At 45.0% G+C, this 72,089-nt stretch overlaps 1 protein-coding gene across 1 annotated transcript; it reads left to right on the forward strand.

Annotated features, from left to right (window-relative positions):
• The first annotated feature begins 3,392 nt into the window (after positions 1–3,392).
• On the forward strand, positions 3,393–59,719 carry LOC147451218 (formin-like protein 14). The gene is made up of 20 exons (XM_086520182.1): positions 3,393–3,548; positions 3,750–4,010; positions 4,088–4,791; positions 5,247–5,468; positions 5,544–6,814; positions 6,919–7,045; positions 7,127–7,198; positions 51,571–51,669; positions 53,286–53,327; positions 53,420–53,500; positions 53,590–53,640; positions 53,721–53,802; positions 54,044–54,138; positions 57,645–57,716; positions 57,850–57,966; positions 58,067–58,135; positions 58,218–58,284; positions 58,807–59,016; positions 59,096–59,291; positions 59,389–59,719. Exons 2-19 carry the CDS (start codon positions 3,938–3,940, stop codon positions 59,146–59,148), a joined length of 3,507 nt encoding a protein of 1,168 aa, XP_086376308.1. The 5' UTR covers positions 3,393–3,548; positions 3,750–3,937; the 3' UTR covers positions 59,149–59,291; positions 59,389–59,719.
• Positions 59,720–72,089: the final 12,370 nt, after the last annotated feature.

A 72,089-nucleotide genomic window follows, 5' to 3' on the forward strand; every position in this document is an offset into this window, starting at 1 on the left:
ATAAGCCCGACACAACCTATATTCTCCTTGCTATCTTTATCTTAAGGGAAAACTCCCTCCTTTCATAGTTAAATTTTGCTGAATCTAAAAGAAAATGCTAGATTCTTTGACACAATTCATGCAAACAAAAGTAAGCCAGGACATAAAAAGTGAGCTTGGACTGGGGCCCACCCCATTTAACGGATCAACCACATCGTGATTTTGGCACTCCACTCGGTTGCCCTCGATCTGACTGCTAGATCTTCATTTAATAGGCTGTGGTCTCCCCCCACCCCCCAAAAACCCCCTCCAAAAAAAAAACATTAAATGTGTGGGTACTTGTTTGACAATTCCAAAACAAATTTGAAAGAGTGAATACATGTTCCTACTCTCGCTTTAAGAGGAGTGGCCATGATACAACCGGTTTCCAAGTACTAAAGCAAAGTCATGTCTTTGCTCTACATAGCAAAAGCCACTTGTTTTTCCTCTTATTTCTAACATTTTGCTTTGGATTCATTTTTCTTTGGATCGTCTGTTTATTCTTCTCCTTTTTTTGCAAAACTCACAATATGTGAGTGTATTAAACTATCATATTAGAAAATCACATCAGCTTGGATCAGACGATTGTATTGTATCGAGTCTCTCTTGATGGGAGAATCTATAATACAAATGCCTTTTGGAGGGGGGACCGGCTCCAAGTAAATCTGGTCCTCAACTATTGTCATGTTCTCTAATACTCTCTCTCTCTCTCTCTCTCTCTCTCTCTCTCTCTCTCTCTCTCTCGCAAACGTATTGTTCATGACAAGTTAATTAAGTACTATGTTTATGTTGCTACCATCAAATAAGTTCACCCTCTATGTTCTCAAAGTGATCTCACAAAAATGCTCACTTTAATTCTCTTAATTCCGCTATCCTCAAAATTCATACGCCATTGGTATCAGAGCGTCTGGTTTCTCTTTTCTTACTTAAGAAGAGAGGTCCCTAAGTAGCCTATTAATGGTTGATTTTGCAAAACTCACAATTGTATTAGAATGCCACCCAAAAATTACAAATCAGCCTCAAGCTCATGCCGAGTCTTGAGGGATAGATGGTTACATCAGAGAAGTATCTACTAACGTACTATTACCAATAGCCCAATCCTTCACACCGCAAGGTTCGAGTGGATGGCGAGGGTCGCCCTAAGCCAATCATCCGAGCTTTGCCTTTTTTCTAACACAAATATGAACTCCTTGCTTTCTTGCACTATCTCTGAAGACTGAGAAGCTAGCCACAAAGAGGACATTATCAAAGACACAAAAATTCCTAGCCTTCCATATATTACTGAAGAAACAATATTTGACAATTTACGAGCATATTAGAAGTGCAGGGCTACGAAACTGTTTCCCACCAAGGCACATATCCTTCTTGAAAACTCCTATTTCCACGTTCTTTGTACCGATTTGCACACCTTCCCTGATAGGCCTCTAATTTCTGGGCATTCCATGAAAAGGTCTTTGCTAGCCCATCTGCACCATGAACATCTATCGGATCCAATACCACGTGCGTGAATCTTAATGCCTATCGGCAAAGCCCCCCACAACACCTTCCATAGCAATACCTTCATAAAATACGGCCATTGTGGATTCCAAATGTTCTTCATGGCCTCATCCCATCGAGATTTCAACCATTGTTTCTTCCACTGTTTGTTCAAAGGGGCGAACCAAATAGCCCCGGGCATTAATTTTTGGTAAATAACCGTGGTATGAGGTTTAAAGAAATGGCCACCCATGGGCCATTTCCAAGCTTTCCACTCAAAAGTAGATTCCTAGATCGGCATCAAAACGTTGTCCATGCCTTCTATCGCTGTTGACAAGTAGCCTCTCGATGCCATTGAGTTGAAACTGGCAGCCAACTGGTCACACAATTTCCAGCACTTGTTGTTATTATCTCAAAAGTGGATCAACCACTGGAGTCCTTTATTGTTCAACCTTCTTGCAACTTCTCTTCAACAAGGGTTCAAAATTACACCAGCGGCTTTAGACAACCAAGATGACCAACGCGAGATGGACTCTAGAAGTATCTGGTCAATTCACCCATTCCAAAACCCTTGTTGCCCTATTACAATTTCGCACCAACTCATTCGTATGCCATCCACTAGCTCATCTGTGATGCCACCCAATCTCAAGCTAGACCACCTCGGGGCAAATAGTTTGTTGTGCACATCGATCTCTTTCCACTGCCCACCTTTAGAGAAAACTTTTGCCTTGTTGATCATCTCCTGGATCATGATAGCCCAAGATTGGTCTTGTTTGCGATTGAGACCACAAACTTGGCACACAGGGCCTCAACATGAACACCAGGGTTGAGAATTATGAGGCCACCTTGAACCACCAATCAAGCTATAACTTCCCACTTTGCCCATTGCCATGGCGACAAGGCTTTAGTGATGTTCCTCCATAAGAATCTTTTAACAGGTTTCAAAAACTCCTTCCAGTTATGTTTGGCTATTTTGAGGAGTGGGCTGGTGAAAGTTGACCCGACTCGGGAAGGGGAGCAACACATACTCCCACCTTCTCATTTTCTATGGATCTTCTCCATGACCCACTAGAACCTTTTCTTGTGCATAACGTCCATGCTACCATATACATTCTACATCCCATAGTGCCTTGGTAAGTTCTGTTGCAATGTTAAAGAAAAAAGTAATGTCCTTACTCACCGTAAGGAACTCATGCCAATATAGGGCCATACTAAGGCACACCTCTACTTCCTTCAAAAAAGTGATAGGTGCTTAAGTAGGATGGTTACCCTTCCATCGATCAAACAAGGTGAATCATTGCTAGACAACAATCTTTGTACCGTTCTTGTATCAAGGTTTGGGTTGATATTTTAAGCGCCATGCGTGTTCATTTCACCAAGTTTGGTGCATCCAATGGTCAAACCAACTTGGATGAGCAAATTGCCATGCGTTTGGAGATTGCTTTAAGTTGCATCCACCAAGGTCGGTCGCTGAGGTTATGGACAATCAATCTTCAAATCGAGTGCAACCACAACATCATCTTTGCGTCGTAGACAATTGTGGTTGGCTAATGCCCATCTTTGCCTTTTTTGTGAGCGACATTGGGCAAGGGGCCTCTTGCTTGACTTGGAAACTGGTGAGCACACATCTCCTTGTCTCCATGCCCAAGGGGATCTCACAACTCTACATGGCGGCAGCCTTAAGAAGCAAGTTGAACGACATTCGCAGAGTGGGGGCAACTCATTTGGTCATATGGAAATTGAGTGAGCTCATGGCCATTGCAAAAGCGTGAGACCGACAAGCAGCCTAGCCAATAATTAAAACCACGTGGCAAGCAAGTCAGATTGCGACACGTGGCGCCGTGTGATCTCGACACGTGGCAGATTAGTGGGACCGACCTCCTCCATCTCTCTCTCTTCTCTCTCTCTGACAAAACGCTCCGAAGTCCTGTCCCTCTCTCCGGCTGTTTCTCTACACGCACAACGCAGATATACTTTCTCTGCTACTCGGCTATGGTGGATCTGTTTGACTCCCTAGCTGGGCGCCGCTTCGTAGATCGTCATCATTGACGCAGGTAAGATCACTCCCACACACGGACAAGCGTACCCACATGCGCTCACACTCTCTCCGCTCCGACCCACCCACAGAGCATAGCGCAAGAGCGGGTTGCGACATTTTCTTCGATCAAATTCCCAAATGCGGTTCTCTTGAAGTTTTTAAGGAAGGAAAGGAAAATACTTGAAAGATTGCCTCACATTCACAGCTGCCCTTGCAGGTTTCGCTCGAATTCGGATCCCTTTCCAAAGAGTTGGTGTCGCTGTAATATAGCTAGAACTGAATCGAGAGCTGGCGCGAGCAGTAGCCGTGTCAAAATCTGCTGCAACCCCTGGACTTACCCCTGTGCTTGGGGAAGTATAGCATTTGTCCAGAACACTTGAGTTTGCCTTTTCAGTCTATGCTGGCATGGCTCTGTTCCGTAGATTTTTCTACAGAAAACCGCCTGATGGGCTCTTAGAGATCACTGAGCGCGTTTATGGTAGGGGCTTTCAACTAGCTCATTAGTAAGCTTGGCTTTGACAATGTGCTGACACATTTGGTTTGTTCTTTCTGCAGTCTTTGACAGCTGCTTCTCCACAGACGTTCTTGATGATGACATATACAGAGTCCACATGCGGCAAATTGCCACTCAGTTGCATGAGCAGTTCCCGGATTCTTCATTTCTCGTGTTTAATTTCCGAGAAGGGGAGCGGAAGAGTCAGCTAACAGACATATTGTCACAATATGACATGACAGTTATGGACTACCCTAGGCAGTACGAGGGCTGCCCCATTCTGTCGCTGGAGATGATACATCATTTCATGCGTTCTGGCGACAGCTGGATCTCATTAGAAGGTCACCAGAACATTGTGCTCCTTCATTGTGAAAGGGGTGGGTGGCCTACATTAGCTTTTATGCTAGCAGGTTTTCTCTTATACAGAAAACTCCACACTGGTGAACAAAAGACCCTAGATTTGCTTCATAGGGAAGCTCCCAGGGGCTTATTACCATTGCTCACTCCCTTGAATCCTATACCTTCACAGATTCGTTACCTTCAATACATTAGTCGAAGGAACATTTCATCAGAGTGGCCCCCCCCAGATCGAGCCCTTGCACTTGATTGTCTTATCCTTCGGGTCGTCCCGAGTTTCGATGCAGAGGGAGGTTGCCGACCAATAGTACGTGTCTATGGTCTAGATCCTCGTGACAAGGAGAACCGCACCACAAGGATGCTTTTCAACATGGCAAAGAAAAGGAAGTCAGTTCGATATCTCAGACAGGTTGGGATTCCTTTCCTCCTCCAGTTCTCACTAAGGGTTGTGATGGGGAATCCAGTTTGTTTGGATAAGACTGCTTGCCACATGTTTAGTTCAAGTTATTTTGGAAAAGATTTTAGCTTGTCAAGGTGTATGTTTCTAATTGAAGGCGTCCATGATGGCAACATCTTGGTTGTGTATCGAATCTTGATGTAAGCTTGTTAGTGCGCGCACGCGGATGCAGGTGCGTTTGCGTCTCTGCATTTGCGTCAATTGATGCCTTCTTCTACGCCTACTATTGCACAATATTTAGTGACTAGCACGTATGATGGATCTGATGGTTTATTGTCTTATGGATGAATATTATGATGCATCTATAACTTGCTCTTTAGAGTGACTTTGGACTCGTTGTGTAGATCCACCTAGGTGTAATATAACATCCATTTTGCATTGCAATAATTGCTTACCTCCGCTTTCAGGTCGATTGTGATGTTGTCAAGATTGACATCCAATGTGGGGTTCAAGGTGATGTTGTGCTGGAATGTATCCATGTTAATGCTGATCTTACGCGGGAAGAAATGATGTTTCGTGTGATGTTCAACACGGCCTTCATTAGATCAAATATTTTGATGCTTGGCAAAGACGACATAGACGTGTTGTGGGATGCAAAAGATCGATTCACAAAGGAATTTCGGGGAGAAGTAAGTATCATCAAAATGATGACATTATTTAATACGAGCTCTACTTATGCAGATGCACATGGTTGTCTGTGTTAGGTCCTATTCACTGACATGGACAGTTCTTGTACTCCCAAAGTTCCAGTGCCGATGCTTGGAGGAGAAGAGAAAGGTGGGCTTCCGATTGAGGCATTTGCCAAAGTACAGGAACTCTTCAGCAATATGGATTGGAATGATGAAAAGGGAGATGCAGCTCTTCGCTTTTTGCGGCAGATATCTTCAGCAAATGGATTTGCAGATAGTACAGGGAATGATTCAAGTGACAAGGTCAAAGAGGGCATCGATGGTCAGGAAGGTAAAGAACCTATGAGATTGGACGGCTTGAAGCAACTAGTGGAAGATCTCTCAAACCCATCGCAGACAGTTTCAGCCCAACCAGAATTGCCTTTGCGTTCTGTTCATGGTGCTATGGTGGCTTCTAGCGTAGGAGTTGGTGCAACCCCAATTCTCTCTGGAGAGAACAACACTCCCAAGGCTTTAAGTAAAGCTGCTGCACCGGCCCCACCACCTCTACCATCCTCATCAATGGGGCATCCACAAACAACTGGAGCACCACCGCCGCCACCACCACCACCGCCACCACCATTGTCAGGTGGGCTTTCAAGGAGTACAGGAGCACCTCCACCGCCACCACCATCTCTCTCAGCAAGCACCGTCTCAAAAGCTCCCCCAGCACCCCCTCTTCCATCAAATGCACCTCCCCCACCCCCCAAAACAAACAGTTCTCCTGCAGCTCCATCGTCAGCACCACCTCCTCCGCCCCCGCCTCCTGTATCAAAGGCCCCTCCTGCCCCTCCCCCTCCACCTGGATCGACCGCAAAAGCTCCTCCACCACCTCCGCCTCCTCCTGGATCAACCACAAAGGCTCCTCCTCCACCTCCCCCACCTCCAGGATCAAAAGCTCCCACCTCAGGTGCCAAAGGGCCTCCAGCACCACCCCCACCTCCAGGTGTCAAAGGTCCTCCTAACCCCCCCCCTCCTCCAGGTACAAAGCGCCCTCCAGCTCCTCCCCCACCACCCGGTAGTAAAGGTCCTCCTCCTCCCCCACCTCCAGGAGGCAAGGGACCTAGTGCACCACCTCCGCCTCCAGGTGGACGAGGTCCCCAAAGTAGGGCTCAGGGTGGTCCTTCTCCACCAGCACCGCCCTTGGGAAACTTAAAAGGCTCTGCTTCCACAGCCTCATCTGCACCAGTGGCACCACCTGCAGCTGCCAAGAAGGCATCTCTGAAACCATTCCACTGGGTAAAGGTCACTAGAGCAGTCCAGGGTAGTCTATGGGCAGAGGCTCAAAAGTCAGATGATGTTGCAAGGTAAGCTCATTATCCATGTGTATGAGGACAAGTTCCCCTGTTGAACTACACAGAGTCAATATCTATTGTTGCACCCGTTAATGCTATACCAGTTGATTTCTTAGGGGTCCTGAGATTGATGCATCAGAGTTGGCGAGTCTCTTCTCTGCAGCTGTTCCCACAGCTGTGGCCGCAGAAAGGCCAGGGGGTCGTCGAGCCTCACTGGGGTCAAGGCCAGAGAAAGTTCACTTGGTATGAGTTGCTTCCTTCTAGTGATGCACTGTATCTGGTCAAGTGTTTGTACCTAAAGGTGGGGCCTCACGATGGTTGCAGATTGAAATGCGAAGAGCAAATAACATTGAAATTATGCTTACCAAGGTTAAAATGCCGCTCCCTGACGTGCTGGTAAGTGGGATCACTGCACTCTAATTCTTAAAAGCTGACATGTATTATTAAAAGATTGTCTCCAAGCTGAAAGTTAACTACAGATTGAAAGCACCGCTTTAATTCTTGGAATGTTTGCAAGGAAAGTTATAGAGTTTTGGTGTGAGTTTTTTGTTTTAATGGAGAAACATCACATTGAAGGAAAGTAAAGGTTGCAATAATAATTGGCTTTATGGTACATTTTTCTAACATCATAAAAAAATGTATTAAGTAAGGTTTGTTGTGAAAGCAATAACAAAAGGTTTCAAAAAGGGTAGACTAAATGTTGACTATAGAATCAAGAATAAAGGGTTACCTAAAGCTTCATTAGTTTGCCTTCCATTTTCAGAGTCATGATGGAAATGGAAAACGCTGACCTTTGTATTGATGTTTGGTTAGAGTGTGTGTGTGTGTGTGTGTGTGTGTGTGTGTGTGTGTGTGTGTGAGAGAGAGAGAGAGAGAGAGAGAGAGGTGTTCTGGGTGGTCGTCCTTCCCATGTGTACATTACTTGGGCTGCAGTTTGGTCTAAGCTTTTGCATACCTTCAATGGGATTCTTCAGCAGGCCTCTCTAGGGCAACAGAGAGGAGATATCAGTTTCTTCGACTCTGGGCGCGTACTACAATTCTTTTCAGTATGGATAGAGGCACGATTACGGGGCATTATGCTCCTGCATGATGGTTTATTCATCATTCTTCTTGGTTTCCACCTTGATGTATATACATCCCTGCCACTGATCATCCACAGTTTGTACTTCTTCTAGAAGACATGCTCTCTTGAGCATCTCTAGAAGTCTCTCTGTGCTCAGTATATAGCAACTCTTCTTTATAAAAAAAAAGGAGAGAGAGAGAGAGAGAGAGAGAGAGAGAGAGAGAGAGAGAGAGACCCTGCGTGTCACAGGGTTCGCACCACGTGCCAATGGAAAAGAACACACTGAGCAACTCTAAGCACTTCAAATAACAACTGAACTGAAAGAGAGACGACACGCGATGGGGAGTGGCGGAGTTCCAAGAGAGCACTGGCCCCAAAGGTTGGCAGTACAACGCCGATACTCCAGACTCTGCACCTTCTCCAGGAAGCATGCCAGAGAATGAGGCCTTGGCTCATATTTAAAGGGCCCTTGGCCATGAAAAGTAGTTACATGAAAAGCTACAAACTCAAATGACAAAAGCATCGGGCCCAAAAAAGCGGGTGGAACTTAAAACACGGAATCCGTATACTTGCCACGTCATCAACAACAACGCAAAACGTTGAAGTCTATGTACATGCTGCCACGTGGCACTGTCAACGCAATATGCGGAATTTGGTACAGGTCTGCCACATCATCAAGCCTTTACCCAAGGGATTATGGTGTGGGTCTTGATTTATTTAGGTCACTTGGGCCCCATCGAAGGGGGTCCCATAAATTGGTGGGACTCTTCTTTAAAGATAGGCCACTCGGCAAGACTTTGCAAGTTGGTAAAACTTTTTCTGATGCTTCTAGGGTTTAGGTTCCTCGATCGGGATCTGCATGCTGGCTCCTTTCTTTAGTGGCTTGACACGTCAGTAGTTTGTGACACTGCGCACTCTTCTCTTGCGTAATCGACCTGCGCTACGTATGGCCGCATGATGCAGCGATGCCCCTTGGCACCTTACTTGTTTTTGGTTTTTTGTTAAGGCCATGTTGCCCTATTTGTGAGGTAGGACTCCACAATTGCAAGGTCTCTCTATGCCATTGGATGGCTTACCAGATTTGTTGGATTAGGAGTATTTAGATGACACTTTACTCTTTGCATGTTGTGACACACACACTTTGGACAGTTTACAAGATGCTCTAGCTACCTTTTGCTTGGCTAGTGGTGCACTCATCAATTGGCACAAGTCTCTTGGTTTCCTTGTAGGAGTTGATGGGGATTGTCACGAGGATGTGGCAACTGCTAACCTTCGTTGTTGGTTTCTTTCCGATGATTTTCGTTTAATTTTTGAGACCCTCTTTTTGAAGTTACAAATGGCCGGACATTGTATGGCTAGTGTGAAACTGTAGTTTCACCCGCGGACGAGAGGTTGGTCGGCACTGGAATCGGAGTAATAAAAGGGTGTCTAGGCTCAGTTCAAAGTCATTTAGGTCCCCTCGCCGCACTTAACAAGTTGGTGGATACTAGGAAACTAACTCAATGGAGTCACATTGCCAAGAGAAAATCACCCGAGAACTGGGCTATATTGCATTTTTGGACGTGGTCCCAATGGTGGAAAATGGTCAGGTGACCAGTGACAGTCCAATGAAAACATCTCCTAAAATTTAGGGAATTGCTATTTTGGGCCACAAAAGTTTATGCGTCATTAGCTTCAGATTGACAAGGGGAACATTTTATTACTCTGCCGCTAAGTCAATTGAGCAACCGGTTGAGATATTTTTAGATCGGATTATCATCCAATTTTCTGTGTTGCGTTTGTGGCACCAAAGCATATGCCAAACAACCAAAAACACGCATGTGCGCAATAGAAGGCTTTCTATTATGCCATGCTTCATATGGAGTCAGACTGCAAAGCTTTCGTAGGACACCTGTTAAGTACATAAGTGGCACACATGATGGCCTCAAGCCTAAACGAATGCGGCAAAGCTCGACTTTTGACCATACAATATGCCATTTTCCGTAAAGTGACATGTTTTTCCTCTCAGCAACACCATTTTGTTGAGGTGTATACGTCGCTATACGGCACTGTACATTGGTGTTTTATTCCGTGACTTGCTAGAAATGCATTAAATTCGTGAGACATATACTCCCCCCCCTCGATCGGAACGGAGGGTACCCATAGTACATTTCGAGACATTTTCAGCCATAGCCAAAAATTGTTTGAAGCACATAAACACTTCGGACTTAGCTTTAAGCGGATACACCCATGCATGCCTAGAGTAATCATCAATGGAAGTCACGAAGTAAAGGTAATTGCCCAAAGACGGAGTTTGCATGGACCCAGAAACATCACTATGTATAAGCTGCAAATGGTATGTGGCCCTAACCGAACCATCCTTTGGAAACTTCGAACGCTGCATCTTACCCAAAATACAGCCTTCACAAATATGTTTGGCAAGTGCTTCAAGAGGTGGCAAAGAAGAAACCATATCAGATTTCTACAAATACAGCAAACTGGCAAAATTTAGATACCCAAAACGTGCATGCCAAAGTTTTGCATCTGAAATAGCCTTAGAATTTGCAACTACTAGTTCTACACCCACTATTGGGCACTGACGACGTTAGTGGGGATGTCGTGGTATTTAGTCAATACTATGCATGGTGGAGCTGATGGTTATATTGTCTTGTGGGTGACTACCATGGGTCTATACCTTGCACTTTCCTTCAAGGGTGAATCTGGGCTTATCGTGGATTTGTGTTGCTAAATTGGCTTAATCTGACAGAAAAATAATTCTAAATGAATTATTGGATTTATAAGTGAGGGTTTTCTCACTTGGAACACCAAGAAACTAATTCTAAATGAATTATTGGAATTTTAAGTGAGAGGGTTTACTGGACAAAGTATTCCTAGTGCGTCATCAAAGTAATGACGGGAGCACTGTGAATGGGAATATCTGTAAGGCCACCAAGAACGGGTACTTCTGATGCGTCACATCGGATGGGTGACAGGGAGCATCGGGAAGAAGTATCCGACCATCCGGGAATGGACATCTCTGATGCGTCATAGGATGGGTGACATAGAGCATCGTGAAGGGGATTGTACCGTAAGTTCGGTAGGAAAGGACTAGGTGATGGGTATTCCTGATGCGTCACAAGGTGGGTGACGGATGCATCGGAAAGGGGATATCCATAGTCGAGAGGAAATCAGAGGAATACGCGTAAAGACGCAAGCACAAGAATAAAGATGGGTTCTGAGAAGCTTTTCTTAAAAAGCGGAACATTTTAACAAGTTTTTCGGGAAGAGCAGACGCTTTCCCGCGAGGAATCTATGTTTGCATTGCATTCGTGCATGTGGTTGCATCCAGGGATGCCTGGGAAGTGCTGTGAAAGCATTGATTTTAACTTATAAGGTTTTATTGAGTTTTTGGGCAGGTTCAGACCAATTTTAAAAATATGCCGGCCGTCCACTTAATAAGTGGGCAGCCACTTAGAAAATAAAGCAACAAAACCAGCCAGCAAATTCTCTCTCCCCATTTCGGGTAGAACAGGAAAAAAAAAAAAAAAAAAAACGGCCGCGATCTCTCCGCGAGCAGCTATTCGTGCCGTGCTGAAGGAGCTAAAAAAGCACCACATGCCCTCACTAAAGGGAGGTTGCCAGCGCCAGCAAGAGAAGACTCTGCCGCCAGAAGACGCGAGAGATCGCGAGACTACGAAGCACGGCAGTCGCTTTTCCCGCGCAAGAGCGATAGGTATCTATTGTGGATTCGCAATACGAATTGTTGTCGCGTGTTTGCGTGTGTGTTTGCAGGTACTTCATCGCGAAGGAGAAGCGAGAAGGCTTCGGCCTACGCTTGGGAATTCCAGGAATGGAATTTGGAAATTGTCTGTGGAGTCTCGACTCTGAGTACAGACGGAACAAGGATTGAGAGCTCGTCTCTCGGATTTCCCTTACGGGAAGGAACGACCATTGAGACAGAGATTTAGAATGGAGGGGTTTTCTCCGATTCTTGTGCTTGTAAAAAGATTCTCCCTAATAAAGAATACTCTTTAAGGGGGGGGACTTGCCCATCTTCTGGTCCCAGTACTGTGTCGATCTTCTCTCTTTCTCTCTCTATTTATTTCTCTCTATATCCTTTGGCTTCAGTATTAAGTGATAAATTCTATTTATCTGAGTATATTTTATATTGTTATGCGCTCCCGTTTGTGACAGTGGTATCAGAGCATGGTCTCCTCTCTTTCTCTGTAAAGGAGGACGACTCTGGGAAGATACGGGAAGAAGCCATGACAAGCGAAGAGAGAAGTAAGCAGGCGGAACCCTAAGTTCTGCAAGGAAAAGCTCGCAGAGTTGGAATTTTTTTTTCTCTCTGCAAGAAGTCGACACAAGGCTTGGGATTCTCTGAGAAGGCGACAAGAGCATGATGCTCAAGAACCTAGAGAATCCAAGGAGCGGAATGGTGGAGATTCTTCAGAATCCAGAAAATATCCATGAACGTCAATCCAGAACTATAGCCATGAAATCCCGTCATTTCGAGAAGGATATGAAGAAGGTCTCTAGACCTAGGAACACTTCCAGTCAAGTTTGATACTTTTGACGGAAGGGAAGATGCCCCGAAAGCTACTGCTTTGATTCGACAAGTTTGAAGTTGCCTTTGCACACGGCAATTTCTGAAAAAGCGTGGAAGATGAGGTGTCACAAGGCGGGCACCACGTGCCAATAGAAAAGAACAGACTGAACAAACTCTTCGCACTTCAATACCAACTGAACTGAGAGAGAGAGAGAGAGAGAGAGAGAGAGAGAGAGAGAGAGAGAGAGAGAGAGAGAGAGAGAGAGAGAGAGAGAGAGAGAGAGACGACAGGGGATACGGAGTGGCGGAATTCCACCCTAGAGAGTATTGGCCCCAAACCTTGGCGCCCCTTTCGGTATTTCTTTATATTGCATCATCAAAGTACAAGCCGGTACTCTAGACTTTGCACCTTCTCCAGGAAGCATGCCAGAGAATGAGCCCTAGCCTCATATTTAAAGGCCCTTGGCCTGAAAAGCAGTTATAGTAAAAAAGCCTTTAAAACTCAAAAGTTTCTGGTTCAAAAGCAAAGCCAAAAAGCTGCCAGCGCAATTTACGGAAATCAGTACAGCCTGCAACGTCATCATGTCAGCGCAATTTTTGGAATTTGTCTGTTGCCTTAGGGTTCGGGTTAGGGTTTTTGGCAGAAATTAGGGTTGCAGGTTTTAGGGTTAGGGTTTTCAGAATTAGGGTTTCTGGCAGAAATTAGGGTTAGGGTTTTCTGCACTCGGGCAACCACGTCCTCACTATGTGACACTTCTTCTACTGCTTGTTCTTCTTAGGGTTTAGGCCCCTCGGCCGGCATCTGTAAGTTGGCTCCATTCTTTAGGCTTTGACACGTCAGCAGTTTGTTACATCTCCCCTTCTTGAAAGAGAGTAATCGCGACGCGATTACAGCATATCTACAAAACAACTCAAGTTAGCTAAAAAATTTCCGAGGGACATTCCGAGGGACAATCAGTTTACTCTTTTTATTAAGGAGTTAGCTTCTCCTTTCTGCTCTTTTGATCAAGGAGTTAGCTGCTCCTATCGGCTGTTTTGATCAAGGAGTTAGCTTCTCCTTTCGTCCAAATCGGAACTCTTGATATTCCGCCGTAGTAAAATAGCCATCACACCCAGACCGTACTGATCTTCCTTGGGTGTCTTGATGCACTAAAATTACATACCCAGGCAATCTCATCCAATTAGGAATATTCAGTGGTTGGCACATCACAATGCAACACAAATGCTCACATATGTATGTTACAAGACATAGAAACATAAAGCCGCCGATGAACACTCCTCCCGCATAACCTAACAAGGTCCGGGCCGGGAGATATTCAACGACTCCCTCATCACTCCTTCGGCATAACCTAAAAAGGTCCGGGCCGGGAGATATAGAGGCCTTTTACAACCAAACGCCCCCCAGACCGCAGCATGCGTCGTTTGGAGGTGCTGAGAGTAACCACTGCTCAGACTTCTTAATACTCCTCCCGCATAACCATCCAGGTCCAGGCCGAGAGTCACACCAACAATTATTTTACAAGCATACAACCAAACGCTCCCCAGGCATCTGCCTGCGTCGTTCGGAGGTTTTCAAACATACAACGAAACGCTCCCCAGGCATCGGCTTGCGTCGTTCCGAGGTTCAAACAATACCAAAACAGTATTTACCACTTCTCCACCCGGGAGTAAAATCACCAATCATTGAAACCAGTATCAAACCAGAGTCAAACAATTCAAATCGGCACCAAAACAGGTTCAAAACAGATACCATCCATTTCAAACAAATTCCAAACAGGATCACCAAACAAGCTCAAACAGAACTCAAACTTCAAAAGCAATCTCGACATCAGTCGAGCTCGAAAAGTCGACTGACTTTCCATCCTGAAACCTGCACCAAAAATTAGGGTTAGGTTTCTTCCATAAGGTTGTAGCCGAGCACAGCATGGTCCATCAGCTCTTGGACAAACAGTGTTTCTTTGGCAGTGATGGTAGTCCCATGATAGCAATCACACTCGCTCTCCAAGTTCATCTACTCGTGAAGAGACATCTACTGGGAGATGTCGAGAAACTTCAAGTTATAATCTGCTAGGGTTTCCATGGCAAGCATTTCAGGATACCCCACTCTGCCAGAAGTTGCACTCTGAAGGAAGATGTCAGAAACCATATAACTTCGGGCAAAATTTTTTCTTGAAAGCTTGCCAAGTACTTGGAGTATGCTGCTTGGTAGCTGTAGAAATCAACATCTGCATAGCACTGCTTTTGAGAAAAACAGTGACTTGAAACAAATCTGGATCCTTCTCTTGCAAGTGATCTTAATTGGCTTATGCCCTGTAAGACACTGCGGTGAAGACGGGAGCGCGCCCGATGCGCGATGAAGTAAGGGTGGGATTGGCTAATCAGTCCGGGTTGGCTGGCGCAGATATCCTCGAATAAAGCTGTGTCTGCTCTTTAATAAGTCCGGGTTGGAGGGCGAAGATATCCTCGAATAAAGCTCTGTCTGCTCTTTTGTAGGACCGGTATGCTTTCAGAAAAGCACACGCCTGATGCTCTGATACCACTGTCACACGGCGGGCACCACGTGCCAATAGAAAAGAACAGACTGAACAAACTCTTCGCACTTCAATAACAACTGAACTGAGAGAGAGAGAGAGAGAGAGAGACGACACGCGACACGGAGTGGCGGAATTCCACCCCAGAGAGTATTGGCCCCAAACCTTGGCGCCCCTTTCGGTATTTCTTTATATTGCATCATCAAAGTACAAGCCGGTACTCCAGACTCTGCACCTTCTCCAGGAAGCATGCCAGAGAATGAGCCCTAGCCTCATATTTAAAGGCCCTTGGCCTGAAAAGCAGTTATAGTAAAAAAAGCCTTTAAAACTCAAAAGCTTCTAGTTCAAAAGCAAAGCCAAAAAGCTGCCAGCGCAATTTACGGAAATCCGTACAGCCTGCCACATCATCATGTCAGCGCAATTTTCGGAATTTGTCTGCTACCTTAGGGTTAGGGTTAGGGTTTTTGGCAGAAATTAGGGTTGCAGGTTTTAGGGTTAGGGTTTTCAGAATTAGGGTTTGGAGCAATTAGGGTTTCTTGCAGAAATTAGGGTTTGCAGGTTTTAGGGTTAGGGTTTCCAGAATTAGGGTTTCAGCAGTTAGGGTTTTCAGAATTAGGGTTTCTGGCAGAAATTAGGGTTAGGGTTTTCTGCACTGGGGCAACCACGTCCTCACTCTGTGACACTTCTTCTACTGCTTGTTCTTCTTAGGGTTTAGGCCCCTCGGCCGGCATCTGTAAGTTGGCTCCATTCTTTAGGCTTTGACACGTCAGCAATTTGTTACATGAGGCATGTGATTAAACACCTCAAGGGGATTGCAAGTACTTGGTGGTATACCAAAGCTCTGCAAGGAACTTACAACAAGACTTGGATTCAATTCAAGGCTGAATTTTTCAACAAATTTTTTTCCTCTACTCTTTGAGGAAGACATCCAAGAAGATTGGGGTCGGTTTGCCCAATAGGAACACGAGTTATTCCAAGCAAGTAGTGGTTCACTCTCGCCAAGGTAGCTCCACTCTTGACTCTCTTCGAGGAAGGAAAGATTAAGAAATTCAACGAAGGACTTTTGCCCGAATTTTGTAGACGCATCTGCAAAATACTTTGCAGCAGATGGTAGAGTGAGCAATAAAAGCTGAAAGTGTACACCTTAGTGTACATAGAATCCAATCCCCGTAGTGGGACGGGAACCATTGAGCACAGAAACAATGAATTTTTGTTACCTCTCCTCGAAGGATACGTTGCTATCCGGAGAAAGTTTGGAGTAAGGGAATTCAATCTAACTCCTAAGTTTTTGAATAGAAGACCCTCAAACTTTAAGTGAGAGGGCAGGTCTTTGATCAAAGTTAAATCTTTGAGGAACTCATAAATTGCGTATTGCTTTTATGCACGAGATATGCACGTGTCTAACCAGGACAATCACTCTCGAGTGTTTATGAGAGTAAGGTTGAGTCAGAAGATTGTTTTATATGATGAACTGCTTTGCTTAACCATCCAGAAGGTCCATGATTGATCTGGTATCCAGTAGTTCTCCAACAGATTACCTGCTACTGCGGGTAGGAAATTATGAAGGAACCATTCTGAGCTTTCAAGCAAAGAAAAGCTTTCATGAAGCTTGAGTACTCTTTAAGCCCACACCCCCTACCCGGTAAGGGAAGATATGGTAGTGCTTTTCGCACAAGGGAAGGAATACTCTCTTTATGAGGGAAGGAACAAGTGACGACTACGGCGTGTGCTCGAGGAATCCAAGGATTGAAATCCTAGTTTATTTGATGAGCGGGTTTTGCTCTAAGATTGAGCCAAGGGATCGTCAGGTTAAGCGTCTTCTCTCTAAGGATCTTACGAAGGGAAGGTAAATTCCCAGGCTCACTGAAACTTATGTACACCCTTGGGTACATGGATAACACACGAAGATGCAGACCTATACCAAGGAACTGGACGAGAGTTTGTTATACTCTCTTGAGCGCCTTTTTGTGCACAAGGATACTCAGACACGAGAATCTCTATTTGAGATGTGTTCGGTAGAAGGAATTTGAGTTTCTCTACGGAGAAGAGGTTTTTTGATGGTCGTTCATCATTGAGTACGCTATGTGCTTTTACCATTACAGTAGCAACTTTTGGTTGCGGTATATGTTTCTCCATGAGCAGGTCAAGTAGTATTTACACGCTGCTGGAATAAATTCGAACTATTCTGTTCGTAAGAATATAATTCGCCAACCGTTTCAAAATGGTAAGAATTACATATGGGAGAACATCCCTGAGAATCAAAGAAGGTTCGCTCTATTTTGAACTAGGTTTGAACGTACGTTCAGAAAATGCTATGGCTAGAATCCTATGTGCGTGAGATTTTGCAAGGCGTCATTGATGCTTGCAAAGAGGAAAAGATTGGAAGGAAGTGCGCCTTGCACAAGGAATCTTCGGACTGGAGCCGTCCGCCTACGTTGAGCGACGGCCTGGAACAAGAACCTTCTTTAAGGTGATCGCAAATTGTGGAAGAAAGACATTGAACTTAATGCTCTATGACTTGGGCATTCCCTATGTGGGAGGACACAAGAGGTTTAATACCCTCTGGACTAACAACGTAGGATTATGCGCAAGGACAAATACCTAGATTGATTTCTAGGAAGATTATTCTTCTTGAATTTGAGAAGACAGAATCAAGTTAACAAAGTCTTAGATAAGGAAACTTTGGATCAGAACAATTGGCCTACCCAAAGCAAAGGCCCAGAATAAGAACTTACTTTGGTAAGATGACACACTTGTTCTGCCATAGGAAGATTCACATGAGCTTAATGCTCTCGACATGCCCTATGCGGAAGGACACAAGAGGTTTAATATCCTCAGGACTAATAGCGCAAGGTTATGCGCAAGGACATAGACGTCGATTGATTTCTAGGAGGTTTATTCTTCTCGGAATTGAGAAGGTGGAATTGAGTTAATAGATTCTCGGATGAGGAAACTTCCAATTTGTTGGAAAGACGCGAATGACGAGTTCTTACATGGCTCGTAACTTTAATGAAAGGTGAAGGATATCCTCGAGGTTCTAGAGGAAAGACATGAACCGGTAAGGTAAGTATTGAATTATTGAATTTTTGTTTAATTAAATTTTTAAGTTCTCTTTTGAGAAAGGACTAGCTCAACTCACCATTGAGCAAGATTTGGAATCTTTCCGGTTTCTCCCTGGCAATTCAGTTGGACCTCTACAGTTGAGGACAACTGTTTATTAGTGAGAGGGATGTTGCTAAATTGGCTTTATCTGACAGAAAAATAATTCTAAATGAATTATTGGATTTATAAGTGAGAGGGTTTTCTCGCTTGGAACACCAAGAAACTAATTCTAAATGAATTATTGGAATTTTAAGTGAAAGGGTTTTTCTCACTGGAGACATCCGAGTACAGAGTATTCCTAGTGCTTCATCAAAGTAATGACGGGAGCACTGTGAACGGGAATATCTGTAAGGCCACCAAGAACGGGTACTTCTGATGCGGCACATCGGATGGGTGACAGGGAGCATCTGGAAAAAGTATCCGACCATCCGGGAACGGACATCTCTGATGCGTCATAGGATGGGTGATAGAGAGCATCGTGAAGGAGATTGTACCGTAAGTTCGGTAGGAGAAGACTAGGTGATGGGTATTCCTGATGCGTCACAAGGTGGGTGACGGATGCATCGGAAAGGGGATATCCATAGTCGCGAGGAAATCCGAACTGGAAACGAGGAATACGCGTAAAGACGCAAGCACAAGAATAAATATGGGTTCTCAGAAGCTTTTCTTAAAAAGCGTAATATTTTAACGAGTTTTTCTAGAAGAGCAGACGCTTTCCCGCGAGGAATCTATGTTTGCATTGCATTCGTGCATGTGGTTGCATCCAGGGACGCCTGGGAAGTGCTGTGAAAGCATTGATTTTAACTTATAAGGTTTTATTGCGTTTTTGGGCAGGTTCAGACCAATTTTAAAAATATGCCGGCCGTCCACTTAATAAGTGGGCAGCCACTTAAAAAATAAAGTAACAAAACCAGCCAGCGAATTCTCTCTCTCTATTTCGGGTAGAACAGGAAAAAAAAAAGAAAAAAAAAAAAACGGCCGCGATCTCTCTGCGAGCAGCTATTCGTGCCGTGGTGAAGGAGCTATAAAAGCACCACATGCCCTCACTAAAGGGAGGTTGCCAGCGCCAACAAGAGAAGACTCTGCCGCCAGAATACGAATTGTTGTCGCGTGTTTGCGTGTGTTTGCAGGTACTTCATCGTGAAGGAGAAGCGATAAGGCTTCGGCCTACGCTTTGGAATTCTGAGAACGGAATTCGGAAGTTGTCTGTGGAGTCTCGACTCTGAGTACAGACGGAAAAAGGATTGAGAGCTCTTCTCTCGGATTTCCCTTACGGGAAGGAACGATCATCGAGTCAGAGATTTAGAATGGAAGGGTTTTCTCCGGTTCTTGTGCTTGTAAAAAGATTCTCCCTAATAAAGAATACTCTTTAAGGGGGGGGACCAGCCCATCTTTTGGTCCCAAGTACTGTGTCGATCTTCTCTCTCTCTCTCTCTCTCTCTATTTATTTCTCTCTATATCCTTTGGCTTCAGTATTAAGTGATAAATTCTATTTATCCGAGTATATTTTATATTGTTATGCGCTCCCGTTTGTGACAATTTGTCACAAGACGGACACCACGTGCCAATAGAAAAGAACAGACGGAACAACTTTAAGCACTTCAAATAACAACTGAACTGAAATAGACAGAGACGACACGCGACACGGAGTGGCAGAATTCCATCCCAGAGAGTATTGGCCCCAAACCTTGGCGCCCCTTTCGGTATTTCTTAGCTTTAAAAGCAAATCGACTTAGCGAGCGAAATCTTGCTTAAGCAACAAGTTGGAAGAGGATGAGGAGAAGAAACGATGCGAGTTTTTTTTTTGGGGGGGGGGGGGGGGGGGAAGGGGGAAGGGGGAAGAGAGACAGGTTTATACACCAAACGCGTTTCGCTTTCATTAGCTCATCAGTGGTGCAAACATAAAGGAGGATATGGAGGAGGTATAAATAGTGAGGTGTGGTGTGGCTCAAAAAACTGTAATGGTATCTCTTTTGAAGATGGAGAGGCTAACTTAAAGACAAGTTATTGCTCACCTAAAGTGGGTACTTACAAAAAAGGGGGGAAAAGTGGAGAGTTAATGGGGCATTTAAAGGAGTGGAAGATTGTACAGGAAAGGGACTAGTAAAAAAAGGGGGGGAATTTGACTTAGCTTAGGGAATGGGTGGAGTTTATAGGGGCTGCATATATACATGAGGCCAAAGCTAACTGAATTCAGGTTATAGTCAAATTTGGGTGTAATTCCTTTTGGGGGGGGGGGGGGGGGGGGGGGGGGGGGGCTGCTAGAGAGGTTGTATAAATGAGGCCACAATTAGCTATGGTAAGGATTTGTCAATTACGGGTGGAATTCCTTTGGGGGGGGGGGGGGGGTTTCGGGGATTGAAACGGGAAAGAAAAAGGAGAAGGAGGTTTAGAGAGAAGGGTTCCGAGATTAGGCGCATTCATCCAACATATCAAAGGTCTAGGCAAGTGTGCGAGGTCCGTGCTGGTTTTGAGCAGATTAGTGAGGGGTTGGTTAATGGAACGAGATAAGTTGAGATGGCGGATTAGAGGTGAGAAAGGAATCTTGATGATGGTAGGAGAAGGTTTGGTAATTGGCTGTTTTTGAAGGAGAGAGGGTCTTAGATCATAAGAGAGGTAGAGAAAGCAAGCTTTCAACAAGGGGGAGGGATAACCCTTTGCTCTAAGCCTAGTATAGAAGAGGTTACGAATAGAGATGAAGCCTGAAAGAGAGCTTTCCCTAATAATGTACCTCTTTCCCTAATAAAGAGAGCTTTCCCTAATAATTTTGTAGGACCGGTATGCTTTCAGAAAAGCACACGCGTGATGCTCTGATACCACTGTCACAAGACGGGCACCACGTGCCATTAGAAAAGAAATAACGGAACAACTTTAAGCACTTCAAATAACAACTGAACTGAAATAGAGAGAGACGACACGCAACACAGAGTGGTAGAATTCCACCCCAGTGAGTATTGGTCCCAAAGCTTGGCGCCCCTTTCGGTATTTCTTTATATTACTGTTGATTCGCAAAGTACAATAGCCGAGGAGCACCTGCTGTGCAATCTGCGCGCTGAAGAGTGCCAGAGAGGGCCCCCAAGGCTCATATTTAAAGTCCCAACGTCTAAAAGCATCAAATATGAAAAGCTGACCCCAAAAAACACTTTCCTAAAATTTCGGGATTTCCCTAAAAATCCGCCGCGAATTGCGGAACGTCCGTATGGGTGCCACGTCATCATATTTTGATGTACAAAGTCTTTTGAGTGTGTTTTGCTTTATTTTTAATGTCTTTATGTCACTTGGGGCCCCATCGGACGGGGTCCCCATAAGTTGGTAGGACTCCTTCTTCTGTTACTTGTTCTTCTTAGGGTTTCTAGAATTAGGGTTTGCAAGTTTTAGGGTTAGGGTTTCCAAAATTAGGGTTTCAACAGTTAGGGTTTCTAGCAAAAATGAGGGTTTAGGCAGTTAGGGTGTCTGGCAGAAATTAGGGTTTAGGCCCCTCGGCCACATCTGTAAGTTGGCTTCATTCTTTAGGCTTTGACACGTAAGCAGTTTGACACGTAAGCAGTTTGTTACAGGATTCATAGGTATATAAATTAAAATAAAGCAGGACACACACACACACACACACACACACACAAGAATTGCGAAGCTGGTTGATGACGTGGCATGTTGTACGGATTTCTACGTTTTGCGCGGACTGTTGATGTGGCAGGTTGTACAAATTTCCGTGATTTACGTTGGCAGCTTTTTGGCTTTGCTTTTGGACTAGATGCTTTTGAGTTTGAAGGCTTTTTACTGTAAACTGCTTTTGGGGCCTAGGGCCTTTGAATATGAGGTTAGGGCTCATTCTCTGGCATGCTTCCTGGAGAAGGTGCAGAGTCTGGAGTACCGGCTTGTACTGTGTTGATGCAATATAAAGAAATACCGAAAGGGGCGCCAAGGTTTGGGGCCATTACTCTCTAGGGTGGAATTCCGCCACTCTGTGTCGCGTGTCGTCTCTCTCTCTCTCTCTCTCTCAGTTCAGTTGTTATTGAAGTGCTAAAAGTGTGTTCAGTCTGTTCTTTTCTATTGGCACGTGGTGCTTGTCTTGTGACATGTGACATGTTGACATGATTGATGAATGCCTTTAAGATTTCAGATTCATCATTGTTGACACATGGATTTACATATTGTGACTTTGAATGTGAATGGCTTGCATCATACTAACATCAGTGGTCCCATATTGAATTTGCTTTGTAGAGATCATGTAGATTGAGATATGAATATAATTCTTCTGCAGGAGCGCAATGTCACCAGCGTGTGACTACTATCTATCCTTTTTGTTGATTTCTTTCTTATTATCTATTTACTTTCACTTTTTGGAAACACCCCTCGGGAAATCTAACTGCCTTGCATTGCATAGCTAGTGTGGAACTGTCCAGAGGGAGTCCAGGCCTGAGGGCAAGAGAGCACTAAGGTTGGACAAAGACTATGGTTAGCCAAAGTGGGGTCATTGACTAGCCAAAGTGGAATCCTTTGCTACAGAGGCTACATTTCAGTTTTGGGTGTGGCTGCAGTGTACAAAGGGGGTCAGAAGACCTAGAAAGATACAATGGCAGCATCTCCTAAAATTTAGGGAACTGCTATTTTGGGACCTGAAAATGTGTTTGCATCATTACCTCCGGAATGACAAGGAGAACATTTTCTTACTCTGTCGTGAAGGCAACTGGGCAACCGGTTGGGAGATTTTTAGGCGGCAACCCCGAAACAGGAAAATGCTTGTAAATGTGCCAAGTGGCACCTTCTGGTGCACTTTCCTCATGCAACAAGAAGTGGCGCTGAATTTGAAGCTGGGAGAGGCTCATTTTCAGATTTTGTCACAGGTTAAGAGCTATGGAGTGCTTGCTTTCCCTCCTATGTATAGTGCGGTGCCAGGAGTGATGCCCTGGACGCTACGCACTGCCCTCTCTCTCCTCTATGGCAGTATGTTATGCCCCTCTAGTGGGCTTTTCAATTGACCAATGGATAGTTGTGTGGGGTCATGCGCGATTGCCGAGGCAAGAGCCTCTTGCACAGGTACTGGATTAGCTAGCGGCTAATTCCCCGCAGGTACAGGTGAATTCGGAGAGGTTTCACGCGAGAAATCTCGTCCGATTCAAAGGGCAAGTAGCCCTACAGGTGCGGGAGCTTGAGGACTTGCTACGGATGCGATTGGCACGCGAAACGGAGCCCGAAACAGTAAATTACAGCATGCTGTGTATTTTTGCAGGTTTAGGGTTTTGGCCCTAAATGGTCCCTAATACCCCCAGGAGGTTCGGGGACGCGAGGGGACCGCTGTACAGGTGATCTGGCGCATTTTCGGGGCTGAAAACAGAGAATTCAGCATGCTGCAGATTCTCGCCAGGTTTTGCAAAGTGCCCGTATGTGTCGGGAAGGTCATTCAATGCGTGGGAATACTGACTGTGAAGGATCCTAGTATAGTTATGTTGCCGAAATCGGGCCGGAACAGTTGAAATTCAGCCAAGTTTGTGTGGGGCAGCTTGTAGGGAACCACTGCGTTTATTCCCTCTTTTAAACAATAAAGAAATACCGAAAGGGACGCCTAAGTTAGGGGCCAATCTGGTGTCGGTCTACTCATACAGGTGCAATCTAGCAGCCTGTATCCCTCTCCCCTTTGTTGTGTCTTAAAATTACAGGTAGAATAGACGACTAATAATGGGTGAAAGCTAAATCAAGGTTTGAAGTAAAGTCTACCGCCCTTTTTGGATTGAACAGGCCGGTTTCACGCAAGTTATATATAGACAATTATCGTAGGTGTTGCAAGTTGTTACCTAGGGGATTCTCATATATTTTGGGAAATTGTGATTTGACAATAGCATTCTAGCAGTGGTGTATGCATTTTTGTGGGACCCCATTGATGCCATTGTGTACGTGACCATGGTACTTTGGACCTTGGTACATGTAGAGCGATTTGGATTACTCTAGAGATTGATGATTCTCAAGTTGGTGTGATGTGCATCTATGTCCTCTCTTCAACTCGGCAAAGAGCCGAGTTTTGGTAGCAGATTGTAAATGTATTGCCTATTGTGGATTCGTTGGTTGTTTGTTGTGATTTCAACGTTGTAGAGACCAATGAGGATTGGCAAACCGTTCAGCCTCCATCTTTACTGTCATGATTGTGACTATGTTGCAGTATTACATACACTCCTAGTTGTAGAAACACAAAGTGCCATGCCAAGGAGGACCCCTACACTTGGATGTCACACCCCTTCGCCCAAAAGATGTGCCTCTTCGCCAAAAGCCACACTCCTTTGACGACTGGTCACACCCTTTCGCTCTATGGGTGTGACTCTTCGCCCAATGTTGCAGCTCTTCGTCGAAAGGATGTGTCTTTACGTCTAAAGTCTCGTCTCTTCACCATGAGACGTGTCTTTATATTTGTGTCTCTTTGCCTCCTATATAAGGATCCTATTGAACTCGGTTTGAGGCAGTCAATCAATCAATCAAACATAGAGTCTTCTGAGTCTTGTTTCTGAGATCAGTTCAAGTTTCTTAAGTCTTAATCACGAGTAAAAGTACTTAAGTAAGAATTAGTACCTAGATCCTTACAGTGGTATCAAAGCAAATATTTCTCGGGACTCGAAGGTTGTGAGCCTCTCACCCTGGCCGCTACCCTCTCCCCCCCTTCGTGGAGTTGCATGGAAGGAGAAGAAAGATGGAATACATACAAACCAGTATGAGGTAATCTAAATTTCCTTCTGTTCTAGTGTTATAAATACTACACAAGACAAGAGACAACAGCATGGCTATGTGTAAGCGTACCGGTCATGCTTGTGAAATTGCATGGGTCTATTCGAAGAGATGTACTCAGTTTTCAAGCTCGAGTGCGTACTCTTTCATCTGAGTACCCCTTCGTGTGAGCACCCTTTGACGGGAATTTTGAAACGTTGGCTGAGTGCACCCTTTCGCTGGAGACTTCTCGCGTCGCATCCTCTCCCAAGCGTCACATGCTCCAAGCGATGATTCACCAAGCGGTAGCAAAATTTCCAAGCATCAGCAATTTCAAGCCACGCTGGACTTCTTACGCCGGGCAGTTTTTATGAAGGCAGCAAGTCACTTAAATCAACACAAGCTTTTCATTAAAAAAATACCCGGCCATGTGCTTGAGTTAAGTTGGCCGCCCATATCCAATAATTAAAGGCCTATGTGAACACACCCTTTCACAAAAAAAAAAAAACCAAAGCGTAAACCAACAGCAAACGATGCTTTTCATAGAACGTTTGCAGCCAGCGCTCCACTCTCTCCCACTCTCCCGCCCTGGCCTCTTGTGCACTCTGCGCGCGCGGAACTTTTCGCCATCATGGCTAACGACCATAGTTACATGGGACGGCGGGTCGGGGTCGGGAACTGGGTTGGGAACGGGGACGGGACGGCAAAAGTCAGGAAACGGAGACTGGGTCGGAACGGCAAAAAAAAACAGAGTTTTTTTGGCATTTTTTGACCTACACACATGCCACACACATAGAGCATCACTTTGACCATAAATTTACACTAAATAGACCAAAGAACACGAGTCATATAGGTTGAAATGTGCTAATAAAACATCGATGATCGATGGATACAAAATGAGAAGTGCATGCCACAAAAGCCTAAAGGACTTAGGACAAGCCTGAGGCCTCAAGGACAACAAAAAGTACAAAGGGCTATGTAGTAGGTAGAGTCGTAAACTCAAGAGTCTAGACTCGAGAGTCGAGTGATCAATGATCATCAAACTCAAGAAGTGCTCGCCTGCTGAATCTCCATATCATCGTCATAGTTGAGGTCGTCAGCGACGTATGAGGGCTCGGGAGGCTCGCATTGAGGCTCGAAGTCCTCCTCTAGCTCCTCCAAAAGAGTATCGGCCATAGATGGATTCTCTTGTGCCATCTCCCACTCAGTGAAAGGATCTGCCTTGTGTGTGACGCTCTTGGCAAGCATGCGCAAGTTAGCGCTCACAAACACCAAATCTTTGGCCCTCTGAACCCCAATGTGATTCCTCTTCTTAGAGGCAATGTGGCTGTACACACTCCATAGTTGCTCCAAGCAACTAGTGGTACATGCTTGGCTAAGGACACGAACAGCCAAGCGCTGCAAATGTGGGCCATCTCCTCCATAGTCCTCCCACCACAAAATCGAGCCAATCTTGTTGCGATCAAGCTGTGCATCTACACATCCATAGGAGCCCTTCTTTTGCCTGTAGTTGAGTAGCTCATCTCTAATCTTGCGCCTAATGTCACTGCTAGGATCAAGGCGCTCCAATGCAAGCCGCCATCCTTTGCTCACCTCCTTGTCGGTCTCTTGACGCCTTCCATGAAACTCAGGGTCAAGCACATAAGCTGCCGCATGAAGTGAAGAGTAGTATCCATTCTACCTCGACTCACACAAGCCATGAATCTCCGCATACTGAACAGGGTCAGACACAAGCTTCTCAAGTGCCTCTATCATCCGATCCATGGCTTTGTAGACTTTGCCAATGCATGGCTGCAAGCCATCCACCACTCGAAGTAGGTGTAGAATAGGCTTGACCATGGCGTCAAGAGTCTTCACCTCCTCCCACCAAGCGGCGTCGTCAGCCCATTCTCGGCATTTCAATCCTACTGCTGATGTAGACTCCGGCATGGCCTGGAACTCATCACTGAGAAAGAGGCCCCTTAAGGCTCCGCCACATGTAGACAAGCGGCCTAGCATAAGCCAATTGAATGCAAATCTTGTCTCTGAATATTTGAGCAAGGACAAGTGGCTCCTCTTTGAGAATTCATGGCGCACTTTTTGATGGTTGAGCACAAAGGAGACAATTCGAGAGGCGTCACCAATGGTGGGTGAAATCCATGATAAGTTCCCTATGTCCTTGAGGAGGTTATTGAGGCAATGCGCCATGCAAAATGTGACATGGATGCTGGGATACATGCCCTCAATGATAGCTCCGGCTGGCCTATTTGACGCCTCTCCATCTGCAACCATACAAAGGACATTCTCCGGGCCGGTGATCTCTATGGTTCTTGTCCACTCCGCAGCAAGCATCTCGGCGGCCTTGCCACTATCGGATGCATCATGTGACTCCACAAAGTACATCTCCCCCCGAGAGTAGGCCACCACCCCGTGGATGAACCGCTTGCGGGTTTCGCTCCATCCATCTACAAGGAGAGAGACGCCATTGATCTCCCACAAATCCTTTGTTGCTTGAGCCGCTTGCTCCACGGCAAGCTTCTCTTTGTCAAGGAGGGTGGTGCGAAGCCTCTCCGATGAAGGTGGCACATAAGAGGAGCCATATTCCCCTATTTTCGTAACCATGGTTCGAAAGTATGGAGACCTATCCACACAAAATAGAGCATGTTGTGTTAGTATGGAGAGTCGAGAGTTGAGAAGTTATAACCCATTATGAATACAAAATGGAAGATTGCAATGTGCATATGCCAAGGGAAACTCACCGCGAAGCATGGAAGGCAATGTGGTCGTGGAAGAAGAATCGGGCAACCGACCTATCCACCTCTTCCTTCAATTTAGGATTCCAATTTTCGTTGAGAGTGCTTTGGCGATGCGAAACGGAAGAGGACGGTGTAGATGCATGACTCTTGAAGCTTCGAGAGATGTCGTCAAGGTTGGCTTCCCTTTGCTCTCGCGGTGTCGCCGTGGCGGAGGGATCAACGGCTACAAAACGGCCCCTCTTGGCCGCTTCCGCAACCTCATACACCGTGAGCTTCTCAAGAAGATCCAACCTCTTCTCGGGAGCTACATGAGGGCAAAACTTCACCTCGTGACCTGGTTCATGAAGAAGACGAGCTCGCACTTTGTTTGAACCACCCGTTCTCTTGTATGGGCATAGCTTGCATGTCCATGGTCTTGCACCACCACCTTTGCCACGCGTGCTAAAGTCGACTTCATCCCACCACGACCACGTTTGCACCGTGGGCCTCCTTCGAGAAGAACCGGCTTGAGAAGTGGAGTTGGCTTGAGATGACATGATGGTGGAGAGACTTGACTGAGTAGAGCTTAGAAGTTAGAGGAGTTAGAGGAGAGCTTGTGTGGAGAGAGAGTAGAGGAGAGCTTCAAAGTGGGTAGAAGAGGGAGAGGAGAGCTTCAAACTTCAAAGTGGGTAGAAGAGGGAGAGACTTGAGGGTGGAGACTCAACTTTCAAGGGTAGATACTAGAGTGTAGAGTAGTCAATGGTCATGCTTGAGCCTTGAGCAATGACTCAATGAGGCTATGAGGCTTGAGCATTGAGTAGAGAGGAAAGCTTGAGCTTGAGGGAAATTGGAATGAGTATTAAGAGGCCCAAGGGAGCCTTTTATAGCCTCCTAAGGGCCAAGGCCCCCCAAAATGTGGCAGTTGGGCTGCAAACAGCCGTTTAAGACGGTCATAAACGGCTACTTTTAGCCCGCCTGACAGTTGCCGTTCCCGGCCGTCCTCGTCCGACCTCGTCCGATCCGGCCGTCCCCGTCCCCCGGTCGTTCCAAGGCGTCCCCTACCGTCCCGGCCCGGTTACAGCCGTCCCCCGGCCCTAGGGCCCGTCCCCCCCGTCCCCTGTAACTATGATGAAAACGCTAGATGAAGGGGTGTCTTGCTTGGAGGGAAAACGCCACCAAGGGGGTATCTTGCTGAGAAGTTACCTGTTGAGCGAGGTGCTCCTGCTGCCTCTTCTGCCAATTAGTGCTAGCCTAGGTTTGCTTATATACAAACTTACTCAATTTTGCTTATATACAAAAGTCACTTAGTTAATAAGTGAAAAATGTCAAAAATAGGGAAAATAGGTTAAATGCACTAGAAAATTCCCTTGAAGGATTCTGATGGATTCTGATGGGAATGCTTATGATTATGCTGTGTGCAACCAGAGGATATTCATCTACACTAAGTGCCTGGGCATGCATGGTCTGCAAACAGACTCACAGAAGTGCCAGAACACTTCTAATCTAGATTGACTGGACTGACGGAACCCTTGTTATGAAGTAGCTTGTCCACGGACACATAGGGTTGGATGTGTCACGTGACATTTATGGATCCTTTCCTTGTGCAAGAGGATCCTTCAGAGGTCTAAGAGGCAACAACTTCCTCAACCTCCCCCTTGTCAATTGGAAGCCTTAATAACCGCTGAGAAAGCTGAAGATTCAGAAGATTCTAGTTCTTGTGCGACAACTGACAAGCACATAACCACTTCTTTGGCTGTGATCCAAGTAGGAAAATTCGCCTCGTCACCGTTCTTGCAGAATACAGTCTTTGTCTCTAAACAGATACCAGATGCTATGGTGAATGATAATTCTTCAAACTTGAAGACTCCAATGCTTGCCTTCAACGATGCAAAAGAATCAGATGCAGACTCTTGCAGCACGACTTTAGTCGCTACAATTGAATTTTTGGACACAACTTGTTCCACAGATAAACCTCTACATATGGATATACCTTCAAATATTGCTCTGTCTTAGTCTACGACATCCCTTCAGGAGGATTTTATTGTTCCAGACAAACCAATGGAATACCTTACAGATTTCCAACCAGTGGTCTTTACTCAAAAGAAAACTCAAGTCAGTTTACCAATAATTTCACTCGAAGCAGATACAGATTCAATCTTTTATTGGACAAAGCTCGAAGTTAAAAAAGACTTTGACAAAGGCACTTATCAAGTTGTAGATATGATCAGTTTCAGTTTGGAAAAATAGTTATGGTCAATAATTGTGTCATGACATGGGACTTAACAGAAAGAGCTTTGGATGGAGAAGCACAACAACAATACAGTTCCATCTCCCGGAGTTTCTACAACTACCTTGGGTTTTATTTAAAGAGGGAGTGAATGTCACGATTGTGACTATGTTGCACTATTACATACACTCCTAGTTGCAGATACACTGCCATGCCAAGGAGGACCCCTACGCTTGGATGGTCACACCCCTTCGCCCAAAAGACGTGCCTCTTCGCCAAAAGCCACACTCCTTCGACGATTGGTCACATCCCTTCGCTCTACGGGTGCGACTCTTCGCCCAATGGTTGCAGCTCTTCGCAGAAAGGATGTGTCTTTACGTCTAAAGTTACGTCTCTTCACCATGAGACGTGTCTTTTCATTTGTGTCACTTTGTCTCCTATATAAGGAGCCTATTGTACTTGGTTTCAGGCAGTCAATCAATCAATCAAACACAGAGTCTTCTGAATCTTGTTTCTGAGTTCAGTTCAAGTTTCTTAAGTCTTAATCATGAGTTTAAGTACTTAATTAAGGGTTAGTACCTAGAATCCTTACATTTACCATATGTAGCACTGTGTGAGAGATGCTTGAGATTGTTTTTTTTTTTTTTGCAGATCCGGTACCGATGTGTGGCATATGTCATCTGTGGCATGCACGCCACAATCATTGTAGTTTTAAAGGGAGATTTAGGAGGGAGTAAGGTCGTCTGCTAGAGCGACTTGATAGATTTTATGTGAGCGCCTTTGTAGCATCTCATGGTCGGACAACTACGATACATTGCTCTCTCTGATCATGCCCCAGTTTCTTTGCGTTTGAGATTTGAGACTTCCTCTATGTCTAGACTAGGATCATGCATACCTGACTTGGTGTGAGAGGATGCTTCATTGTCTTAGTTGATTTTGGATGTTTGGACACGCACTTGTTCAGCAGATCTCGTGTCCCATCTGGCTACATCCATCATTATGTTTTTGGAGGCTTGCAGATATACAATGCTGAGTGGCGACGAGGCCTGTTCTGCAAGGAACAGGAGTTGCAGGACCGTTTGAGTTGCATATGCCGACGACGCGAGGAGTTTTTTGCAGATGAGTTCTTGGGTGAGCGCGAGGTTGACACCAGAGAGAGACTTAGTCACCTTCAAATTGAGAAATGTGAATTCGCTTATCATGCTTTGGTCTGGGAATGGAGATCCAAAGCGGATAGGATGAATAAGGATTTCTTTGTACACTTCCGGGAGCGTCCCAAGGGGACTTCTATTAGAGCCTTACGTGATTCTGCAGACATGTTACACACAGATCCTGATGAGCCTTGACATAACTTCAAATCATTTTGAGCATTTGTTTATTGCTGATCAGCTTACTAATGATATTTTGGGTCCTAAGAGAAGAGGTTTGGTCTCATGTACAAGCTGTGGTTACAGAGACTATGTGCCATACGTTACTATCCCTCTTCTCTATGCTGGAGATGCATGACACCGTGGTTGGACTAGATGGTGCCTATTGTCCTATAGAGGATTGGTTGACTAGACAGGTCCTTCTGCAGTTCTAGGATGCACTGTTATGCTGTCAGGTTTTCAACTCATATTTGACAGAGGAGGGATGCTTGCATCTACGTGTTCGAGGCTTATTTCTCTTATACCGAAAGGTGGAGATTGCATTGTTCCTTCGAGAGTGGAGACCGATCACTCTCATATCTCCCGTGTATAAGATCATGTGCTTGAAACCCTTGATGCTTGATCTCATCCATGCTTCACAGATAGGTCTTGTGCAGGATTGATGTATTTTGGATAACATTTTCATTTTCTATGAAGCAATCGAGTGTGCTTGTCATACAGATAAGCCTACAACGTTCATACTTCTTGATTTTGAGAAGGCTTGTGATAGAGTAGATTGGGGTTTCTTGGAGGGCACTATTAAGAGGATGGGTTTCCCCTTGCAGTGGATTAGAGGTGTATCCGTATTGCGTCTAGCGTTCTCACAATTGGAGGCCACATTGGACGGTGTTTTCCACTATTTTGTTCTGTTCGTCAAGGATGTCCCGTTGCAGCCTACTTCTTTTTGTTTTTGCTGAGGCTATGTCTCTCTTCTTGCGCCATAGGACCCCACAATTGAGAGGTCTTACTATGCCTTTGGATGACTCACCAAATTTGTTGGATCAGGAGTATACAGATGATACTATGCTCTTTGTACGATATGACACACCCATCTTGGACAGTCTACGAGATGCTCTTGCTACCTTTTGCTTGGCGAGTGGTGCTCTCATCAATTGGTACAAGTCCTTTGGTTTTCTTGGGAATGGATGAAGATTGTCAGTGGGGTGCGGATCCTATGCTGGTTATGCTGGTTCATAGGTGCCCTATCAGTTTCGGGTTTGGTCTTTCCTTTTTGGTTCTTGTTTTGTTTTTGCTTTTGTGTTTGTGTTGGTGTGTGTCTTTGTGCCCCTCTTATGGTTGCTTCTGTGTGTGTGGGGGTTTGAGTGTGTGCGTGGAAGCTTGCCTTTAGAGTGTGTGTGTGTGTGTGTCCTTTAGGTTTGCTTTTGAGTGTGTGCGTGGAAGCTTGTCCGTAAGGTTTGCTTTGTTTTTTTTGCTTTCTTTCCTCTTCTTTTGGTTGGCTTGGGTTGTTTGTTTGGGGTTTTGGTTGTTACTTGTTCGTTGTTGGTTTGTGTCACAAATTGATGATGTGGCATGAGCATTTAGGCAGCTAATGTGGCAAAAATCCCCGAAAACGCGTTGATATGCTGATGTGGGAGGCAATCTGTGTTTCACGCTGACAAGTGTCGACGTAGCACGCTGTACGAATGTTCGTAATTCGTGCTGGCAGCGTTGACGTGGCAGCCCGAAAATTGTGCTGACTGCTTTTGACAGTTTATTGCTTTTGGGACAGTTTGCTTTTGAGTTTGGTGATTTTTGGGGCTCTTTTTTTGGACATCCCTTGTAAGAATAAAAGAGCCCTAAGGGCCTCACTCTTGAGAGCATCTGGACGCAGAGTCTAAGAGCATAGGTCCCTCGGGAGTTGTACTTTGCAATGATAAATGAAAAATAAATACCGAAAGGGGCGCCAGATTTTGGGGCCAATACCGCCGCGCCGACTTACAGGACCATCACCAGACAGAGTACAGCTCGGGGGTCAGGAGGGGTGGCCATACTATTCAAACAGAGCTTACACAACCGGATACAGGTCATGAGTAGAGACGAGGAGGCATGCTATATGTGGGTACGGCTAGAGCTCACCCACGAGAGAGGGCTATACATTGCCATATGCTACTTTTCACCACATGGATCACGATATGCTATCCAGGACCCCTACTCTCGACTGTCGGAGGACATTTCTCACTACACATCACTCGGGGAAGTCCTCCTCATGGGGGACTTCAACGGGAGGACATAGAGCCGACAGAGTGAGATCTATGATATGGAGCAGCCGGAGATCATGAGGGCACTTGATGCAGAGGACATGGGGGTGAGTAGAGTGTCTGCAGATGGGGGACAGGACAACACTGGATATGGCAGACACCTTCTTGAGCTTGGCAGCAGGCACCATCTTGTTATTTATAACGGGATGGCGAGGTGGCCAGATTCTGGGGGATTCACTTGCTTCCCACACAGTGGCGGAGAGAGCACAGTAGACTATTTGTTGGGCTCTACCCAGACAGCAGAGCTTATACACTCCTTCAGCGTTGCATGCACACCGATAGGGGCGGATCATACTTATCTCACATTCTCCCTTTTTGCTACACAGCTTGCTGACCCCCCCGCCTCCCCCCTCACACTTACACTACCATTTCTTTCACTCATGAGCTCACTCCTGTTTATATACATCACCTGCATGAGCACCTTATACACTTAGACCCCACAGCACCTCTGGACACACTCACCACACACATTACATCCATCTTACACGAGTCAGCCACTCAAAGTTTCCCACATCGCATACACACACACCCTCCACGCACTGGCACTATGCCACAAAACAGGTGGTACGACGACGAATGCCGAGATCTACACAGACACCTACATATACTGGAGATCAGAGGGGAGATTACACATCGCTAGGCTCAGCGCAAGATGCAGACACTTACCCGTCGTAAAAGACGGGAGTGGGAGGAGCACCAGTATTGGGACATCTATCATTTACTCATGAGCAAGAATAGTGCTGAGGCATGGCGTCGGATCAGACCTCCCAGGCCATCCACTCCTATTCAGGACCCAGCGACATGGCACAGATATGCCGAGAGCTTATACGAGATCCCAGGACAGCCACCCATACCTACGCCATCGGCTACCCGACCCACATCATCTACTTTCTTCACCACCCACATGGTGAAGAAAGCTATATCCCACCTACAGCATGGGAGGGCTAGAGATCAGGCAGGCCTACAGGCAGAGCATCTTATATATGGCTGTGATGCATTGGCACCACTCATTGCCCACCTCTTCAACCGCGCGCTTTCAGAGGGATTCCCAGAGTCGTGGACAGCGCACACCATCGTGCCTATCCACAAATCTGGGGATGCCATGGATCCTAGCACATATCGCACTATCATGATTGGTCCTATACTGGCCAAACTATATGGCGCGGTTTTAGAGGAGGAGCTCAGTTCTCTAGCAGAGGGAGAGGGCATGAGGACACCAGGACAGGTAGGCTTCCGCCAAGCTTTCTCTACTATTGATCATATCTTCACCCTTCGTTGTCTGATCGACCAGACACGGGTGAGGAAGAGGATATTATATTGCTGCTTCGTTGACTTCCGCAAAGCATTTGACACAGTACCTAGAGAGAGACTTTTCCGATGCTTGGCTGCGCTTGGGATTGGAGAGGAGATGGCATGGGGGATCTATGCATTGTATGAGCATGTATCTGGCAGAGTGAGATGCCCGGGTGGATTATCTGACACCCTTGTGAGCACCATTGGTGTGAAACAAGGTTGCCCCCTATCACCTACACTCTTTGGTCTATACATTGACGAGATTGTAGACTTCATCTTGCACAGGGGTGGAGAGGGTGTGGATGTTGCAGGGACTACTGTACACATACTCTTATATGCAGATGATATTGTCCTGATGTCAGAGATGGCAGAGGGACTACAACTACATTTGCAGGCCCTGGATGATTTCTGCTCACAGAGAGGACTCACGGTGAACCTTGGCAAGACCAAGGTTCTCATATTCCATACATCGGCTCAGATTCGTCGACAGAGTAGATTTACAGTAGCTGGAGGGGATATAGAGGTGACAGGCTCATATGTATATCTGGGGGTTACATTCACCGCAGCATCAGGGACCTTCTCCATGACACAGGCAGCCAGAGATAGACTTACCAGAGGATACGCATCACTAGCTTTGATGGAGAGAGAGTGCCACCAGGCCCACTTCCAGGAGCCCCGGACGAAGGGGTGGCTCTTCGACACACTTGGTCACACCTGCACTCATGTATGCCTCGGCCATTTGGGGACCGAGACTGGCAGACTCAGTATGGACACAGATAGAGAGGCCACAGATTATTATGATCTCCAGGATGATTCGCAGCAATCCATCAGTTCCACACGACATTATTAGAGCTGAGCTGGCTGCACCACCGATGTTGGTAGAGGCACTCTTTCAGACTGTTTGCCTTCTTCGCAGATTCAAAGATATGGATCCAGATAGGATCTCTCATAGAGCCTTCATTGCATCTAGAGAGATGGCACAGGCAGGGGACACTAGCTCATTGTATGCCCAGACAAGAGATTGGCTAGCTCAGCACGGTTTTGATATCGATAGACTACCACCACTCCAGTATGACACCCAGGCCCCGACCTATACCCTCTCACGCTCTGAGCAGAATAGGGTCATCAGATAGGTGGCATACATATATTCAGAGGACATGGCGCAGGCCCACAGACACCCTACCTCCTAAAATGCTATATTACTATGAGCATTTTCTGAGGTTCTCAGAGCAGGGATTCATTGAGATTCCATTATACATGCAAGAGTACATGCCACACCGACTTCGGGTCAACATTGGCCAGCTACGAGTGTCATCACATCAGCTAGAGATTGAGAGTGGCAGAGCCAGAGGCATACCACGAGAGGAGCGTACATGCCGGATTTGCCAGACAGAGGTGGAGAGTGAGGAGCATTTTGTCATGAGATGCCCAGCATATACAGAGCTGAGAGAGAGATATGGCATTGGAGACTCATTACAGCAGCATATGTTAGGCCGAGAGCAGAGGAGGTTTGGCCAGTTCCTGGTTGCGGCTTTAGAGGTTCGAGAGCAGTTGTTACAGCCACGCCAGAGTCAGGATAGCAGGACACAGACTACCATCACACAGTTTTTCCGACGAGCAAGGCCAGACCCCCCCACACTACCTACACAGAGTAGAGGGCTTACCCTTCTGCAGGCAGAGTCTCAGAGGGCACGTCGGAGACCGAGGCTCCCAGGATACAGGACACATGGGTGTCACCAGAGGGAGATCTCGAGGATACTAACCTTACACCATCAGTATCTAGAGCAGAGTCATGTACCAGCACCAGGGGATCCAACATTCCAGAGATACCTGAGCAGGCCACCACCGATGTACCACATTCTCTACCCTACATATGTTGCTTGTTTTTAGATACCCTCCCTATCATCTCATGGTGGTATCACCTTGCAGCCCCTAGTTGAGCCTGATGATGCGTGAGCACACCTCGACACGAGGACCCACACTATACATTGTACACTACATGCACCACCCTACCACACCCTTTTGCATAGTATAGGCTCATTTCAGTTTGTACCCTTTGTTTTTAAATTTTCCGATGCCTAGAGCATCAACACATGTATATGATATTGTCTCATAGGTCGAGTTCGGCCTTTCGAAGATGTTAATAAAGCTTTCTTTCTTTTCTTTCTTTCTCTCTCAAAGTTCAGTGATTATGAAGTTTCTGTTTTGTGTGTTGCTATTGATTTCTCGCTTGAAGTGTCCAAGCTTGTTACAGTTTGTTTGGGGTTGGCCAACTGCACTCTTTTTAGCTCTTTCTATGAAGCTTCTTTAGTTGGTTTCCACATGGATGTTGTGTCAAAGCCTCCTACAGTCTCCTAGACCATCTCCAGCAATGGTCTAGGAGAGCCACCTTCAGCAAGTGGACTGCGTGCTCTTTTGGATGAAAGCTTCTTGTGAACTCGGGTGCAGTGCTTTGTTACCCACCTCGTGCCATACTCTTGAAGTATCTTGGTGATGTCAGTTGCCTCTTCTCTCTCATCTTCGCCACCAACTCCTCTCTTTCTTCTATTCCTCTATTACCTCTTGCGGTTAAATTTTACCGCATTTGCTCGACATCGAGGTTCTTGTAGCTGCTCATTGCCATCTTTATTGTTGGTTGCTTTTGGTGCCTTATATTTTTGATTTTTAGTTTGCTGACTGGGCTTTTGGCCGAAGTGTGTATCTTTCAAAAGCTACGGACATCCTTAGCTTGCTAGGGCACTTTTTACCCTCTTAGGAGAGGTTTTTTAACCTTGGTCTTGAGTCTTTTCTGTTTGGCCATGTGCCTAGTTGTATCCAATTTTCATTTTTCCGTTTGATGCCTACGGGCCTGCTATGCAAACAGTGATGTACTTGCTCTCAGAGTAGGCACTATTTGAGAGAGAGAGAGAGAGAGAGAGAGAGAGAGAGAGAGAGAGAGAGAGAGAGAGAGAGGAGAGAGAGAGAGAGAGAGAGAGAGAGAGAGAGAGAGAGAGAGAGAGAGAGAGAGAGAGAGAGAGAGAGGAGGGGGGAGAGAGGGAGAGAGAGAGAGAGAGAGAGAGAGAGAGAGAGAGAGAGAGAGAGAGAGAGAGAGAGAGAGAGAGAGAGAGAGAGAGAGATGAAATGAAATGAAATGTTATATTAACCTTTTCAAAAGGCCAAAGTGACCTATGAGACCAGAAAGTTACAATGTGGTGGATCTGATACAAAGTCAGAGTCAGAGTAACAAGATGACAACAATGACAAAAATGATGATAATGATGATGATGATGATGAAAATGAATGAAATGACAAATGTCACAATAAAATACTATGGAATCCTAAACTACTAGGTGTAAACAGCAGCTAGCTGGGATAGCTAGATCAAAAGAGATCCAGCATTGGTCGCTGGCGGATCTCATCAATCTCCTCCATGGTCAGTAGTCTGACCGGGCGTCGTGCATGTCGAGCCAAAGTGATCCGAATCCTCTGATGCAGCCTCCGCCGATGCTGTGTAGTCCTCCGCAATCGTGGGCGTCTTGATCTTCCCAGCTCAGTCGCTCGGTCGATCAGTGTGCCTCTTGTGTGAGACGACGAGCTCAGCTGTGGTAGTAACTCCTCCGGATGTCGAGTGGCAGCTCTAAAGAAATCTGTGATCTGTCTCTGGGACTGGCTAGCCTCTCCTCTCATCAGGCTCTCTCTGTGTCTACGAAGCTCGAGCAAAAACAAACCCAAGCATCTCTGATCCTCGTACTGCATGACTCTGGAGAATGGTCCAAAGCCCTCTCTGAACAAGCAATGGAAGCGGCCTCGTATCTCGTAGTAGACGGGGCAGTGGCATGTGTAGTGCAACTTTGTCTCAGGCTCGATGTCACACAGGGGGCATGTCCTGGCCTCTGCTGGTACTCTGCTATATCTCCCAGTCTCGATCCGCAGCTCGTGTGAAGATGTACGTATCTGGCAGATAGCACATCGTCGCCCATGAGACAAGTGGGTGTCCATGTATCTGGGCCTCGTCACAAAACCATCAATCGTAAGCTGGAGGAGATGCTCTCTGTAGAAAGCCATCTTCGTGCCCAGCTCCTGTGCTGGCTGTATCCATGTCCTCCTGGTGTGTAGCTGAGTCAAGTCCTGGCGGATGAGCCTGGTGATCTCGGACTGTGTAAGAGTCAGAGAGGGTGCATCCAGTGAGTACTGGAAGGGAGGCAATCTGTCTATGCTAAACCCATGCGCTTGAAACCATGATGTCATCTCCCCATACTAGCATGCTGTATCTCCGTGCATGGCTAACTGTCGAGAGGACTCAAGTGCAAGGCGGGCATATCCGTCTCTGGGAAGTTCCTTCATGCGGTGTATGAGGGAGACCGATCTAGTGAGTGCCTCAACCACTAGTGGGGGGGCAGCTAGTGTCACGGGGACGTGGCAACTGTTAACTATGTCACGAGGACGTGGCAACTGCTAACTTTAGTTGTTGGTTTCTTTCCAAGGGGTTTTGTTTTATTTTTGAGACCCTCTTCTTGAAGTAGCAAACGGTCGGACATTGCATGGCCAATGTGAACGGTAGTGGTCGGCACTGGAATTCGTATGGTAAGAGGATGTCTAGGCTCAGAGCAAGATCATATAGGTCCCCCCGTCGCACTTAGCAAGTGGTGGATACTAGGAAGTGAACTCAATAAAGGCCTAAAGTCAAGGTGTGACTACCAACTGAAAGTATCCGATAGTTGGGCCACATTGCATTTTTGGATGCGGTCCCAATGAGGATAGATGGTCAGAAGACCAGTGGGAGCCCAACGGAAGCATCTCCTAAAATTTAGGGAATTGCTATTTTGGGCCGTGAAATGTGTTCGCGTCATTACCTTCGGTATGACTAGGGGAACATTTTACAACTCTGCCGCGAAGTCAACTGGGCAACCGGTCATGATATTTTTAAGCGGCGAACCCGAAACGGGAAAATGCTTGTAAATGCGCCAAGTGGCACATTTTTGTGCACTTTCCAATGCAAGGAAAATTGGGCGCTGATTTTTAAGCTGGGAGAGGCCTCATTATGCAATTTGTCACAGGTTAAGAGCTATGGAGTGCTTCCTTTCCCTCTTATGTACAGTGCGGTGCCAGGAGTGATGCCTTGCACGCTACGCACTGCCCTCTCTCTCCCCTACGAGCAGTATGTTATGCCCCACTAGTGGGCTTTTCATTTGACCAATGTACAATTATGTGGGTTCATGCGTGATTGCCGAGGCAAGAGCCTCTTGCACAGGTACTTGATTAGCTAGCGGCTAATCCCCCGCAGGTACAGGTGAATTCGGAGAGGTTTCACGCCAGAAATCTCGTCCGATTCAAAGGGCAAGTAGCCCTACAGGTGCGGGAGCTCGAGGTCTTGCTACTGATGCGACCGGCGCGCGAAACGGAGCCCAAAACAGGGAATTACAGCCTGCTGTGTATTTTTGCAGGTTTAGGGTTTCGGCCCTAAACGGACCCTAATACCCCCAGGAGGTTCCGGGACGCAAGGGGACCGCTGTACAGGTGAACTGGTGCATTTTCGTGGCAGAAAACAGAGAATTCAGCGTGCTGCAGATTCTCGCCAGGTTTTGCAAAGTGTGCGTATGCGTCGGGAAAGTCACCTATTGCGTGGGGATAGTGACTGTGAAGCGTCCTAGTACAGTTATGCTACCGAAATCGGGCTAGAATAGGTGTTTCTTAGCCTAGCTAGTGCGGGGCAGCTTGTGGGAGATCACAGGTTATTCCCTTTGATAAAGAATAAAGAAATACCGAAAGGGGCGCCAATTTTGGGGCCTACAGGTTGTCGGCGTCTGCTCGGAGCATTCTAGCTTCCGAGCCGTGTGTATTCAAGTGTTACTTCCCGTCGTAGGTTCTCTTTGCAAAGTGCTCTGTGTGTGTGTGTCTAAAGTAAAGAATTTCGGGTGAAAGCCAACGCCTACCGCCCTACGGGCCGGTTTCATGGTTTCGTTGCCGGGACATCAATCACTTTTTCCTTAAAGAGTGAGCCTGGATTGTTTAGGGTAATGACACAGAGTGCAGGAACGCGGGGATTACACTATGGCCGACAAGGGGAAGGGAATTATGGAAGAGGGTTCCTCTTCAACGGACAAGTAGGAGATTCCTATGGTTTTTTAAATTGGCGAGAGCTCACGGCCACGTCAGTCTATACCTCCTTTCAACGTAAATGTCCCTCCAGTAGTAGAGGGCTTTATGACTGGGCAACTTGAGGATGATGCATTCAAGACTCAGTTAGTTGCCGGTGAATGTCTTTTCGCAGCTAGTGCAGAATCCGAGGTTTATGGAATTCTTGCAAGCGCCACCAGTGCAACAGCAAAATAGGCAACCTACACCGCGTACGGAGCTTGTTGATGCTCAAGCCCAGGTACTTCATGTGGTGCAGGAGGAAAGGGAACACTCGCATATTGTGGAGTCGGGGGCTCCAAAGCAGGTTCCTCCCGTGCTTGAACAGGTGGCTAGAATGCCTATTCCACAGGTTATGCTAGTTCAGCCCGCCACCTTTCAGAGCCAGCATGCTGTCTTGAATGGACATGGAGCTGGATACCAGGCTATGCACTCAGTTTTTCCACCACCCACGGTACATCCTGGGTATTTCGGGGGTGGATCAGTGTTCCAAAGTATGGCTGGCTATGCGCCTGGAAGTCAGCCGTACATGCCAGGAACAGTACCCCATGTATGGTAGTATCGGCATGCAACAAGGTTTCCACTGCAACCAGGGCCAGTTTGGGGTGCCACAGGGTCATTTTGGCATGGCTGGTTTTTCTGGACAGCAGCCAGATATCGCACCTCTGACGCAAATTGTGAATGGCCAACACGTGATGATCATGCCTACTACAGTGCCCATGTTGCAAACCATTCCGTATGACAACTTGGGGGCACTAGAAAAGCCGAAGGCTACAAAGAAGGTGGTGCAGCGGTAAAGTTAAGTACCTTTAGTGGTTTCGAGGATAAGACAAAGGCCCTCACTTTCCTCCAGCAGTTTGACACAGCTTATGCGGGAGGGAATTTTATAGAGGCCTCGAAGGTGAGGAAAGCTGCCACTTTCTTAAAGGACAATGCGCTTACATGGTGGACGACATTGTTAATGCAAGGACAGACACCCGCCACTTGGGTTTACTTCAAGCAAATGTTTGCATCTGCTTGGCTATCAAATGAATTTGATTCCGACGTCCTGACAGATTGGCACCAGCTTACTTCAGCTTCGTGCAAGAGCATGCTGGAGTACAATAGGAGGTTTTGTAAAGCGTTACTCTGAGTGACCTCCTACAGATTTGTGTCATTGACAGAGCAGATAGAGAAGTACTTTTGTGGGTTGCCTAAAGGGCTTCGCGATTACTGTATAAAGAACAGAGTGGCTACCCTTACTCAGCTTATGGAAGTTGCGAACACTGGTCTTGCCTTGTTGAAAGGAGAGGACAGTGGATTTCCGAGCAGTGACAGAGGAGGGCAGCAAAAGAAAAATTCAGCGAAGAAGCCCTTCGTGAAAACGGCTCTTGATGCGTCACAGGGGTCAGAAAAGGCCACCAAAGACAAGGATTCAGCCGGGACTTCTGGAGCGCAGGCAAAGAAACAGAAAAGGAAGCCTTTTGTGCGCAAGTCGCTCGAGGAAAAGAAGGTCCAAATGGATGAGAACAAATGCTTTATATGCGAGCAGCCTGGTCACTTTTCTATCAATTGTCCACAAAGGAAAAGGCCAGCTGACTCAGAGGATAAAGAAGATCAGAAAGGCAAGAAGCCAAAACCCACGACAGGTTTAGTGCCAGACATGGTGGGTGACAGGCCTAGCACAGATGCCAGTGAGTTATGCAGGGCATGGGGTAAAGTTAGGGATCAGACGACACTCATCTTCTTTGATCCAGGTGCCAAAGCCAACTTTATCTCACCAGAGTTAGCTATGAAGCTGGGCATCAGAGTTGAAGAGATGGGGTACACGACAAAGGCAGGGTTGGCATGTCCTGGCCACTCAGAGTGTGTTACTCCCATCATTGGAAAACTGCGTCTGCATATTCAGTCGTATGTGGACACTGAAGAGTTTTACATCATGCCGTTCGAAGGTTGTGACGCCTTGTTGGGGATCCCGTGGATGTTGCGAGGGCATGGAGTCTTGGATGCCTACAACAAAAAGATCACTGTACAGCATAGGGGCAAAACTCACATCTTGGATGTAAAGCTTAAAGGAGAGTCAATCCCTATTGTATCTGCTTCTGCTATCACTTTTGTAATAAAGAATCATCTTTCTGTGTACTTGATTTTTGCACGTGATGTCTCAGATAGTCATCAATCAAATTTGTCTGTGTTAGATAAAGAAAGGTCAGCATTTTTGCAAAAGTTTAGTGACTGTTTTTCTGATTCATTACCGTGGCAATTGTCGCCAGAGAGACTTGAGGACCATCGGATAGATTTGGTGCCAGGGTGTAGCCCATCAAATAGACCTCCCTACGGGGTTAGTGCGGCGCAACACAAAGAGATTATGGGCCAGGTTGAGGAGTTATTAGAGAAGGGACTGATTCAGCCTAGTTCTTCACCCTTTTGCTCCCCAGTGCTCCTAGTGCAGAAGAAGGATGGCTCATGGCGCATGTGTATTGACTACCGTGCGTTGAATAAGAATACCATCAAGAATAGGTTCCCTATTCCTAGAATTGATGATATTCTCGATCGTTTAGAGGGTGTTGCAATTTTCAGCAGGATAGACCTTAAGAGTGGGTACCATCAGATTCGTATAAGGCCAGAGGATGTGCACAAGACTGCGTTTAGAACGACATTTGGTCTTTATGAGTTTCTAGTGATGCCGTTTGGGCTAACAAATGCTCTTGCCACGTTCAACAGAATGATGGACTGGATTTTCCGCTCGCATCAACAGTTTGTTGGAACGTTCTTCGATGACATGATAGTGTATTCGAAGAATGAAGAGGAGCATAGGCGTCACTTGACCATTGTGTTTGAAGAGCTGCGCAGTCACAGGTTACTTGTCAATCCTAAGAAAAGTGAATTCTTCCTCGAAGAGATCCACTTTCTGGGCCACATAGTCTCAAAGGATGGTGTTGTCACAGGTTACTTGTCAATCCTAAGAAAAGTGAATTCTTCCTCGAAGAGATCCACTTTCTGGGCCACATAGTCTCAAAGGATGGTGTTAGAATGGATCCCGCAAAGGTCGAAGCTATCAAGACATGGCCAGACTTGAAGACTGTGCACGATGTCAGAAGCTTCTTGGGATTGTGTTCCTACTATAGAAGGTTTATGTAGAGATAGCATCGCCTCTTCACGCATTGCAAAAGAAAGAGGTCACTTTCAGATGGACCCAAAAAGAGATTTCAGCTTTTAGTCTCTTAAAGGAAAAGTTGACTTCAGATCCAGTTATTGTTTTTCCAGATCTCAGGAAGTCATTTGTGGTCCAGTGTGACGTGTGTGGTAGTAGCATCGGAGCAGTGCTAATGCAAGATGGACGGGTAGTAGCTTATGAAAGCCGAATTTTGCAAGGGCCAGAGAGGACTATGCAAGTCTATGAGAAAGAGCTCTTGGCCGTGATTCATGCGCTTTCTAGCTGGAAGCACTACCTCTTAGGTGCTGATTTTGTTGTCCAAACAGATCATCAGACCTTGCGATACTTCTTGACACAGTCAAAGTTATCCGAAAAGCATATGCGATGGGCAAACATTCTTTCCATGTTCCACTTCCAGATTATGCATGTGGAAGGCAAGAAGAATGTTGTGGCTGATGCGTTATCAAGAAAGCCACAAATTTCAGCTGTGTCAATTCCTTATCATCATGAGTTAGATGACATGAAGGAACAGTATACTGCTGATGAAGATTTTGCAAGGATCTTTGAACAGTTACAAGAGGGGCAACATCACCAGCACTACCTCCTTAGAGATGGTTTTATGATGATGCATGGCAGACTTTGTGTCACTAGGCCACTGCGACATAAGTCATGGAAGAGAGTCATGTCCCACCGTATGCAGGGCATCGTGGCATTGATGCGACAATTAAAGCGGTAGAGACATTCTTCTATTGGCCTACCTTGAGGAGAGATGTGGATGCCTTTGTGCGAGCATGCATAGTTTGCCAAAAGGTCAAGTTTGACAGGCAAAAGGCACCAGGGTTGCTACAACCACTGCCGATTCCGGATAAGCCATGGGAAAGCATTGCTATGGACTTTATCTTTGATCTTCCAAGGACACCAACAGGGAGTGATGGTATATGGACCATTATCTGCAGGTTCAACAAGCAGGCCTATTTTATCCCTGTCAGGAAGAAGATAAAATCTGATCAGATGGCACGCTTGTTTATGTACAATGTGTTTAAGTACCATGGTATGCCACAATCGATTATCAGTGATCGTGATCCTCGCATGACCAGTTTGTTCTGGAGAGGATTGTTTGAGAACATGGGCACTACGCTCAAGTTCTCGTCTTCGTTTCATCCACAAACTGATGGACAGTCAGAAGAGGCTAATTCTATTGTCTTAGATCTGCTGAAATGCTATGTGTCAAATAATAAGGGCAAGTGGGAACAGTATTTGTCTATGCTTGAGTATGCGTACAATAATACGGTGCATTCGTCTACTGGCAAAGCACCTTTTGAGATTGTTGAAGGGGGCAAAAAGGTTCCTCCCATTTTGCATACAAAGGACAAGATCTTTGAGGTAGATCGATATGTTGAGAACATGGATGAGATGTATAAGAAGATTAAAGTTGCCTTATAGAAGACTCATGCAAAGCAGAAAAAGGCTGCTGATCGTCACCGTCGTGAATTGCTACTATCACCTGGTGATTGGGTTCTGTTAAGGTTCGAAAAGGCAAGGTTAAAGAAGATGAAGGGCAAGGAACGACTGTTTCCTAAGCTCAGCATGCGTTACTATGGGCCTTTTCAAGTGCTTGACAAGATCAGCGATGTGGCCTACAGGCTGAAATTGCCTGATGCATGGTAGATTCATAATGTGTTTCACGTGAGTCTTCTAAGACCCTTCGTGGGTGATGTGCCAGATGAGGATCAGCCAGAAGTTGAGGAACTTGATGAGATCCTGGTACTTGAGCAAGTTTTGGCACATAAGGACAGAAAAGTTAAAGGACAAGTTGCAAGACGCTATTTGGTGAAGTTCAAGAACTATCTGCCTATGGATGCAAAGTGGATGGAAGAGCATGAACTGTCAGAGTCACCAAATGTATTGCAGCTTTACCTTGAAGCCTTTGGGTTACAGCCTACTTATGCCCCAACCCAACGTGTGCAAAGGAGGGCTAATGATAGAGCTAGTACATCAAATGTACATATGAATTCAGTGTAATAGGTGGAAATGACAAAAGTATGAAGGCTTCATTAAGTCATTTGTATCTATATGTTATGACCTTTCTTGCGGATACATGCGATGATAAAAGAGTGTTAATAGCACAAGATCATCAATGACGTGTATTTATGGTACGCAATCGAGGACGTTTGCGATTTCAAGAGGGGGGTATGTCACGGGGACGTGGCAACTATTAACTATGTCACGAGGACGTGGCAACTGCTAACTTTAGTTGTTGGTTTCTTTCCAAGGGGTTTTGTTTTATTTTTGAGACCCTCTTCTTGAAGTAGCAAACGGTCCGTCATTGCATGGCCAATGTGAACGGTAGTTTCACCCGCAGATGGGTAGTGGTCGGCACTAGAATTCGTATGGTAAGAGGATGTCTAGGCTCAGAGCAAGATCATATAGGTCCCCCCGTCGCACTTAGCAAGTTGGTGGATACTGGGAAGTGAACTCAATAAAGGCCTAAAGTCAAGGTGTGACTACCAACTGAAAGTATCCAATAGTTGGGCCACATTGCATTTTTGGATGAGGTCCCAATGAGGATAGATGGTCAGAAGACCAGTGGGAGCCCAACGGAAGCATCTCCTAAAATTTAGGGAATTGATATTTTGGGCCGTGAAATGTGTTCGCGTCATTACCTTCGGTATGACTAGGGGAACATTTTACAACTTTGCCGCGAAGTCAACTGGGCAACCGGTCAGGATATTTTTAAGCGGCGAACCCGAAACGGGAAAATGCTTGTAAATGCGCCAAGTGGCACATTTTTGTGCACTTTCCAATGCAAGGAAAATTGGGCGCTGATTTTTAAGCTGGGAGAGGCCTCATTATGCAATTTGTCACAGGTTAAGAGCTATGGAGTGCTTCCTTTCCCTCTTATGTACAGTGCGGTGCCAGGAGTGATGCCCTGCACGCTACGCTCTGCCCTCTCTCTCCCCTACGAGCAGTATGTTATGCCCCACTAGTGGGCTTTTCATTTGACCAATGTACAGTTATGTGGGTTCATGCGTGATTGCCGAGGCAAGAGCCTCTTGCACAGGTACTTGATTAGCTAGCGGCTAATCCCCCGCAGGTACAGGTGAATTCGGAGAGGTTTCACGCCAGATTTCTCGTCCGATTCAAAGGGCAAGTAGCCCTACAGGTGCGGGAGCTCGAGGTCTTGCTACTGATGCGACCGGCGCGCGAAACGGAGCCCAAAACAGGGAATTACAGCCTGCTGTGTATTTTTGCAGGTTTAGGGTTTCGGCCCTAAACAGACCCTAATACCCCCAGGAGGTTCGGGGACGCAAGGGGACCGCTGTACAGGTGAACTGGTGCATTTTCGTGGCAGAAAACAGAGAATTCAGCGTGCTGCAGATTCTCGCCAGGTTTTGCAAAGTGTGCGTATGCGTCGGGAAAGTCACCTATTGCGTGGGGATATTGACTGTGAAGCGTCCTAGTACAGTTATGTTGCCGAAATCGGGCCAGAACATGTGTTTCTTAGCCTAGCTAGTGCGGGGCAGCTTGTGGGAGATCACAGGTTTTATTCCCTTTGATAAAGAATAAAGAAATACTGAAAGGGGCGCCAATTTTGGGGCCTACAGGTTGTCGGCGTCTGCTCGGAGCATTCTAGCTTCCGAGCCGTGTGTATTCAAGTGTTAATTCCCGTCGTATTTCTCTTTGCAAAGTGCTCTGTGTGTGTGTGTCTAAAGTAAAGAATTTTGGGTGAAAGCCAACGCCTACCGCCCTACGGGCCGATTTCAGCTAGCTCTGCTCGAACAATAGCACGTGGTACTGAGGCCTTGGCTCTAATGAGCCGCGAGATCATAGAGACTAGAGGCTTCTCCATGTCCCCCCATCCATCACTGCGGCCTGTCCTCCCGTGATGATCTAATGAAGGTCCCCAGATCTCAGCTCCATAAAGCAATGTAGAAGCCACCAGAGTGTCAAAGAGCCAGGGCTTCGTCCTAGGCTCTTGAAACTGAACCTATGAACACATCCTTTCCAATCTACCCAATGCTGCATGGGTTCTCATCAATCTAGTCTTTGCTGCCCTCCTCAATGAAAATGCTGGCCCACTAAAAACCACTCCGAGGTAAGTGTACGCATCTGTATACGCCACAGGCTCCTGGTCGTATGTGAATGCTGACCTCCTGATCCACTTTGGGGTGGTATTAAATACCATGACCTTTGGTTTTACCAAGGTTGACTGACAAACCACTTTCCAGAGAGAGAGAGAGAGAGAGAGAGAGAGAGAGAGAGAGAGAGAGAGAGAGAGGAAGCTATGCCATTGGTCTTCACGTCATCTGTCGTTGGGTGGCCGTGCATTGGTTGCCAACCAGGTCATTCTGGCTACAGTATGGTATACGGCCTCTTCTTGGATGTTACATTCTGGTGTGATAGCTCAGCTCCGCCGACTAGTGCGGAACTTTTTATGGAGTGGCACAGATGGGACTACTCATACTCGTGCTTGAGTTCGTTGGTCCACGATTATTCGTCCGAGGTTAGAGGAAGGCCTTGGCATTATTGATCTAGAGTTACAGAGCCGCGCCCTTCTTACCAAGCTTATTGTTCGGGGTCTTTTTCCCGGCCAAGAATCTTGGAAGATGCTTCTTCAGGCCGCTCTTTGCGCAGTGACTCCACGACTCGGCACTAGAGATGGTCATACTTGGCATACAGGGTATCGTTTTCTCTTTACGGATGCCCCATTGTCCATCACCACCCTCTCACCCTTCATCCGATCGCTCCTTCAGATTTGGGTTTCAACTTTCCATGCGACGGGCTATCATACGCTTACCTCCCTCATGTTGTGAGGAGATTGGGAGCCAGCCTCTCATTTGGAATACTGCAGTTCTTGATTCTTCGGTTAATCCACCCCGTCAGCTTGGAGAGAGGACTCACATTGATTGGGCTGCTTGGGACACTGGCCTTGTTGCCTCTATGCGGTTGTTTCATGAGACACGTATGCTGGATGCTGATTTTGTGGCAGAACATTATGACATTGGTCGCGGGGTGACAGACAGACTGCTTGAGATTGATTCAGCCGTTCCTTCACAGTGGGATGCAGTCATGCGAGGCATGGTCCAGATGCCTCCCCATTGTGGCTGGGAAGGCCTCTTTGCTCAGAGCACTCTCTTATTAGTTCGTTTAGACACCATGCTGTTCATAGTTGATACTGACCAGTCTCAGGGGATTCATGCTAGATTGACATATGATGCCACCTCTCCGCACCTTGTCTTTCGCGGTGCTCGATGGGAGGCCATCAGGGTAGTTGGCTCCCGTGGGAAGTGTCGTTGTGTTGACCCCTGTTTCGCTTCCGCTGATGCTGCACTTTGGAGGCTTTGGGTGTGGGAGGGTGGTGCCCTATCTCAGCTTTATTGGGACCTAGGAGAGTGGCATTGGCCTCTCTCTGACCCCACCGGTGCACCTGTATCCTTCTTTGAGTACATTGTCAGGATTGGACGGTTAGCATTGATGAGACAACAACCAGAGCAGCCCACTCGTATGCGTTTCTGGTTACATTCAGGCCTCTCCCATGCCTATCTGCAGCAGTTTTGGTCCGCCATCTGGGATTTACATGCGGCTCGTCGTATTTCTTTTTTCATGTGGATGATTGCACATGCGTGACTTCCAGTTGGGACTTGGCTAGCTACTATGGATCATGATCCGTTATGTACTCGCTGTCCTTTGCGACTACTTGAGTCACCTGCACACTGTCTCTGGTCATGCGCAGCTTCCCATGTAGTGTGGCTTGCAGTTTGCTTTCTACTTAGCAGAGCAGGTGTTCAACATGGATTTCTTACTTGGGGATCTGTCTCATGGTTGATGTCGATGCCCGACCCGCATCTTTTCTACGAGGGCTCAGACACAGATCCAGCCTTTATGCTTACCTCGACTGGTTATCGGCGAGGGACTTTGGCTATGCTACCACAGATTGCTTGGCAGGGGGATTCTCAGACACGTGATGAAGTTTTTTCAGTCATCACTAGTATTACACTATGGAATGTTTAGAGAGCTCGTTGTCTCCACATTCTAAGTGCGGCTCCACAGCTCCTTCAAGATACCCTCACTGCCATTTGGCTGGACATCATTCACACCCTGATTTGGCAGTGGGATTCTTCCTGTGGTACATCTCGAGCAGCCGAGGCTCGCCGATTTGCCTTCCTTCGGCGTTGGGCCCGATCCCCACTCTTCTTCAGACTTACAGGTGGCCAGATTACGTGGCATTATGCCCCTCCTCGGTGGTTTCTCCTCCACTCATCACACCGACCACCATGAAATTGTTCTAGTCGAGTTGTCACTATAGTGGCTCTCCTCCTTACATTCAGCTTGTACACCCCACGTGATAGGCTATTTTGGCATCCGTTGGGGATTATATTGTACTTAGTAATATAAAGCCCTGACTTTTTCCAAAAAAAACTAGAGAGAGAGAGAGAGAGAGAGAGAGAGAGAGAGAGAGAGAGAGAGAGAGAGAGAGAGAGAGAGAGAGAGAGAGAGAGAGAGAGAGAGAGAGCAACTTCTACAAAGGCCAAGACGAACTTCAAGACCAAAAGTTGCAACCGTCTTTCAAAAGATACAGTTGTGAAACAAAAGTAGACCAGGGATAACCTAATAAAGGGTAAAAGTGGAAGAAATGAAATGTTATATTAACGTCTTCAAAAAAGGCTAAAATGACCTATGAGACCAAAAAGTTACAATTGGTGAATCTGATACCATGTCTGAGTACGGAAATTACAAAGTTACAAAGTTACAGAGAACTAACACTAAAACACTAAGGAGAAAGGAAATGGGGGGGGGGGGGGATGCTTGGGTTCAGATGAAATCTCTCATCGGTCGCTGTCGGATCTCATCGACCTCCTCCATGGTCAGAACTTTGGTTGGGCGTCTTGCGTGTCGAGCTAGAGTGATCTGTATCTTCTGTTGCAGCCTTCGTCGGTAGTGGGAGACCCCCCGAGGTTGTGGACGTCTGGATCTGCCAAGTTTAGTGGCTCGGTCAAGCAGTGTACCTCTAGTATGAGTAGGCTCTGAGATCTGCTGTAATGATTGCTCCGTTGGCTCTCCTCTATCTGGTGTAAAGAAATCTGTGATTGGTGTCTGAGACTGTCTTTCCCCTGATGTCCTCAGCAAGCTCTCCCTAAGTCTGCGCAGCTCTAGCAGGAACAATCCCGAGACACCTCTGATCCTTGTATCTCATGACGCTAGAAAAAGGTCCGAACCCTTCTCTGAATAGACAGTGGAAGCGGCCGCGTATCTCATAGTATGCCGGACAGTGACATGTATAGTGCAGCTCTGTCTCTGGTTACATAGGTGACATATCCTGGCTCCTGCCAGCACCCCTCAAAATCCGCCAGTCTCGAGTGGAGCTGATGTGAGGATGTGCGTATCTGTCCAATAGCGCATCTTATCCCATGAGATAAATGTGTATCCATGTATGCAGGCCTCTCCATACATCTCCATCCATTTGTGTTGCCAGATCTCCCATGGTGGTCTACTGAGGGTCCCCATACCTGAACTCCATAGAGCATAGCTGGAGTCACTATAGTGTCAAAGAGCCAAAGCTTTGTTCTCGGTTCCTGAAACTGAACCTGCGAACACATCCTCTTCAGTCCTCCCAAAGCTGCATATGCTCTCGTCAGTCTAGTCTCTGATGCTCTCCTTAGTGAAAACACCGGTCCACCGAAGACTACCCCAAGATAGGTATATGCATCTGTGTACTCCACAGTCTCCTGGCCATACATAAATGTGGGTAGGGGGCAATCCAAGTAAGGAATTGGGAATTGACAAAAGGGGGAAATGAACGGGAGAGTTGCGATCATGTCACTGCTGATTTGAGAGAGAGATTGATATGATCATGTGAGTTGCGTTTTAAAAGCTACGATTACGTATGTTATAAAAGCCTACTGAAATTGAATTGTTTGTGGCAGAGTGCTATCTTGGCCTTGGATGGATCTATTCTAGATGTTGATCAGGTTGAGAACTTAATCAAGCACTGTCCTACAAAAGAGGAAATGGACACGCTAAAGGTATGTGCCTCTTTTGGCAACTTGCTAGTTAACTCTCTCTCTCTCTCTCTCTCTCTCTCTCTCTCTCACACACACACACACACACACACACACACACACACACACACACACACAGAGTTGAACATATTGAGGGCACATACCCCAAAATAAAATGTAGAATGATGCTGATTTTAACGGAGGAGTATTCCCAATATCTAATCATCCCCCCCGCCCCCCCCCCCCCCCCCCCCCCCCCCCTTTTGTTTTTGAGACAACTAGTTCAATTTTTGTAAGCAATTTTCCATGCCCGCAATCAGATAGGTATTATTATATCTTACTGTCGTGTAAATCTGTTTGGCTTTTTTGAAACTTTCTCTCTTACCCGTACTCTCTCTTTGAGTGTGTACATAGTAGTGTTCGGGAAAGTCTTTTTTCCTAGACGGCTGGGTTTCCTCCTTGCCAAGACGCAAACCGGAAACAGTAGTAGAATTTTCTAAATTTGCAGGACTTTTGAATATTTTCTTGTATATTCTACCGGTTTTTCTTCCCTTTCATTAAATGCATCCAATGAATCTTGCACCTCCAATCCCTAGCCACATTATTGTACCTCGGATTTCTAAAAATTTTGGTCCTTGGTTGTGGATTTGGCCTATGCTACGGCTTACACCCAACATAGACTAAAAATAGCCATAAGCTTATAAGTGTCTTCCAAGAGATCAAAACAACTAAAGAGGAGGCCTCACTTTGAGTCTGCTAAAATAGATGAGAGCTTCTTGGTTTGCCACCGGCTAATCTTGATTTTTAACCTGCTCAAGGCTAAGCTGAGGCAAACCTTTCCCAAACACTGGTACATAGGTATAATATGATATGCTTGCGGAAAGGAACGGAGAGAAAATGGAACAAAAAGAACCCTCAAGTCAATTAGCACCTAAAGCCATGCTACCTCGCATGTTGCCACCACAACACCACACTCTTCTACCTTTCTACTCACATATGGAAATTGTCGATGGCTTTTTTCTGCTCCAAGTGGTGGTAGGAGATTTAATATAAAATCGGAATCTGCTAGGAGAGAATTGCTAGACATATTACCTACCCAGGCCCCAATCTGTACCAGTGTGATCAACCAACTGTAACTCCGTGACAGCCTCATAAAAGAGTACATAAGCCAAAGTCACAGTCACATAATTCCCTGTCAATATTATCAGTGTTAGCCTCATACAACAAAATCGAATCCCTGTAGCTTAGGCTAGAAAAGAAAAGCTGCACCTAAGAAGTTGTAACCCTCAATGAGGCCAGCAAAATCAAGTGTGATATGTGATCAATGCAACTAATCAGGCTTCTATTTCTAGTCTTACAAGCAGCCTTCTTGTCTTCATGTTAGTTGTAACCTGTTCTCAATTGAGTGCTTTAAGGTCGTCCGATCTTCTTTGTCTTTGCACATGCATTTAAGTCAGTTTTGAAGGTCAGAATATATTATATAATGCATGAATGTTTTTGTACTATTTTTATCTTGAGTACTCATATTTCCTCACAATGATTGCAAACCTGCTCTTAATTCTGTGCATACCTGTTGTTTTCATTCTGCAAATATAGTAGAATTGCTTGTGGGCTTACTGCTTCTCTTATTCTCTGTCCAGGGTTACACCGGAGATAAAGAGAAACTAGGGAAGTGTGAACAGGTAAAATCGTTATGGCAAAGTTAATTTGGTGTTTAAAAAGGCTTTCTGGAAGTGCAGTTTTTCTCATGCTTTATCTACATTGTATCTTGCAGTTTTTTCTGGAGATGATGAGCGTGCCAAGAGTGGAATCTAAGCTTCGGGTGTTTGCTTTCAAGTTACAGTTTGCAACCCAGGTCAGAGAAGCAGTTTCTGTGTTTATGCTGTTCGGCTGATAATTTGAAGTGGTTTGGTTGATCGAAAATAGTATATATGGAAATTGCAGGTTGGAGATCTGCGCAAGGGTTTAAATATTGTGAATAATGCTTCCAAAGAGGTAATGGTTGTCACAACTCCTCGCTGCTGAACTTTTTTGCAAGGTGATTTTGAAGCGAATTTCCCTTTCATCCTGGCCAGGTTAGGGAATCTCTCAAACTGCGACAAATTATGCAGACCATCCTTTCTCTAGGCAATGCATTAAATCAAGGAACTGCTCGAGGTACTAAGGTTCACGATATCTACTCCTTTTGAGAAGTGTGCATATGCTGTACATGCAAGTTGGTGTATGCTAGGTCAGACACTGCATTTGTCCGTCACTCGGGTTGCCTGTAGTGTGTTGCGCATCCATGCCTTTTTGTGGGATAATCACCTAGTTCTTTTGATTCAGTTTATTTATTTTTGACTGCTTTCAAGTAGGCTATTTCTGCAATCTATCAATGTGTCTGTTTGTTTTTTTATAGGCTCTGCGATTGGGTTTAAGCTGGACAGCTTGTTGAAACTTACTGACACGCGTGCAAAAAATAATAAGATGACACTGATGCACTACTTGTGCAAGGTAAGCCAGGGCATAACATACCTTGTCTAGGAACGTATGTCTTCCGTGTAAGTTGTGAAACTTCAGGCAATGCCTAATTCTTAATTTTCTATGGTTGCTCCTCATGGGTGATGTGGTCAAGTTGGTCTGTTTTTTTTTTTGGCAAAAAAAAAGATTCTTCCATCGCTTTAGAAACCTGCCCAATTAGCTACAGACTGTCCCTACTGGAGAGGGCTACATCAAAGTGTGGGGGGATTCCCAATGAAAAACAAGATATGTTCAATGATGGCTAAATCAAGATATGAGAGGAGGAAACAACCACATTGGTGGGCGGTACTGCCATCTAGGCGCCCCATGAACCATGATGAAGAAGGGCCTTGGTCGCGAAAGTCGTAAGTAGGCTCCGAGACGCTCCCGCATGCGGTCGGACCGTCGGGGCTGCCTTGGAGCCTCTCAAACTGTCCCTTGAGTGTGTGGATCCGCTCCAACCAAATGTCATGTAGAGTCTTTGCTGTTGGGACGGGTCGAGCCTCGAAAATGTGGAAACATTGGGCTCTCCAAATGAACCGAAGTGTTAGGATGAGATGAGCTCCCAACAACACTCTCTATCTGTGCTCCACTCCTGAGGTACAAGCTCTGTGGTAGGCTAGAGTCTAGGCTGGCCCTCCTGTATCACAACCATCTTGCTAATTGAAGCCATATCAAAACGAAGTGCTAGGCCCATGAGGGTGGACACACGGGGGAGGCTGGACAAGCCCTTCTTTCTTGGGTTTCCTGTCACTCTTCAAAAACAAGATTAGGAATCGACACGCCCAAGAGGACTTGGGTCACGTGCGACCCCAACAAGCAAAAAAAATTCTGTGGTTCTTGTGGTTCTTTCCTTGAGTGATACAGAACACTGCCAAAGCTCTAATACCAATGTAAGGTGCAGCGGAAGTGAATGTTGAACTTTGCTCAAGATGAGTGCTCCGAACTGTGCTCAAGGGTTCCTTTTACTTACGGAAGGGAGAGCCTTCCGTTCCTTTAGTGAGAGAGTGCAATGGACACAAACAAAGTGAATGGACACTGTGAATGGAAGTGCATGAGAGAGAAGAGAATACGACACCAGAGAGGTTGTAAAACCCTTCTCCGAAGGCCCCACTCTCTATGGCGAGAGCGGTCTACTTATGGTTGCACAAATCTCTACAATGCTTGGACTTGCCGACGATGTCGACGACGACGAGACGGGCTGAAAACCTGAAAACGCTAAGGGCTGAAATCTGCAAATCTTTATCTGCTGAATTCTGACTCTATGTCGATGACGATGTCGATGGCGACGATACAATGAAAACGAGATGCTGAAATCTGCGTTTTCCGGGCTGAAACTGAAAACTACACTGGATCTGACCGTGCGGCGAGGATCTGATGCGGGAAGGTGAGATCTGCGAGGTTCGGGACTTCTTCTACGATGTCTGACTGCTGAAAACTGAAAACGCTGGTTCTAGGGCTGAATCTATCAAGAAGATCTGCAAAAACGCTAAGGTTGATCTAAATGCTAGGGCTGAGAACTGACCTTGCGGGGAAATCTGCTAACGCTAGGAAATCTACTGTGTTGCTGTGGGAATTTGATAACGCTAGGGCTGATCTGCTGTCTACTGCCGCTAGGAATCTGCAAGTGCAAAAACGCTGGCTGATCTGGTGCAAAAACGCTAGGCTTATGCTGTGGAGCAAAAACGCTAGGCTATTCGGGGTTGTCCTGCTGAGAAGTTGCCTGATGAGCAAGGTGCTCCTGCTGCCTCTTCTGCCAGAAAGTGCTAACCCTCGTTTGCTTATATATTAACTTAGCAAAATTGCCCTACATACTTTTCAACAAAAGTCACTTAAAAATAATAAGTGAAAAATGTCAAAAATAGGGAAAATAGGTCTATGCACTGTAAAAATGCTAGTGATGGGATCTGACTGGAATTTGATGGTCATGCTGTGTGCAACCAGAGAATATGCATCTAAGTGTCTGGACATGCACGGTCTGCGAACAGACTCACAAAAGTGCGAGATCACTTCCTATTCTAGACTGTCTTGACTGACTGAACCCTGGTCATACTGTAGCTTGTCCACGGACACGTAGGGTTGGATGTGTCACGTGACACTCTCCAACTGGTTGATGCAAGAACTCGAGAAAATATCCAATAAGATGTGATGTATCACATAGTAGCCGAAAAGCGGTTGGTTGGCCACTACAACCCTTTTGTAAGTGACAACCGTGTCGAACTCCAATGGAGCGAATGGATAGGAGGAGAGGAGCAGTTTGCTGCTCTGGTGACAAATCCAAACCAACCTGAAAACCCAAGTATCAAACTGATGTCCCTGGGATGCTCCACACTAAACTCCACACTAAAGCCCTCCCCGGGCGACCAATTGGGCGTGGGAGCATGACCAGCCCAGAAAGCCAGTGTCTTCTGCTAGTTAATCGATGCTCCCAGACGCACAACAGAACACCTCAAGAGACTGCTCAGATGTGTGCAAATTGGCCCCTCAGCCCTCTAGAAACATACCTTTGTCATCATCAAACCCAGCGCCCAAAATCTCATCCCCGCAAATAGGTAATACGCAAACCAACCTCTGTGAAGTCAAAAATCTAGTCATCGCCTCAACATAAAGGGGGGGCAAGAGGGCAACCCATCTGTGTCTCATGTATGATTCTTTCAAGGAGCGGCTGAAATCTCCAACTCAGAGCCTTTGCTAGAATTCTGTAGGCTGAGTTGTGAGTAGTGATGGGCCGTCATAGAACCCCCCTCCTTGGGGATAAGATAGATGAAGCCCTCACTCATGCTATCCATTTCAATTGACTCGTTATTCATGTGCTTCTAAACTGTTGTTACGACCTCGTGCCCACTTGAATTTTTACGTTGTATTTGTCTTTTCACATTCTTTCATTTCCGTGCCATCAGCAGTGGGGTAGTAGGCTCATATTCATCACCTGTTAGCTCCAAACAGGCATTGGAAAACTTTGGCTGACCATAACTTTGCCAAAAAAACCATAACTCTGAAATAGTGCAAAAGAGTAAAACAGAATGCTTTTGAGAGTTTGAAAAGCTTGAAAACCTGGAACACCAGGAAAGAAATCTGGTAAGTGCGGGCAAAATCTGGCTCTTTACATGGATCCTGATACATTGGCAGGCGCCATCTGACCTGAGGCTCGTACCAGAGTTTGCCAGAGTTTGTGATCATCCTGTAGGGCACAGTCCTAGAGTATCAAGCAATTTGGACATCATTGGGATTCTCAAAAAGATTTTGCCTATGATTATACTGTTGGAACTGCTATATACATCCTTATCCGTCCAGCACACCACCTGCATGTAGACTCCCTTATCGATGGTGTATATTTACTAGAGTAGGAAGTAAAGCTGAGGGAGCATGGGATGGTGGGGTGGGTAGGTTTAGTTTTTGTCAAGTGTGTGTATCTGTTCAATGTTGTTCCATGTTCACAAGGACAAGGTCTGTTGGCTTGTTAGGATACTTGGGACTGAGCGTGCTTTCAACCATTTCAGGTCATCTCTGACAAGCTGCCAGACCTCCTTGACTTCCACAAGGACCTGGCTCACCTAGAAGAGGCCTCCAAGGTAAAAGCTTGAATGCCATCTTTGAACGTTAAGGATGCTCTGGGAGACGTGTTAGAGGAGGCTGCCTCCTCTTTTTCCTCTTGTTCTGAACCATTCTTTTAAAGTGTTTCTTTTTATGAGCTTGGGTTATCAGGTGCAATTGAAATTTCTTGCTGAGGAAATGCAAGCTGTGACAAAAAGCCTCGGAAAAGTAGAGCAGGAGCTTACGGCATCAGACAATGATGGTGCTGTGTCAAATGGTTTTCAAAAGGTTTGGGCATTGAGAAACTTTCAACACACTGCCTGTACATCAATTGTGCCTGATGTCAACCTGATGATGATGATGTTGTATTCCTGTTTCTGTGATACAGAATTTGAAAAGCTTTCTCGCCATGGCAGAGGCTGACGTGCGTTCACTCACATTTCTATATTCAGAAGTGGTACGCTTCATATGATTTCGCTTGTCATGATTGCAAAGCGTTTTTGGTCATGTCTGTGACATTCAATAGATCATATCAACAGGGAAGAAATGCAGATGTATTGGCACAATATTTTGGCGAGGATCCTGCACGCTGTCCGTTTGAACAAGGTATCATGAAATTTTTATGTTGAACTCATATTCAAGAAAGAGTTTAGATGAGGCTGAGGCTGGGTGCTTGATGTTAGCAAAAACCATCAAGACAAGGTTTCTATCATGAGATTCTGTCGGATTATGCTAGAGAAGTTCCAACTTTGAGCCTAGGGGGTTTGTTTTTGTTAGTCGTGATACTCTTCAATTTACCTTTAATTGTAGGTTTAGGCTTTAGTGATACGAGAGCCTTCACATGGAATTGAGTTAGCCATGGATGGCTTTTCATTGACTCTGGTATTAGGCTGGCTCTTCATCAGAGCTAATTTAGTCAGAGCTATCATTAGCATTGAACTGTAATCGGTTCCAACCATTATGAGCTACCAATGGAAGTGGGAGCAAAAGTCTCATCAAAATTGATTCCCTTGTTTTGAGCATATTTTGCCACAAGTGTTATCACGGTCAACACTACTGTCAAGCTTATGTTTCAGCTTGTAAACCCATGTGGTGCCAATTAATTAAAAAAGTTTTCTCCTCTTGCAGTCGTGACTATACTTCTTAACTTTGTGACCATGTTCAAACGAGCACATGAGGAGAATATCAAGTTTGCTGAGATTGAACGGAAGAAGGCAGAGAGAGAGGCTGAGCAGGAGAAGCTTAAAAATTCGCCCTCGAAGAAAGAATTGGACTCCGTGAAAAGGGATGCCGAAGGTGGATTGGCATTCAAATTGGCCAAAGTTGCAGGTGCACTAGGTAGTTGAATGACATTGAAAACGAAGGGGATTGACAGAAGCGTAGGGCATTCTTTAAACTGTGTATAATCTTGAAGCAGTGGGTGAAGCTGAGATTGCAAGGATGAAGAAATCTGGAAAGCCGAGATTTTAGCCGTGCCTTGTACAGTTGTATACCTGTGACCACTTTCTGTTTTGAGACTACGTATTGCCATCCGAAATTCATCTACAGTAATTGTGGGTGACCCACATGTTTCTGAACATATTTTTACACGTGGGCCTACCTGATTGCTGAAGGTATGTGTGCTTCGGAGTCGGTTCCCCTTCCCTTTTTCTGCCTTACCTTTTTCTGAGTTATGTCTTAAAACTTACATTTTTTTTGTGGACATGGCAGGATTTTCATCTATATTATTGAAGATGTGGAGCTGACAATAGCTCTATGACAACTAATCTTACTAACCATTTTCTGTCGACCTATATGTGGGCTTGCGGATGCTATCGATTATGGGCATCTACCAAGTTTTGTATATCCATGCACATTCTCATACCAGATACTTGTATGGAATACTAGGAGTCTAGACTGCCATCTGAGGGCACCAATTTTGCAGTTGCAGGTTTTCTTTGTAGAAGTCAGTAGGTTCTTGCGGGTTTTCAGGCTAATTTACTTGATGCCCTGATCAAGAAGCTATGTGAATATAGAAGCCTCCAAAGGCTGTTGTAGTGCTCGTCTTTACTTGTTTCTCTGGATGGGTTTTTGATTCTGTATCGTTGATGACACATCCTTTTGTTTGTATGTTGTGGAAGACGTGATTGCGTGGTGAGGTGTGGGTTTAATCTCCCCTCTCAATTTCGTGGCACCTCAAGTGTGTTGAAACAACCTGCTTGTAGACCACCATTCAAATATATTAGTAGGTTAAAGCGTATTGTTGTGTGAACCTAAACCTGCGTGGTACAAAGACGTAGATAAAAAACCTTAGTTCATGCACAAAGACTAAATCAAGTGTCCAGACATCCGATGGATGGAGGAGAAGAGGAGGAATGCGCTAGGTAAGGGGATGCTTGTTGGGACTACATGCGAGCCACGAATACAGGGGAGGTTTCTACCTCTACTCTCAAGAGTGATGGAAAAATGCTGTCCTGTAACTTGGAAACTCATAAGGGCCTCTTCCTTTTATGAAAGCATGGAGGGTGAAAAGGGATACAAAAAAGACTAGCGCTTTCCCACAATAATACCTAGATGAGAAGGCATGCACTCTGACCCCTCACATGTGAAAAAGATTTTTCCTAGCATGAGCTCATCAGATGCAAGTAGAGCACTAGAGAGCAGGCCGAGCTTTTTCTAGGCGAGGAGGAAGGTTGTTGGGTTGTCGGTGCTGGTCGGCATATAGATTAGTGGTTGTGGTGGTTTGCCGAAGTATGGGGCAGAGGCTTGCAATTGTTCTTGGGGACACTTTGGGTTATTGGAGTGGATGATTTGAGCATGTGATGGGAGAGGAGTGATGTATTTCTATGATGGAAAGAGGACTACCTTTTGTGGAGGGCTATTAGTGGGAGTTTACCTGCCAGAAAACCATGAGACATAGCACCTCGAGAGGCTTACAGGGAGTGATTATATTGAAACAAAATCCCCGTAGGCCATACAAGTGCTTGGTACATGTGAATCAGCTTGCAATTCTCTTAGGACCAAGTCGCATATCTCTCTTTCTCATCGTCAGAATCCTTACTTGCTATCATAGATATAGAAGAGGTAGAGATGGGACTATCACCATATGCATGCTTATTGACGGACATGATGTGCTATTTCATTTTGACTGTAGTCTTCCTCATGGGACACTTCCAACACACAAAAGCTAGAGCAGGCCATGTGATGTATATAATTTTGAGAAGAGGTACTACAGCGGAGGCAAGGGATGTGGGAATGGGAGTTGAATGCGTGTTGAGGAGTTATGGAATCAATTGTTAAATCTAGGGCCACAACACTATCTTGTCATATAATAGGCAGGACCAAAGCCTTGGGTCAGGTCGATGGGGAATATGCCGAGAAAGGAGGCACAATGGAAGATTAGTTACACCTTAGTGTTTTTTTTTTTGCATTCCTTGTAAAGATTGATGATCACAAGGAGTTGTTATCTTGTTGGTGAGTTTATTCCCAATTTGCAGATGGTTTTGGATGCATTGCTGGATTCTTATGAGACTTTTGCCTCCAATTTGAACTTGTGGCAAAGAATAAACCTCATGCTGTGCAGTTCGAAGATATTGTGTCTCTATTGCTACAAGAGGCCCAGCCTAAAAAATTAAGTCTTAAGCTACTAGCTATTGAACAAGCATTTATGGCTACTCAGAAGGAGAAGGCTCATGTCCCCACATCTAATGATGTTTCTTTGAGTAACATGCCTATATTTCTTTCTCAAACCACAGATATAGTGACAAAGGCAAGATGAAACCAAAATGTAATTATCATAAGGTGGTTGATTGTTGATCACCTTATCAAGCAATGACATAAGCTTAAGGCTAAAGAGGTTCATAAGAAAGAGGTAAGTATAACCATTGCAAATGATTCTTCTAGTAGAGAGACTACTAATGTTATGTAACATATAGAATAAGTGTTCCAATTTGCTGTGTTCATAGAAAATGAGAAGTATTTGAGTCTCCCAAGGATGGTTCAATGTGGGCCATTTACAATCTGCACCTTGTTCATAGTGATGTTTGTGGTCCTAATATACAGTGTCTTTTGAGAACCATTTGTACTTTGTCATTTTGTTGGCACTTATTCAAGGTTTGCATGGCTCAAGGCAAAGTTTGAATCATTTGTATACTTGAATTTTTTAAATAAAAAGTATCTAGATGTACTATGTTGACTCCTTTTCTAATCGGGGATGTGCAAAAAGGGGGTGGGGGGGAGGGAGTATATGTCTAAAGAATTTCATGCAATTTTGGCTAGTCATGCAATAAAAATGTGTTGTATACTAGACGACAACACCCCCCCCCCCCCCCCCCCCCCCCCCCCCCCCCCCCCGGACCACAACCAACACACACACACACACACACAACCACACCCAGGCAAATAATGTCGAGTGAAAAAATAGGTTGCTTATGGAGAAGGCCATACATATGGTAAGCTTTAGCACATGCATTTTGGCAAGAGGCTATTGTGTGCTACATGTATACCCATTAGGTGTGCCACTAAAGCTTTGCGGTCTATCACTCCATATGAATCTTGGCATGGCAAGAATCCTTTTAGCTCTCTAGTGTGCATCATTGGCTGTTAATTGCCTGAGAAACAATGCAAAATTTGTGATGACAAGGTTGTCAAATGTAGGTTTTTCTAGCTAATTTCATAAAGCAAGGGCTACAAGTTGTAGCATCCGTAGTCTAAGTGCATGCGTAGTCTATGTAGCATCCGTAATCTAAGTGTACCTTGATTGGCCAAGATGTAGTTTTGGTGGAGGATTCTATGCTATGTTGCTATTGTCATGTACCAAAGAGATAGATGTATGACATGTTGTTGCCTCTCTTTGTAGGTGGTGTCACAGGAAGTTTTGGACAAATTCTCACAATATTTCCCACATTGTGACTTACCTCAACATCATGAGCTTCTACGAGGGAGGCGCTGCATACCTAGCTAGGTATGCGGTGCCTCTCGAGCAGAAGCTCATAATGTTATGCATTGTATGAAAAACACTGAGAAAGACTCTGTTTTCCTACATGAGAAAATTTCTAAATCCTCTTGTGTGTTCAATCACATGTAAAGCATTATGATGCAAAAAAACAGCATGTATAGGTGTCAGATATCATCCCATTACACATGAAGATGTATGTGATGTACTTGAAAACAAAAGGACTAATAATGAACAAGCTAGATGTACGCCACAAGTGCTTGTAGCGATACTTGTATTGGGTTTTGAACATGGCTCTTATTCATTGAATCAATTTGATTTGGCTATTTTAAGTGTGTTTGATGCAGAGGAACTCGTATCACCCTTTTAATTTAGAAATATGGCTGGCTGATATAAAAGTGAAGGACTGTCTTTTTTAGGTTGATCCATGTTGGTCTAATGTTGCACAATAGGCGCAAGTTGTGCTTTACATTCCTCCTTAGACCTTGTCACCTTTCTCTATTTGTCTTTTAGGTGGTTATTTGACTTATTTGAAAAGATTCTATTTAGGGAAAATTCCTTTAGGTAGTATATGGTCAACTCAAAGCCCCCATTGTATCTAAACTAACATAATATGGCGGAAGGGGGAGCCCTTTACATGTGTCGAAATATGCAACAAAACTCCAAAACTGAAAGAAGCACCTGTGCACGCGATAAAGAGGAAGAGAGAGAGAAAGAGAGGCCGTCGAAGCCGGTTGATCGTACTAGTAATCACTAATTCATTGCCCAGTTGGTTGGTTAACAATCTCTCTCTCTCTCTCTCTCTCTCTCTCTCTCTCTCTCATTCTCATGCATTCTCTTGTTTGCTCTACAGTTCCACATCGCCGACTTTGACATTGTATCAGATCACGATGTAAGAAGAGGATTGATAGAGGGTGGTTTCTTGGCGTTTTTAGCAAGCATGCCCCAATAGAGCCTTTATCTTTCATTCTAAAATGCTAGTGATATTACCCGATGCAAAGGAAGGTTCCTTTATCGAGCGTTCTAAAATGCTAGTTCGATAGTTGCGCTACCTGATGTGGAGGTTATCTCGTGTTTTGAAAGGAAAATCTCTACCACTACACTTGGTGACAACATATTGAGATGCCCTCATCAATAGCGACGTGTTCCCTAGCTTGCCTATGGCAACATTTTGAAATGCTAATGTATTGAGGCTTGGCTTGTTGGGAGCATCTTGAGAGGGGTCTAAAAAATATCCTTCATTACTTGAAGCTTTCATAAAGGCAATCGAAGTCTATTTGGATAGCTTTTTGGTGTAACCTTGGGACAAGAGGAGCTCTGTGTTCTTTGCCTTGGTTTGCCACAAGGATTTTCAGAGCAACGCGCATGATGGCACCCCCTTGCTGGAACGCCAATGATAAAGTAGATAGTGACAACTATGCTCATTGGAATTTGATCATGCAGCTTTGGTATTCTTGAAAAGGATTATGGGACATTGTCGACGACACAGAGGTGTGAGCCATGAGGGACAACAAAAATAGGTACACTCAACTTTAGGATGAGGAGTATCTCACATCATGCATTGATTTGGATGCAAGCAATGCAAAGGTGATGTTGGCCATTACGGATTCGTTGACGAAGGAAATTCTCTAGCTATACAAACTTTGAAAATTACCAAACTAGAATGTGCTTGGAATGTTTGATCGAGATTATATGATGCGAGTGGTCACCCTTCTTGGACAATTATTTTCCGTCAAGTTTAAAACTAGAAGTTGCATGCACTCTTTCTAATGAAGGCAAAGGTGATCCATGATCAACTCTTGGCTATGAAAAGTGCATTGACTAGTACTCTATTAGCTGCCTTGGTACTTATGAAATTGCCTGAGGAGTACGAGACGATGTCAAGAACATTATGCTTGTGAATCACGAATAACAAGCTCGAATCGATGATCTCAACTCTTTTCTAATTGAGAAGGAAGCTGTCTTAATCACTCAAGGCAAGATTCGAGGTTTTGGATAATGTGGAGAAGCACTTACTGCTTTAAAAACAACCATTATCATAATTGTGGAAAGCATGGTCATTTGTCTCTGGATCGTAAATCCAAAGGCAAAGAAAAAAGCTTGACAAAGGACAAAGGACAAGGGACAAGGGACAAAGGGAAAGGCAAGCATGATGAGGATAACAATGCAAGTGATTCTACAAAGGAATCCATCATTGCTAGTGTGGTATAGACTACACTCGCAAGAACTCTAGCCTTCTAGTTAGGTGGTTGTTGCCGCAACATGCTTCAACTAGAGAGGCTTGTGAGTGCTAGAGGGTGGCAATTGGTTATACATGATTTGGAAAACGTGTGTCGGAGTTAAAATTATTGATGTTTGAACTCGCTAGGCTATGAAGGAGCCAATGTGACAAAACACTATGGATGTGCACACAATCCATAGTTGTGCTGGATTATGGATAGGGTGTGTTCCAAAGCTCATTATATCTTGGAAAGCTTGGACATGATGTGTTCACAATTCACAAGTGGGGATTGTTAGATGTAGTGTGGTCTACAATTCAACTTTCTATGAGGAAATTGGTGCTCAAGATGGCATTCTTCTTAGGTGACGAGTTGGTGGTGCAAATCCTGCATCTGGTACCTCGGCCGATGTTGGAATGTCCATGGTAGCTTCTTCATCAACTTGGTCTTTCTACATATGAGCACCATGAGCTGTAAAGAGGGTGTTAAAGTTTATGCACCTCAAGTGAATGCCCAATGCGATCCTAGATACGTATTTGTCTTGCAAGTATTTATTTGACTCATCTGACAAGATTCTAGGTAGGGAAAAATTCCTTTGGGTAGTATATAAGCAACCCAAATCCCCTGTTGCAGTAATTACCAACCCGGTATTATCCCAAAATGTCATTGCTGCTAACAGGCTATCATTGTACCACCCAAGCTAGCAAAAATAGCAACAAGTTTAGCAATGCTAACTACCAAGCTTGAACAAGAATCTCTCAAGCTAGAAGTGGTAGCTCTCAGGGTAAGATAGTAGCTACCAAAGTAGCCTTGTAAGCTACTCATAATAGCAGTAGCCTACCAAGTTATTAATGTGAGTCACACTATAACCTCTTAAATTTGGCAACTGTATGTCTAGATGTGGTAGTTATTAAGATAGTATTGGTAATTACCATTATGCTATTGAGAGTTTCATTCTAACTACCATACTTCTCCAACATAGATTATTGTAGCCTATCTAGCAAATAGTAGCAATAAATGAAGCCCTTGTGGCATTATAAATTGAACGTAGCATGCATATGAGAGTCAATGCTTTCAATGCTTTTGTTTTTATTGAACTCTTTAGTGGGAGCAATAATTTTGTGCTACGTGATTTTTGACTTCGTGGCTAGAGGCTTTCGTATTTCCAAGCATCTCCAAGGTTTGCATATTTTTAAAACTAATTTTCTTGTTTCCCATGGGAAGTCACACCTACCCTTGCTTGTAGGAAGGTGGGAAAAGTAGTAAATGTGCTACACATGATCACAAAGGAGCCCTTAGAAGAAGCTCGCACCCTATCTTCAGCATAGATGATCAACAACGAGTAGAATTCTTTTTTAGAAGCTCATGTCGTAGGTAGAGACTTTGGTTGTGTATATAGAACAAAAATATACCTCTTTTGGTTTGCATGTTGCTAAAACATTCCTTTGTGCACATGAAAAATCCTCCCTGTCCTAAGGGTTAGTAGGCACATTTTGCACAACCAGCCCTTGCATTGTAGAGATGGTGAGAGAGAGCCTTTTTTCAAGTTCTTGTAGGCTTTTTGGATCTTGTGTATTTTCTTGTCTTTCTCCAATGCAACCTTTGCTTCTTGTGATTTTTGCTTGAGATTATTCGTCACAAGTTGTGCACCTTTATTGATAATGCATAGGTGCCTATGCATACGAAGATATTTCTTAGCTTTGAGAAACTTTGATAGCACACTAGCATGTTTTCTCTCAGCCATCTCATGAACTATAGCTTTGTCACATCTTGTAGTCCCACCAATTTTCTCCCCTTGACCTCTCTTTGATTGTTCTACAGTGTTTGAAAGTCACCTAAAGCTCTAAGATCTAGAAGAGCAATGCAACAATGCCCATCTCTGCTCTTTATCATGCAACTTTGTCGCATCCATATTGATAATCATACTTTGCAAACAAAGCCCAATCAATCATACCATTTACATATTGATATAGAAAGCCCCTTACATTGTCTTTGGTCACCTCCATTCCATGATTGTTGGGAGTTTTTGATACATAGGTATGAACAATGTAAAGATATTGTTCCAAAACTCTACCTATGGAACCTCGCATTTCACCCTGCTATCCTTTGTAAAACCTCCTCAAAGCATTTTAGCTAACAATAATCAATGAAAGAAGCCTTACACAAACTCCTCAAAGTAAAAAAGGGTGATGGGTGTTGTTCATGTAAAATGTCAAAATATTAAAAAAGTCATCACATCTTCCCTACAATCTTTTGCTACCATATACATGTGGTAGTGATGTATGTGAACACACTTAGGATCGCCGGTGCATTTTTTCCCTCTTTAGGAGGTTTTTCCCCCTGTTCATTGGATATACGCCCATTCATTCCAGGGCTATCTATCTTTCCATTGCACACTAAGTAACACACTCTCTATTGTGGGCCTTGAGCTTCTTTCGTCTTCTCCAAGCTGTGTGCGTTTCCCTGCAACCCTAATTCCAACAATTGGTATCATAGTAGGTTGCGTCCTCCCTGGCTTAGTCGCTAGTAGCTCCAGCACACGCTTGCTCACTTTCTCCGATTTCTGTGAGCTTTGGTGAGCGTTTGCAGGTCGACAAATTTTTTGGGATTGCTTGTAGAGCTTAGTCTTCTTCGATTTTTGATTCGGGCTCATTTCGGCCTCCGTTTCCACTACAGGCAGTTTTGCATAGGCTATTTCATCATTTTGTGCAGAATTTCTATCAGTGCTGTTTTCTACACAATAGGTCTCTTAGAGTCTTCTACAGTTTGTGCTATATAGCACGTGTTGTTCCCGCTTAGTTTCTCCTCTTTTCAGAAAATTTTCACATCAGGTGCAACATTTACCATGGTTGACAACAACACAGATGTGTTCAAGATGTTTGCTGTTGAGGACAGATTGGATGGGACAATTACCTTATGTGGGCTTACATAATGCAACATGTTCTTGTGTCAAAGGGCGTCTGGAATATTGTGCAGGGCATTGATGTACGTCCTAGTTCTAAGGATGTAGGGGATGTTGAGGATGTTGCAGGTCTCGCTGTAAGGATTGCTGTTGTTAGAGTTGTTTTGCCTATAGCTGAGCAATCTCGTTGGGATGTAAAAGATGCGCAGGCTCATACATTGATTGCGTTGTCTGTGAAGCGCACTATTACTCCCCACATTCGTTCAACAAAATCTGCCAAACAAACTTGGGATATTCTGGCTGGTCTTTATGCAAGTCGCAATGAGGCTAAAATTGCATTGCTGCGTAAAGAGCTAGAATCAAAGATTATGCATGTGGAAGATGATATGGACACTTTCCTTGCTGGTGTCAAGGATATCAATGAGAAACTTATTTCTGTAGGTGAAGTCATTTCAGACAGTTCCCTTGTGTAGACTATTCTTGATGCCTTGCCAGATTCTTGCTAGACTTTTGCTAGTACTTAAAGACTTATGACCCAAGGAAATCCTGAAGTTGTCAAGTTTGATGTATTGTGCATATTGCTATTACAAGAGTCACTTTCTAGAAAAACCAAGACTAGACAGCGTGCAACTGAACAAGCCTTTATTGCTGCTCAAAGAAAGGGTGGAACAACAATGCAACCACTTCTTATGGTTCTTCTGTGAGTGGAAAATCTCATGTTCCTAATGCTTCTGCTGGTAGCAATTTGTCTGGAAATTCGGTGATAAGGGCAAAAAAGAAGATGCATTGCCATTATTGTAAAGCTTATGATCACTTGATCAAGCAGTGTCCTAAGTTGAAGACCAAAGAGGCAAAGAAGAAAGAGGGTGGCTCCACTGCAAATGTTGGTTCCACTTGAAATGCAACTATTGTTGAGTCTTCTGTGAAAGGAGTTCTACGAGTGGAAAATCTCATGTTCCTAATGCTTGTGCTAGCAGCAATTTGTCTGGAAATTCTGGTGATAACGGAAAAAAGAAGATGCGTTGCCATTATTGTAAAGCTAATGATCACTTGAACAAGCAGTGTCCTAAGTTGAAGGCCAAAGAGGCAAAGAAGAAAGAGGGTGGCACCACTACAAATGCTGGTTTCACTACAAATGCAGCTATTGTTGAGTTTTCTAGGAAAGGAGAATGTGATGCTAATGTTGATGCATAATGGGCTTTTAGTGCAGTGTACCTATAATCCTACTGTCCATGATGCATGCATGTCAGTTGCTCGAGATTCACATGTGTGGTAGTTTGATAGTGGTGCTACAAAGCACATTACCTCACATCGTGATTTGTTCACCTCTCTTGAGTCTGTCCCTCACGGGAATTCAGTTACTTGTGCCAACAATGCCTCTTATCTGGTTCAGGGAGTTGGATAGATTGTGATTACTACTGTAAATGGAAGTTCTTTCACACTTATTGATGCACTTTATGTACCAGGGATCAAGAAGAATCTTTTGTCTATATCTACACTTGCTAGACTTGGTCTTGTAGTCAAATTTGTGGATGACAGATGTACTGTACATGATCTCAGTTTCGGTGTTGAAATTGTTGTATCTGGGATTTTATGCGTGGGCTATATAAGCTCACTTTGTATGACAAGTGTGGACATAATTTTGCAAATGCAATTGTGGATTTAAAGGCTATTTCAGATGCAAAACTTTGGCATGCACGTTTTGGTCATCTGAATTTTTCCAGTTTGCTGCGTTTATAGAAATCTGATATGGTTGCTTCTTTGCTGCGTCTTGAAGCACCTATCAAACATGTTTGTGAAGGTTGTATTTTGGGTAAGATGCAGGTTCAAAGTCTCCAAAGGATGGTTTAATTAGGGCCACATGTAGGTTGCAGCTTGTGCATAGTGATGTTTGTGGGCCCATGCAATCTCCGTCCTTGGGCAATTACCTTTACTTCGTGACTTTCATTGATGATTACTCCAGGCATGTATGGGTGTTTCCGCTTAAAGCAAAGTTCAAAGTTTTTATGTGCTTCAAACAATTTCTTGCTATGTCTCGAAATGTACTATGGGCACCCTTCGTTCCCATCGAGGGGGGGGGGGGAGTATATGTCTCATGAATTTAATGCATTTCTCGCTAGTCATGGGATAAAACACCAATGTATAGTGCCGTATACACCTCAGCTAAATGGTGTCGCTGAGAGGAAAAACATGTCACTTTACGGAAATGGCACGATGTATGGTCAAAAGTCAAGCTTTTCCGCATTCGTTTTGGCTTGAGTCCATCATGTGTGCCACTTATGTACTAAACAGGTGTCCTACAAAAGCTTTGCAGTCTATTACTCCATATGAAGCATGGCATGATAGAAAGCCTTCTATTGAGCACATGCGTGTTTTTGGCTGTTTGGCATATGCTTTGGTGCCACAAACACACCGTAGAAAATTGGATGATAAGGCTGTCAAATGTATTTTTGTTGGTTATAGTACTGAAAGCAAAGGTTACAGATTGTATCATCCACAAACAAAGCGTATTCTAGTTTCACATGTGTTTGTGGAAGAGTCTATTCAATCCTTGCTGTCATTTACTAGAGACGACAATGTAAGCTCAAAGCACATTTATGAGATTTTGTTGCCTCTTTTCAGTGGTGAAAGTTCGAATGTAAATTACAGTAAGGCAAATGTACAGCCTATGGGGGTTTCTGAAAATGTTACAGATCAGCCTAATATTGATGCAAATGTACATGATGTTCTTGATGAGGAAATGGCTGAAAATGAGCAGGCTACAGGTATGCCAAAATGGCTGGTGAACATATTGCGTGACAGTAAATTGGATGTAACTTTGTCTAGTCGTACTTGTTCAGGTTCTTGCCATGCATCTTATGCATCAAATTGTTATGCTTTGGCTGTGTCTAGCCTACATGGGGAACCTCTCTCTTTTGATGAAGCACAGAATTCAGAAAATTGGATGCCTGCTAGGCAATCAGAATATGATGCACTTATAGAAAATGACACATGGACTTTATGTGATTTTCCTCCTGGCAAAAAGGCCATTGGTACAAAGTGGGTTTACAAGTTGAAACTCAAGCCGGATGGTGAGGTTGATCGCCATAAGGCTCGACTTGTTGCAAAAGGCTATGCGCAACAGAAAGGCATAGATTATGAAGAAAATTTTGCTCCCACTTGTCGTATGACTAGTACCTTTTCCTTCCCTAGAGGCAAAAAATCCTATCTATAGAGTACTAAAGCCTCACTCTATTTTACCAAAGCTTAATTGTGTAGTAGCAAAGTCTTTGTGCAGTACAAAACCTACTCCCCGAATAGTACCAAAGCATTCTTGTTTATCACCAAAGCATTTGCAAAATACCCATATGGGTACTCTTCTACATAGAGTTCTACTATGAGTCAAAAGCTGACAGAAAGTAACAAATTTGAAATTTTGTTTTATGGCAATGGTCCTTTCATAGTACCAAAGGTCTTTGCATAGTACCCAAACCTCTATAAAGTACCCAATTGGGTACTCTTGCATGCTAATGGTTGTACATAGTACCAAAAGCCTAAAGAAAGTACCAAAAACTACCCAATTTGGTACTCTCTTGCATGCCAATGGTTGTATATAGCACCAAAAGCCTAAAGACAGTAATAAATATAAAAATAGTTTGTTATAGTATCAAAGATTGCATGAATAGTACCCAAGAATCTTGGAACTACCCAATTTGGTACTCTCCTGCATTGTAGGAGTTCAAAATGGTACCAAATGTTTGAATACACTGCCAAATTCTAACCTCTCATTAAATGCCAATTGTTAACAATACCAAAAGCCACTTGTATTGGACCAAAGCCTAAATGTAGGACAAAATTTGATACTCCACTGCATGGGAGTGGACTTGTATAGCACCAAATTTTCTCTGAATAGTCTCAAATTTGACTGGTTTTGGTGATGTCCAGCTCTTAAATGCTATTCTATTTCATGGGGCAATGGTTATATAGTACCAAAGGTTCTCAGAAGAATCCACTTTGTTGTGTATTGTTGTGTATTGGTTCTATATTGTACCAAATAAGGTAGAAATGAATCATGTTGGTTACCCAATAGGACATTTTAATACTCTGGATTTTTAAGTTTTGAGCTTGAAAATTTCTTCCTTAATCTTATTTGCATAATTTGTATTCATCCTATACCTCTGAAGTCGTATTGGTCATGCATCTGGTTTCAATGGTATCTGATGATCCATATGTTCCCAAGCAAACACATCCCTATATTTCTGAAATAGCTACTTGGTTTCATTAGGAAAAATATGAACCCTCTAGGGGCCCTTGGGATTAAGGTTAATTAGAGGCCAGTCACCAATAGGAAAAGGGTGGTGGACACGGTAGCCTTACA

This window comes from Adiantum capillus-veneris, chromosome 9 (genome assembly GCF_014529385.1).
Source record: "Adiantum capillus-veneris isolate H3 chromosome 9, ASM1452938v2, whole genome shotgun sequence".
Taxonomy (NCBI): Eukaryota; Viridiplantae; Streptophyta; class Polypodiopsida; order Polypodiales; family Pteridaceae; genus Adiantum; species Adiantum capillus-veneris.

Bases quoted from the DNA above. Each gene is read 5' to 3' on its own strand.
- LOC147451218 (XM_086520182.1), top strand. From the start codon at position 3,938: ATGGCTCTGTTCCGTAGATTTTTCTACAGAAAACCGCCTGATGGGCTC. The intron at 51,670-53,285 runs GTATGTGCCTCT...TTCTCTGTCCAG, and splicing joins AGGAAATGGACACGCTAAAG to GGTTACACCGGAGATAAAGA. The intron at 53,501-53,589 runs GTCAGAGAAGCA...TGGAAATTGCAG, and splicing joins AGTTACAGTTTGCAACCCAG to GTTGGAGATCTGCGCAAGGG.